Source organism: Camellia sinensis, chromosome 4, assembly GCF_055761805.1.
Source record: "Camellia sinensis isolate YWXY chromosome 4, ASM5576180v1, whole genome shotgun sequence".
Classification (NCBI taxonomy): Eukaryota; Viridiplantae; Streptophyta; class Magnoliopsida; order Ericales; family Theaceae; genus Camellia; species Camellia sinensis.
In genome coordinates, this window is record NC_138964.1 from 160,936,414 (window position 1) to 161,008,502 (window position 72,089).

General features: G+C 35.7%; 5 protein-coding genes across 5 annotated transcripts; 2 read left to right on the forward strand and 3 right to left on the reverse strand.

Annotated features, from left to right (window-relative positions):
* Nucleotides 1-1,576: 1,576 nt before the first annotated feature.
* Nucleotides 1,577-6,045, reverse strand: LOC114263722 (ATP-dependent Clp protease adapter protein CLPS1, chloroplastic). Its single transcript, XM_028204320.2, has 3 exons — nucleotides 5,084-6,045; nucleotides 2,346-2,493; nucleotides 1,577-2,081 (listed from the first exon to the last, which is right to left on the reverse strand). Exons 1-3 carry the CDS (start codon nucleotides 5,145-5,147, stop codon nucleotides 1,820-1,822), a joined length of 474 nt encoding a protein of 157 aa, XP_028060121.2. The 5' UTR covers nucleotides 5,148-6,045; the 3' UTR covers nucleotides 1,577-1,819.
* Nucleotides 6,046-6,301: 256 nt separating this feature from the next.
* On the reverse strand, nucleotides 6,302-28,204 carry ARP4 (actin-related protein 4). Its single transcript, XM_028204316.2, has 20 exons — nucleotides 27,934-28,204; nucleotides 27,721-27,812; nucleotides 20,150-20,326; nucleotides 19,718-19,791; nucleotides 18,467-18,547; nucleotides 17,919-17,979; nucleotides 17,726-17,775; nucleotides 17,045-17,099; nucleotides 15,498-15,575; nucleotides 15,357-15,410; nucleotides 12,612-12,665; nucleotides 12,472-12,532; nucleotides 9,922-9,973; nucleotides 9,519-9,585; nucleotides 9,200-9,262; nucleotides 9,027-9,089; nucleotides 7,972-8,034; nucleotides 7,612-7,676; nucleotides 7,043-7,111; nucleotides 6,302-6,693 (listed from the first exon to the last, which is right to left on the reverse strand). Exons 1-20 carry the CDS (start codon nucleotides 27,944-27,946, stop codon nucleotides 6,648-6,650), a joined length of 1,338 nt encoding a protein of 445 aa, XP_028060117.1. The 5' UTR covers nucleotides 27,947-28,204; the 3' UTR covers nucleotides 6,302-6,647.
* LOC114269714 (uncharacterized) lies at nucleotides 24,353-25,100 on the reverse strand. Its single transcript, XM_028211076.2, has one exon. The coding sequence runs from the start codon at nucleotides 24,951-24,953 to the stop codon at nucleotides 24,381-24,383; it is 573 nt and encodes a 190-aa protein (XP_028066877.2). The 5' UTR covers nucleotides 24,954-25,100; the 3' UTR covers nucleotides 24,353-24,380.
* A 19,773-nt stretch (nucleotides 28,205-47,977) lies between the features above and the next one.
* On the forward strand, nucleotides 47,978-53,951 carry LOC114263746 (uncharacterized). The gene is made up of 4 exons (XM_028204342.2): nucleotides 47,978-48,229; nucleotides 50,622-51,374; nucleotides 52,712-53,257; nucleotides 53,770-53,951. The coding sequence occupies exons 1-4, from the start codon at nucleotides 47,978-47,980 to the stop codon at nucleotides 53,869-53,871; spliced, it is 1,653 nt and encodes a 550-aa protein (XP_028060143.2). The 3' UTR covers nucleotides 53,872-53,951.
* Nucleotides 53,952-69,116: 15,165 nt separating this feature from the next.
* LOC114263719 (protein ASPARTIC PROTEASE IN GUARD CELL 1) lies at nucleotides 69,117-70,887 on the forward strand. Its single transcript, XM_028204314.2, has one exon. The coding sequence runs from the start codon at nucleotides 69,262-69,264 to the stop codon at nucleotides 70,780-70,782; it is 1,521 nt and encodes a 506-aa protein (XP_028060115.2). The 5' UTR covers nucleotides 69,117-69,261; the 3' UTR covers nucleotides 70,783-70,887.
* The last annotated feature ends 1,202 nt before the right edge of the window (nucleotides 70,888-72,089 follow it).

The window sequence follows — 72,089 nt, forward strand, 5'->3', positions numbered from 1 at the left end:
ATCTGGAATTCCCAGATTTTGCACTTACGCTTGAGCGGGGAAAGTGGCGCTCGAGCGTGGAATCCGAGCATCCAGCATCTCTCTGCACTGTTTTGCAGTCCGCTCGAGCGGAGGATTGGGCGCTCGAGCGGAGTCATGTCTCACGCTCGAGCGGGCGTCGAGCGGAGATTTCACCCATCCAGTACTTTTACAGTACGCTCGAGCGGGAAAGTTTACGCTCGAGCGTGTACCTTTGTTGCATTACCGCTCGAGCGGGGAAACCTGCGCTCGAGCGGAACTCTGTTTTTCTGAAAATGCTTTTAAATGTGCATCTTGGCATCCTCATCTCATTCTAGGCATTCTTAGGCCTAGTTGTAGACATCTTGTTGAGGATATAGATGTAGAACACACCGAGGCATTAGGGGTTAAGTTATTATCTTTCCCAGCTGTGTAGCTTGCTGTGTTCAATCTGTTAATTGTGTAGGGTTGGCGACTGGAGAGGCACGCTCTAGCATACTGTAGCCCGAACTCTGTGAGCAACGAATGTGTAAAGATATGTTCACAAATGATTATTTTTTGAACAACTGAACTGTACTGTTTTCTGACCTGATTACTGTTAACTGAATGAATGTATGTCCTATATTCTGAACTGTATTGTGGCATCCTTGGCACCTACTGCTTACTGTTACTGTGACAGAATTCTCTGTCAGTTCCCTCGTTGGAACCACTACTGTTTACTGACTGATGGCCATCATTACTGTTCGGTCTTTTAAGACCTACTGTTACTGTTATGCTAATGGATGTACCACATATGACTGTTTACTGTACTGAGCAACTGAAATACTGATTGAAATGAACTGTTTTCATTACTGTAAGGACATTCATTCTAAACCCCTTTACGCTTTATGTTATTCACTGGGCTTTAGCTCACTGCTCATATATATATGTAGGTGTACAGGCACCGGATTGAAGGTAGAGGCGTCAGGGTTACTCCAGTTTTGTCAAGCCAGCCTTTGTGCCTCACTGCGAGGTTCCGAGCCTAACGTGTTAGGGCTTAGGGGTGTTTTACAATTCCCCCTTTTGTACTGTTTCACTGTTTTGTATAGACCGAATATTTACCGTACTGTTATCTAGGGTTGAGTCCCTAGTCTGAATGATTGTAAATATTGTGCATACCGTTCTGTACTGTTTACGTATAAATGTATGAAAAATCTTTTCATATAGACTGTCGCAGCTCATTGGGCATTGTTTATTTACTGTTTTGGCTTCCGCCAGGCCTTGTACTCTGTTTTACTGTATTACTGTCCTGCAGGCCTTCGGTAATCTCAGATTACTGGCCGGTTACGGTGCTAAACCCATAGGGCCGGGTTTGGGTCGTGACAATCAGTCACCCTAGCATGCGTTACTCTTCAATTATGTTCTCCAACCGATCTTGTTCCTGTCACACGGGCTAATCCAAGCATCAAATAGTATTCAAATATGATCAGTCACCCTAGCATTACTCATATTCTGCAACCAATCTTGAACCTGCCACATGGCCCAATCCAAGCTTGCCACATAAGGTACAAACAGACAGTTCCCCAATAAGTACCTAACATTTTTCATGGAACTTAATTTTTGTATGATTCATCCATTAAAAAGGAGAATATCCCATGATCACATCAAAGAAAGAGAAGTACGTTTTTTCAGGACTCTTGCATCCTTGTTTTGATTCCACAAACATCATACAGGCAAAATCACCGAGACGTTTTTCAACATATGTACATATATTCGGAATCCTAATACATAAGATGATATAGGTTTAACTTTACCAAAGGCATGCAAATTTTGCTGGAGTGCCTCAACAACCTCCACTTGCAGGTTCTATGGAGCTCAGAAGGCCATTGCCTCTCAGCTGCATGCAGTGCTCTTCTGCATCCACTTGAGCACAGATGATCGCAACCGACAGGCCATTGTAATGTGCCTCTTGCATGATATTAACTGCGTTGTCAAGGGTCATCCCTGGTATGACCTTCATAAGCACTTGAACAACATACTCCCTCTTGTTGTAGTTGTCATTGTGCAGCAACACCTGATATGGAGGGGCCATTTTCCTTGATTTCCTGAAAAACCGAAAACAATCAAAGTGGTTCAATCTTCCGTTTTTAGCTTTAACTTATTATATGCCCATGTCTCATGAGAAAATGAAATCAGACAAAGTTAAACCAAAGCCTTCTTTCATGTACCCAAGAAATAAATTGTAAATTATTTTCCAATCTTCTTATATACACACGGTTACCTACCCATTTATATATATATATATATTCACAATATACAATTCCACACACAATGTGAGTAACCCTGCTTAGAGATCTCGCAACCCATACCTCAAATCAAACTCAGATTCACGACCAGGTGTTGTTTTCTCTATGGTTGGCTTCTCCAAAATGCCGCCACCTTTCCCAGATGCCGCGGCTGATAATGTCATAAAAATGCTCCGGTTCATGCATTGTTTATGAAGAGAGTATTTATCACCTGTCATACACTTCATTATCAAATAGGAGAAGCATAAGGCATTCTCAAAGCAATCCAGACAAGGAAATCCAGATGATATTTCACCACAAAATGCATTGGTCCAAAACAGTAACTTCAACTAGAAAGAGAATGGAAGAGATCCATCCTGTATTACATGAGAAAAATTGTTCATTGACGCAAGAAGTATACATCGCAAAGCTTACCTAAAAGAGGTAGACCTTCACACATCCAAACAAATTTTTCCATGTACATGATTGAACTTAATCCTGAGCCACCCGGCAATGAGACAGATCTAAATGGGCTATAAATCTTCTTGACACCCACTATTCCAAATTATAATTTTATATTGGTGGTAGTTTTTTGATATACAATAAACTATTGATGAAAATTTCACAAAAAAATTAAAAATTTATTTCCAAGAGATTATCAAGACAAGGCAATCGGTTAATGCAAAAACCAGTTGGTTAGATAAATAAAAATTCAAAATTCAGTCCTCACCCTTGCGTTTAAACCCTCGTTTCCCTTAAAGTGGTGGGGAAGGGCCAAGTAAGAGGTAACGTCACTGGGAGAGGGAAAGCAATAAAATTGCTAGAAAACCATATCAATTAATTTTAAAACATAGAAGCATTTGAGGCCACAGTTTCGAGGAATGATCTTGGCTCTGGTATGACATATAATAGATAAAGAAAGTTAATAAATGCTGCGGGAAAAGTTCTCACATAATTTGTTATCACAAACTTTATAGGATTCTTGCATTTAGCGTAATGCTTCTTGCTTGAGGCACAATCTGGATTCTAAATGATTAAATCTTTCAAAAAAAAAAGTTGGTATATATAAAAATTAAAAAAAATCATAATAATGCTTATGATTTAAATGTATCGACTATGCATTAATTTCCTCTTACCTTACCCCCTTGGGGAATCTTTGCATAGTGATAGGGAAAATATTTCTGAATGAAATGAGAGGCCTTTCACTATAGCAGTCTTATTGCCATATGAATAGTAGGCTTGGGACAAGTGAGGGGTAGATCAATAGAGAGAGGGAAAGGAAGAAGATTGCAGGAAAGCCGTGCACTGAGAGTGAAGAAACTAGAGACACTGGAAAAAGTACAACGTGGCCACTTGTTTATGACGCACCATCAGTTACCATATACTAGAAAAGAAACTAGAATGTATGTTGTGGGAAAAAGTATAACATGACAAAATATACATGAAGCACTACCTTCTAAGGATTCTTAGAACTTGAGATGCCAATTCTTGGCTTAAGGTAAGACACTATTACTAGAAAACGCTAATACCCCTAGTGAATTACGTTTTGGAATACACACACCAAAAAAATGTACATTTTCGTTCCAAAACAGCAAATTTAATAGTCTAAAGTGATCTCAAAAGTTATTTATGAAAAAAACAAAAAAAGTGATCTCAAAAGTTTTTTTCAAATATATTTTCTTAAGGTTGTCTTGGATCCTAGGTTTGGAGGAAAAAGAAGAGAGAAAGGGAAATGTGAATGAACACAACCTAAAGTTTTCCTTAGGAAGGAAAAAAGAATCAGATATAATGTCTTAAAATAAGTGAGCGAAGTTTTTACAGGACAAAATGTCAAGAATAGGTTATAATGCTCACAGAAACGTGTTACCACGTGATTAAATTGGAAAAATAAAAAATAAAAAATTATTGGATGTCCAATTGTTAAAAATAAAATTACTTTATAAGTATCTTAGACTCTTATAGTGTAATCTATACAAGTATAACCAAGTCATTTGAGCTAATGGTTGTTCAGCACCACTTAATGGTGTGAGGTTTTGATACCCTTTGTGGTTCCTATTCCTCTACTAACAACTAACATCTCACCCCTTCCGATATATACATGGCAAAAACAAAAATATATGCAAGTCCACCCCTATTGTACCACATTTTAAAGAATGTGGTGTACCATGTTCCCATTATCGCTTCACATAGTAGGACGATCCAGGTAACATAGAGGCAAGATATTGATTCTAGTAGTATGACTATTTTTTATTTTTTATTTTTCTTCATATTAGTGTGGTACATACAATTTGTAAAACTTTTGAAGGTAATTGTGCATTTGCATAGGCTCAGTAAGTTGTAATTCCTCTCCCCTTGTCTTGTGGGTCTCAATCATGGGACAAAAATCTCTCTTTATTTAAACAAAATGTATTTTTCTACATGAATATATCTCTTCTTTTTTTTCTTTCTTCTTTTTTTTCTTCTAGGTCTCAGAAAAGCATTTCAGACAAAGAAGAGCATTTTCCATTTTCAAAATTGACAGCTTTAGCAGCAATTGACCCTAATTTTTCAATTATTTACCCTCAAATTCATAATTGAAATTTCAATAAGTACACTCTATTAAACATTAACAGAGCATATTGATTTCCAACTTCAGGTCCCAAGCTTAGCAGACACAATTTACATACAAGTATTCAAATGACAGTGGTTTGTCCTCAAAAAGAGAATTAAGTAATTATCAGATAACCAAACTCAATATATGAAATTACAGCACGAGAGCCGGAGAGAGAGAGAGAGAGAGAGGGAGAGAGACAGACAGACAGACAGAGACAGAGGGAGGGTACCTGGTTTAGGGTGGAAAACTTGATTGGGAGAAAGAGCGACTCGACCGCAAATGGCTGTGTCCATGGACCCTCCCTCCCTCCCTCCCTCCCAACACAGAGTCTTCTGGATTTTATTTTATTTTATTTTTTGAGTGGTATGGGATTTATAGTGGAGAGTTTGTGGTTTGTTGGGGAAAAATTATTGGTTGGTATAAGGATATTATGCGGTCATCTTTCTAATTAATTATAAATTTTTATATTCTTTGATTTTAATTATTTAATATAAAATTATAAGTTTTATTTTTTTTCACCAATATTTAATATAAAATTATAAATCTTATTTTTTTTAATAATCAAAACACATGTAGAGTATTAGCATGACGGTATTCCATGATCAACTAATAATTTCTTTGTAGAACACAAGTGGGTCTTGTGCGGCCCTGTAAATGTTGAATCAGAACCATTGCTTGGGTGTCAATTTTGGAAATGAATCCTACACAAACTTGATGAATTGGGATTGTTCACGAAATTTGATTAGATAAAAAAAAATTGGATGAGTTTGAAATAACACGAAAACATAATTCGTTTAATAAATTATTTATAACATATTTTAATATTATATAGAGAAATTTTATGTTATTTATAACATATTTTAATATTATATATTTTATGTTATACCCTTTAATTATGACTTATTAATAATGTTAATTATGATATTATTTTATTTCTATTAATTATGACTTGTAAACAATGCGATTATGACATTTATAATAATTAATTCCATAAATATCAAGGATTACATATGATACATATATATGTGCCATACATGACCCTATTATTTATACTTGAGGAATGTTTAAATCTCTCATATAATCTTATCATCTTGAGTTAAAAAATTATGAAATCTTACTCAAATCATTGAGCAATTACTAGTGATGTTTTACATTTGTATGCAAATTTATTATTCGAGTAATGATTCATCCCCCCTTTTCCTCCCACCCCCTTTGACCCCCTCTCTCTCTCATTGGTTACCTTTTCTTTTTCTTTTTCTTTTTTTTCCTGCTCCACCAATCACCCCCTGCCACGTGGCAAAGGGGGGGTGAGGGGGTGACCCCCAAAAGGGGGTCCCAAGCATTATTCTTCCCCTAAAAGCTTATTCCTGGATCTGTCCTGCTGAAATCAACATTTCATAAGCAAAATGCTAATGACAGCAATATATGAAAATATGTAAAAACTGCATTGAAAATCTAACTATTTTGTCATTATCTAAACCTTTGATTGATGACAACCATAGGCTGGTCATTAACACGATCCTTTAAATAGGAGTTAGAAAGAGGGACAGTTGCCCCCAAGGATACAAACAGTTGGGTGCAGAATAAACTACTTGTACAGAGTATAATTTAGTGCAGATCAATAGTGAGACATCCAAGTGATTTGAATCCATACGAGTCTGAATATAACTTAAATCGGGCACAGATTAACAGCTCAATAAACCAAAAATCAAATCATTGCATGAATATAGGGCTCTGCAGAATCCCTTATCCGACCACCTCTTTGCTTGATATTGAGTCGGAAATATGGCATATTAAGGGCACTTCCTTTGAATGTAAGATGCCCCATGCTCTTCGTACCTGTCATATTTGCACAAATGAAAGATGCGCGCAATAGTGAGATGCCAAGCTTATGAAACAGTGGAAGGGCTAGAGCTCCCTTTGAAAATTTCGGCAGATCATTTTCTTTTTTCTGTTTTTTGTCATCGCAAATAAACAATGGAAATTAAACTTATTTGGTATACTAAATTCAAAAGCTGTATTTGGGAAAATTTTCTGAAACACTGTTTCTTCAGGAAACACTTGCAAGTTGTTTTCTGAATTTTTGGAAGTGTTTAGGGTTTGGGTTTCCGAACTGTCAATGCTTTTATTTCTGAAAACATAAAAAACAAAATGACAAAGAAAACAGTACCGAACAGTATAAACTTACTCAGACTTTGAAAACCACATCTGCTGAAACGAACCAAGAGATGCTAATATACTCCCTCCTATCCAAACACTGCATACATGCATAAAATAACAGATCAAGTAAACAACGATTTTTCCCAGAAAGGAAGGAAAATAAAAGTAAAATATCAACTGATGATATAGACTTGTAGGAAGGCTTGACTACAGCTTAAACCATAGCATTATTGCATTATTGGTACGGGATGTAAACAAACCAAGGTTTGATACAGTTTAAAACTAATCAAGTTTTCAAGTTAAGGCTGAACAAACTACTACTTAGCTCGATAACCTTATAAGCATTATAATAAAAAAAACAAGCTACTCTAGCCCCAGTTTGTTATTGGCTCCTGAAGGTAAACAAGTTAAGTTTGAACATATTTTGAAGCTCATTAAGATGAACAAGCCAATTTTGAACAACCTATTACTCAGCTCAACTCAACTCTACATCCCTTACAGCAAGGGTGTCAATTTAACATATTGCATATCAAAACATGTGCACGCTGTCATGTGAGAGAGAAAAGAGGTGGGGTGTGTTAGAAATAAATATTCAACCTGAATCTCCTTTCTGTTGCATTTCCGCTTGCCAATACTTTAACTCTAGCTGCTTGAGGAGACTCCTAGAAATTGAAGGATAAAAAAATAAAAAAAATAAAAAAAAATTAGCAAGGAGCTTATTAATTGTAAAACATGAAAGAGAGAATAACATTGTCATCCTGAAAACTTCAGACGACAAGCCACGGGTAAACAATAAATAATAAAAGATAATGATTGACAACATGGAACCAAAAATACTGCCAGTTAGTAATGAACTTAACTAGTACGTAACAGCTAATTTAAATGGCATAATGGGTCATCAGCCTAGTGGTCATTGCAATAAAGTGCAAATAAAACAAGGCAAGTGAGGAACTATACCTCCAGCAAGTCTTTCTCAAGACGTTCCTTTAACTGTTGCATTGATGCCGTGCCACCAGAAAGCTGCAGCAAACAATGAATTAGCACATAATTGTCTGTTCTAATCGAGATGAAGCAACTTTTGATTAGTGTATGCATAGTCAATGGTTAAAACTGTTCAAAAACATCTGACATATTAAATAATCAGTATATCAACGATATGTTAGGTATATACATTTTTATCAAGGTGGTGAACAAAAATAATTCACGGGACTGATCCAGGACATTCCATCACAATTCAGAAGCCAAAATGCACGTGAAAACCGAATTGATAACTTCGATAAAAGATAGTTGATGCATGCAACCATATACCCTTAAGAAAGGAAAGCATATACAAAAGTCAAAGAAGGAGAAGATCCAAAAGAGTTGTTGACATCTGAAGCCAACTATGTCCAAGACTCCATATGAAGTATCAATTTTATCAAAATGAAGATGTGTCAGTAGATCACCAAATAATGAGTGACAGAGAGATCTGGAGCCAACTATGTCAAACATATATGCTTGCAGGGCATGCATAAGAGCTTGTGTGAACAAACTTTCAGTCATGTTGGGTCTTATTTCATAGTATTTGTTGAATAGTTTTCTCTGGCTTCAGTCTTATATACACTTTCTAAGCTTTCATAAGTCAAATAGTAATTTAGAAATTTCATGAAATGCCTAGACATGGGCTTTAGAAGTGGTATTAGCTCATACTAGGATCAAGTTGTGCTATTGGGTCTTTATATGTGGTGTTCAGTAGGTTACATAAAAAATTGTTTCAGTTCCAAAACAAAAGGTCCTACTCCTGTTGAGACTAAGACTTGGAAGATATTATAGATGATTCCACTTGGCATCTTCATTCATAATGTCCATGTCATATTAGGCAAAAAAATATTTTCCATTTAAAAAAGAACAAGAGAAGATAGTAATAAAACAATAATCGAATAACAAGAGAAAAAAATTGAAACAAAAAAACCACAACCTTGCTTATAAAAATGAGTAGCCAAGAGCATTAAAATTGCCAAGAGTAAATTTACCAATATACTACTAAACAGTTCTCTCCGAATATCCACGTCACACTTATTAATGCTCTCTATAACCTGCATCAATTCAAAAGGAACAATTGATAAAAGGGAAAAAGGAAACAATAATATGTCAAACCCCCTGTCCATGTCATTGAACATGTGCATTCAAAGACAAAGGAATTTACCATTTGTGGCAAGCCACGAACAGAAGCAGCAGTCTCTGCGGAACTTTCCATACCAGGAATAGTCTGAGATTAAGATCACAAGTAAAAAATAACATGTCAACTAGAAGTATGTCATACTCATATCAAAATAAAGAAAATAAAAAGGTCACCAGTGTAGATCAGCTAAACCATCTAAGGGTTCACTAAAGGTTTACATTTCCTTAGGTTTCCTAAAGGTTTACATTTCCATGCTAACAGAAACAACACATCAAAAAGACATTTTGATCCCTGGAAAAGAGCATACAAAAAGCTAGCATATCCTAGTTTTTGATCCACTAACCTGAACCAAAGTTGGGTTGAACAGTACATCAGGAATCTTGAATCTGTCAGCTCCAATTTCTATTGTCCTGATTATGCACGACGAACGAAATCCAAGGGCATTATGAATCCAAGCAAATGATGAAGTTTAGAAGTGAAAAACTTGGTCAAGAACAAAGATGTACAAATTGGGCAACGATATGAATGTAAGGTAAATCTGGCCACAAAATCAACAAGATGTTGGTGTAATGTAATGGTATAGGGCATGCACTAAGAGACGTCAACAAATGGAGTTTAGAGATTTAAAATGCAACCCATGTGAATAAGGGTTTCGGATATTACTATGATTTGAAAAATAATTAGCAAAAAGTACACATTGTAACCCTATTCTCTAAAGAAACTCAGTGAGAATCGCAAGGACTTACTGCCCATCAGGAAGCTCATATGGTGTCATTGGAATGTTTGAATATGCACTCTCTGAAAAGAAATGATACAGGATAAGTATATGCTTCTGCAGTTAATGCCTCAAAATCTTCAGAGGTGAAAACAATAAATAGGTATCTACAAATAATAATAAATATGCATTGAGCATAACAAAGATTTAACCTAAAGCACATAAACAAGATCAAATGTTAATTAAAGAAGACTTTACATAATGAAATTCCATCCTAGGGGCATTACTCTCTCTTATTGATTACAAATAATTTACTCTCTCCTTTTTTTGAACAAGGATTCAAAATTCATCCAAGGAAAGGGAAAGTGTGAATAACAAAGACATGAGAGAGAAATTCACCATGTTTCAGACTTTTTTTTATTATCAGAAACAGTAAAAATAAAAATAGAGGGACAAAGTACATCAAGGAAGACAAGAAATCAACAAGAGAAAAGGAAAATAATTAGACATGGCAAACAGGAACAAAGGCACCCACTTAAAGGGAGATGAAGCCAAAACCCAAAAATAATGACAAATAAAAAATTGTCCCAAAGCTCATCAACATCATCAAACTTGTCATAAAAAATTCTTGCATTTCTTCACCACAATTCAAACTCCAACACACTGAACCAGATTTAAGGTTAGTATTTTCATCAAAATATAGAAATTGGCAGTACAATGATTGAATAGTGAGAACAGGCTCCCTTCCACACTGTGTGGAAAGTGCTTTATATTACCGGAAGATAAATCGCAAGTAAAGTTTTTGTAGCCTATGGTTACTAGACAGTAGATTATGATGTGGGGACCAAGTAATTAATATATAGAGAGATTAATCACAATCTTTGTTATCAGAATCTTACAATTCGCAATTTGATTTGCAATTTTTGCAAAATCGATATGAATCTATGGGTGAATCTATTTTGGAAGTGAATCTCTAGGGAATCACACAATTCACAATCGATTCATGATTCGATTCACTTTTTACAATTCATGCAATTTTTGAAATTATTGTGTCCAACATGAGCGGATCAATTTTTCGCCCATGTGGCACTCAAACTCCACCAAGTTTAAGCCCGTCATAGCTCGTTGACAAATCGAGTGTTGATGGTCTCACCCGTTTGAACATTAGAGCCCAATGCTTTGTCAAGCAAAACAACTTCACAAGGAAGCTCCGTCTTCACCCGGATGCCACAAGTAGGCCTGACGCCTCAAGTGCACCAAGTACGACATAAGTCGCTTCATAGGGCCAAGCTTATCTCAAACAAGGTGCTCGCCCAACTTAGGTTTATGTCATCAAGGTGCCTAGCCACACAACAATGTGCTAGCAAAGGTCCTCAACTTAGCCAACAAGCCAACATTGCATGTTGGGTCTTTAGTAGCATCTCGCAGTGTCGTAGGGTCTAGCATGCCTCAATAGATGCATATTGGATGACTATTTTTTTTCATCTTTTTAGTGAAAATGACATAATACAACTTCTAATAGTGTTTAATATCAAAATAACCAACATATATACATAATTTATTGTTATTTTAGTGATCATGGAGTTTTTAATAGAATTCAATTAGATTCAGTCAAATCCAACATATTTTTAACCTTTCTTCTCATTTTTCTCCTTTTAAAAAATTATAATATATCTTCTAAATATGTTTAAGATTAAAGTTACACTATGAATTATCTATTGCTATTCTATTAAATTGAATATAATTGAACATTACATGTGTGAGGTCAGTTATACCTTTCAAAAAGTTTTTGACTTTAAAATAAAAGATTCTAAATAATTATTTCTTATTATTTGCTAACCTTTACTTAGAAAAGTATGTATCAATATCGTTGTTAATTATTATTACTTAGAAAATTACTAGTTTGTCTATTCGGTTACTATCTTTATTAAGAATGGTTAATAAGAAATATCTAAAATAAAAAATAAAAAAATAAGATGATGATCTTATATAGGAACCTTTGTTAACTTCTTACCTATTAAACTATATGATTATCATTTAAAATAACATTTTTATTGATTTAAGTCTAAATATTTCATATTCATAAAATATATTTAACATCTAAGTGTGTAGATATATGTTTTTAAGTAATTTCGAAAATGTGACCGGATCTTTACGATTCACAATTCGATTCGTGATTCTTTACAAGGTCATTTCGATTCACGATACGAATCCCGATTTGACAACTATGATCACAATATAGAAGTGCAAATGTGGAGACCACTTTCAAGGGGTTGCTGATCAGAAAGAGAGTAATTAATCACAATATATAAGTGCAAATGTTTTTGAAGATTGAAAAATATGTCGAGTTTTAAAAAAAATTTAGTCAACATAATTTTACACAAAGTACGTAATTCATTGAGTACATGTTATTGTGGTCAAAATAATTCATTGTCGTCAAAATTGACTGCATGTTACTTATTGAATTATTATATTATCTTAAAAATGGAAACATTGAAACCACAATAAACTAATGGACAAAGCCAACAAATTCAAAATAAATTAATGTGACATGAAGGACAAAAAGCACTGGAACACAAACCATCATAAGGAGTGTCTGGTGCTCGACACACACATTCCTTAATATCACTGACAATAACCCTCTGCAACAATAAAAGAACATTGAGTAGAAAAAACAGAGAGGTGATGAATGAAAAGGGAAAATTCTGGTAAACCACACACCTGGGAGAACAGTTTGTAACTTTCTGTTGTGTTTGGCAAATCAAGATCCACTGTCTATGAGAATAAAAAAAAAGTGAATTTGAAAAGTTGTGAGGTAGCCAGTCACCAACGGAATAAAGTAGATAGATGCATTAATGACATAAGCATAACAGGAAAGAAGATCACATGCATCTAAGAAAAACACAGATTTTCAGTAATAAAAACTCACATATAGGATAGTAGATCAGCCTAAGGGCTGTCTTTTTCTCATTTTTTTCTTTGGGGGGAGGGGACAGTAGATGCGTTAGCTGGGTGAATGGCCGAGTATGTGTCTTTGTACTTAAGAAGCACAGACACAGACATGAATACATGACATGACATGACACGACACGGACACGGACACACCAATAGACGAATTTTTGAAAAATGGACATGACACCTAAGCTAAGAAGCACGGATACGGGATACGGGTACGATACGATACGGATACTGCGATACGGCAAAATTCGAAAAAGTAAGATACGGATACGGCGGGGATACGTTCATAAAAAATATTTTTTTTCACAATTTTTAGTAATGTAGCATACACAAAAATAAAACTTCAACAATTTTTAGTAAACAAATAAAACAAAACAATAATGTAGCATCACCTATAACAACCATAATGCATCATCCATAACAAAAAATTCATCAATTCAATTAAATTTCAACAATTTTAACAATATAACATCACCCATAACAACCATAATGCAATTCAATCCCAAATTAAGGGGGAAAAAATTTACAAAGTTCATTTATTTATCAATAAGTTTATTTATGTATTTATTAATAAGTGTTTTTTTACCTTATTTGATTTATTAATAAGTTTACAAAGTTTATAATTTTATAAGTTAACAAATTTTATTTTTAATCAGTTTATTTATTTATTTATTTACTAATAAGTTTTTTTACCTTATTTTATTTATTTATTTATTAATAAGTTTATTTATTTATTTGTTTTTTTACCTTATTTGTTTTTTTACCTTATTTATTTGTTTGTTTTATTTAAACCGAATAATATATATAAGTTTTTTTTTTTTTTTTAAATCTTATTTGATTTGCAAATCGCAGAGTATACATTCAACAATTAAAAAAAAATTTAAAAAAAATAAAATAAAGACAGATGAGATGAGATCGAGTCGAGAGGGGGGAGGGGATGAGATCGAGTCACGATCTCCAACCAGACAGACAGATCGAACTCGAGAGAGAGAGAGTTCGTGAGATCGCGACTCGAGAGGGGGGAGGGGATGAGAGGGAGACAGAGGGAGCGAAAGGGAGAGAGAGAGGGACGAACCTCAAAGCCGATCGTGGAGCTCCTGTCTGATCGACGATCGGCGACTGCTGTCCGAGACGACGACGAACTCCAAACTCCTCCTCCTTCGCGGCTGCTGTTTGACCCAGGGAAGAGAGAGTTTGGTTCTTGTGTTTGGTTCGACCTAGCTGTACGAAGAACTCTATATTTTGTGTTTCATTTTATATTTTTTTCATATTTTACAATTTGACCCCAATTTCAAGGTTTTAAATTATTTTTTTGCCCCGCCGTATCCATACCGTATCTTGACTGTATCCTTACCGTATCCTCGCGTATCCGAGCCGTATCCGAAATTCAAAAATTAAAAAAAAAAATTGGATACTCCATTTCTCGTATCTGATACGTATCCCGCCGTATCGGGCGCGTATCCGTATCCGATACGCGTACGGGAGCTATTTCGGAGTATCCGTGCTTCATAGCACCTAAGTGACACGCACAAAAACATATAAATTTATATATTTATTATGTCATATATTTGAATATTTCATCCAAAGATAATGAAGTAAAATTAAATCACCAAACAACAGCTTCACTACAATATTTACATTGAAACTAAAGAGTTAGGAAAAGATGAAGAACTCTATATAGAAACCATGGTAAGTGGTTTAGAAAGAAAGAGAAATTATTGCGTGACATGTTGTGAAGTCATATCATTCATCAGGATCATGAAGAAATGACACTACTGAACATGAACCATACTGCAAATTTCAAAGGACTATATTCATAATTCTTGAAAAGGTAATAAAAAATAAAATAAAATAAAATAAAGTATTAATAAAAGAAAGATAATAAAACAAGTAATAAAACAGGCCACTTCTGGGTCTTAGCTCGTAAGACAACCATTAAGGCCACATTTGGTTTGGCTTAAAAAAAGGATTTTAAGGGAGCTTTTTTTTGTCTTAGGCCTCGTTTGGGAACAGGCTAATTTAGTAACTTTTTGGCTATTTGGCTAAAAAGGTAGGTAAAAAAAAACTTGTATGTTTGGGATGACTTTTTGGCTAATTACGAAAAGATGTGCAAAAAGAAGAGAGAAAAGAGAATCTTCGACTTCTTGGTATGCGTTGTTGGCTTTTTGGCTAATTTAGTAACTTTTTGGCTAATTGGCTAAAAAAATAAGTCCCCAAACGGGGCCTTATTATCCTTTTTCAATTAACATTCATTTTTTAACTTTTAAGGGGCTTTCAAAGTGGGTTTTTGACTTTTTTTTACCAAAAGCTAAAACTAAAACTAAAACTAAAATCTAGTTAAGCAGCAGATTAAAAAAGCTAGAAAAAAACTAGTTCCAAATGAGGCCTAATTATGATTACATGCCTGCCCAATTTACACAAGAAAAAAACTTTACTACAATATGAGAAAAAAAAAAATTGTTCTGATACAAAACAGTGCCAATGAAAAGATACAAGGTCATAAATAACCTGAAACTCTCCGGGTCGTATTTCCTTTCTTTTAAAAGAATATCTTGGTTTTATCTGCAACCAAAATACAAACATATTTTAGTCAAATACACAACTATTTCATATAACTAACCTCCTCAAAATTTCGAAGTAGTGACTCACAGTGAGGCCTTTGCTTTCCAAACTTTTCATCAAGCAATCAGTAAGAAATTCTCCTCCAATTGGCGAAGATTGCACAGCCTATTGACAAAAAACAACAATATATAACAAAAAAAGAAAACGAAGGTTAAATTGCTAATTATGATTAACCATAATTTGATACCCTCAATATTGCCAGCAAACACTTTAATTGACCCTGTCTTGGCTCTGGATAAAATTTCTTACAAATTTTCCTATTTATCAAACTTTTTCTAATTCCATTGTGACCCATCCCAAATTTCTATTCTCACATTATGACTGTTGTTTAATAGGAGACCACTAGTTCGGCGGTCAAACTCGGCCAATTAACCTGAGGTTGTAAGTTTTAACCTGAGGTCAACACTCTGCACAAATAATGCCAGGGATGGGTCTTACCTAGTACACTCCTCCCAGACCCCATTAATGGAGACTAAATTCGGCATATTTTAATCTTACTGCCTACTCTTTTGCTATATAAGTCATCACCCGATAGTCCATTACTCCGTTATAATTTTTTCAATTTTTTTTAAGTTACTAAATCACAGTTAAAAATACAAAGTCACAGGTTAGGGAACAAACTCTTAAAAGAAAATAACTTAACTACCGACACATTTCATATACTCTTTCATTTTTGCGGTTGCAAAAATAAAGGTAATTCAACTAAAACAAATTATTTAAACTAAAAATAACCCTGCTTAAAAAAACTAAAAGAAATTTACCATTAGGCAAGGCTAACTTGATAGAAAGTCAATTGAGGCAACCTAACATTACTAATTAAGAAAAAACACTACTTACTCAAAATATCATATAGGAAAATGACCAAATAAGGTAACGATCCTAGCCACGCCAAGTATGTATCCTTAACAAACACAGAGTATCCTAAAAATATTTGTGTATGCTTCTCCGTTAACTAAATGTTTTTCAAAAGCTGTGTATCCTTTTCCAACAAATGTGTGTTCTTCTTGTTTGAAGACCTCATTACTTCACATGCTCGGTTACAAGTCTTGAAAATCTTCTTTTTCTTTAGTAGATTTTATGGTTAATATTAGTTTTATTGCTGACAAAAAAAAAAACAAAAAAAAACAAAACAAAACAAAAAAGGAGTTAATCTTAGTTTTATCGACTTTAGATTAGTTTGGTGCACTTCGTATACATAGGTTGCACCCTTTTAGGTGCCTTTAATGAACACATTTAAATAGTGATATCATGACAGTGACATGCATCCCTTCTCAAAACTCTCCACATTTAACAAAGTAAATTACAGATTACAAATTCAATAATAATTCAAATTTCCACCTGAATCAATAATGCCAAAAAACAAAAATAACTATGAAATATGTTTTATAATGTGTGATGACTTATACAGGCATCCATGTAGGGATGAAGATAACAGATAGCTGACTTATGAACTGATTAGAAACTTCTAGAAAACATGAGTTTGACTTTTCAGATGTGGAATTAAGTTTGGAACATAATAAAAAATTTAACAAGATAAACACAATGTCATCTTTTCACTTGTTCAAGAGGAATACCTTTTGGAGAACATAACCATCATGTACAGGGGCGATGGTAGTTGAGCCTCCACCACTGAATCAGTTAGTGGTCATGGAAATACAACTGATTAGTGTCAATTTCAGCAACCAATCAATATTAGGAAAAAAGAAATAAATCTCAGAACTGCAAAAGCAGATTCAGAACTCACAGTTGCATAGAGTATTAATTCCATAAACAATTTTGTTTCCCCCTATAAAGTGATTTGGCACATTCAACTAGGTTTAGGGCACCGTTTGTTATTGTTGTTCAGCCCATAATGGCTAAATAATTGAAAAGAACACAAGAACATTGCACAACAACCATTTGCCCTAAAACAAAAGCTACACAAAGTAATGGACCAAGTCTAAATCATATACACATCAAGCTAACATAATTGCAATAGGCTGGATAGTGAGAGTTCTAACAATCCTAATTGGAAACCGCCTTTCTATTAAGAATTTTCTTAAATTAATAAATAAGCATTAAGTGTCAATATGGCCTAAAAACTCACAAGACTAACAAAAAGATAATCCATGTACGATGAAGAAGAAGTTATTCAAAGGCCTGAAAACTTGGTAAAAAGAAAAAGGAAAAAAAAAGAACAAAACAAAACAAAACAAAACAAACAAAAAAATTAACACACACAATTCATAAACGAAAAGTGTTAACTATTCTCTAACCTGTCAACAACCAAAGAGGTAGCCCGTCCAGATGCAAAAGATGTGAGAACCTGCCATTTTCAATATTAAGTTATTATAACAAATTAAAGACTGCACTATCTCAGAGAAAGAGAGAGAGAGAGAAACAAGTAATGAAATAACAATTTTCAATTTGCATTGAGTATCAATTTTAAGGGTAGAATGAGGAGCATACAGCATTCTTGGCCAAAAATAGGGCAGGGACTTTGTATTTTTCAAACATAAGCTCTGCTGTCCTGTCAGACATGTAACAAGTTTCATTGCTAAACATAGAGCCATGCGCTTCATACTATAATATTAAAATCAAGATGAGTTGACTTAAGTTAGGCAATTCATTTATCTTCTAGAGAAAACAAATAATTAGATTCAGAAATGCATGGAGAAGGGGAAAAAAAAAAAAAAAAGAGCACTACAAGGCAAGAAACTCTTTAGATAATTGGTAGATTATAATACTTTACATTGATTCTAAAAATGAAAAAAACAGGTTCAAACCAAAATTTAAGCCTTTAAATTCATCATGATCTCCAAGTCATTTGATGAGCAACATCAAGGATAGTTGTATCATTTTATTATTTATCATTTTGATAGTTTAACAGTTGTATCATAATTATCATCCGAGAACTAAGATTATCTTTAAAACAAAGTTCAATTTTTTGAAAAAACAAAGATGGGGATCAGATATATATCATCAAACCAATGAAAGGGCTCTCACTGCAAGCTCACTTTTCTCTTTGTTGTTGACTGTTTGAAGATGGTTCAGCTAGTAGCATTGGATGTTCTTTGGGATCAACCAGTAGACATTCCCTAAAATTAACAAAGGCCAATTATAATTAGCAAATTCATAGACAACAAGATAAAAGGGCAGTAGAAAGGGCACCAGAAAAAGAAAAGAAACAAACAACTAACAAGAGGCTTCTAGTTAATATAAACCAAGATATATTCAAGCTTTCTGGAATCACAAGATACATTGTTCCATTCTGTGTGGAAATATATCTAAAATTTCAAACCAGAAAACTGATATAAATCATATAATCAACAAAGTTTTAAAGAAGTAGAAAGCTTAATGAAAGAAAAAGAAGACACTCGAATATGATGTACGTCAAAGCTTCCAAGCTTATACAAACAGATGGCCACAACATTGACCTCGTCTTTTTAATGAAAAAATGAAGATGAATAGCAGAACTGAAAACCACAAAATGCAATTGCTCTAACATATCCATGCATAACAGACAAACAATCGTTGTTAAATCATCCCCCATAACAGGTCTGATTTATGAAAGTTTACTTCACTAAATTAACTCCTTTCTGACTACTGTTACAGTTGAAACATGAAGAAAAAGATTAAAAAAGAAATATGAAATAGAAGAAAATAAGAATAAAACCACATCACGGCATAACCACTGACCAAAAGAAATTTGTTTCTTCTTCCCTCAAGCCTATCTCCCGCTTCACAATGAGAATACCGAGTGGAGTATTAACTTCTCTATGATGTGGTTATTGGCATTTGAATAGTGTGGAAGTTGCACATTCCCAAAGAGTACGAGGACATCACTGCTCTCTATATGCATCTTTTGAAAGTGTTTCCAAAAAAAAAAAAATTATTTTTACTTTCCCCTCCAGTGCCATCTAACCTAACAGATCAAAAGGACAACTAATCAAGAAGAAATATTTCCCACAGAGACATTCAAATGTTGGTGGTTGAAAGGAACTGAAAAGGCTATGCTATGTCACTCTCATACAAGCGGCTTGTGATAGGTGCCAAAGACAAGTACAATAAGTTGGTCAGATAGAATAAGATAGAGAAAGAAGGTCAACTCATTGGTTATAGACAAAGTTAAGCCATCTACTGCAGAAAGTATCTAGGCAGGTTGCAGGTTGAGCATGTCAAACTTCCATCAGAGCATCAAAAAAATGAAAAGAGAACAAGATAAGCACTAGTATACTAATAAGAAGATAATTTAGATTACTACTTACCTGAAAGCATGGTCCCAGATGCTCTCAACTATATCCCAGTCAACCACAACTCCATCCTTTATGGGTGACAGCACCTGATGAGATGGGAGAACATATGATCAAAACCATAAAACTTGGAAGTAATGAAACTATGTGGGTGTTTGGGAAATGGGTTTTTATGTAGGTTTTTTTAGTTGTAGGATTTTATTGGAGAAAAATTTTTTGGTGTTTGGGAAGATAGTTGGGTTTTTTTGTGGTTGGATGTGATGTTTGTAAGAGAAAAAATGAAATGATTATAGGGTTGGATGTGATATTTTGTTTGGATTTGTTTTTTTTTTGGTTTTGTAAAAAGTTTGTCTTTTAGTGGAAAAAATAAAAAAAAACCCAACACACAAACTTCCCAAACACCATCTATGTCCCACAATTCCTCATTAATGTAATCAACAAACTAACCTCCATATGATCCCGGCGGAATCCCAAGGCTTGAGATCCTACATAAAGTTTGTTTTTTCCCTTGGATTTCTCTGAGTCGAAAGTTCTAACAACATTCTTAGAATCTGGAATAGATCCAGAGTTCTTTTCTGGGTTACCAGGGTCATCAACATCCATTTGATCAATTGATCCAACAACCTTAAATACACATATATAAGGATCAATAAAAAGTAAAAATAAAATCTAAAGGAAAATACAGAGAACTGAAAGATAATACATTTGAGTGCGCAAAAAAAGAGAATCTAGAGATACAATAGAAACCAAAGGATGCCTACACTACATATCTAAGAAAATAAGACCAACGTCATTCCTACACATTTTTAAGAAAACAAGACCAACTTCAAGATTCCAACTGCAAAGTAACAAAGAGACGAGTACCAACATTGACAAAAGAACCCTTGATTTGAAGTGTTCAAGTAATAGAGAACACATACACAACCTGCTCCCTTTCCCCACATAACTGCATAATGACCAAAAGCAACAACTTAGCAATTAATACTTCCACATTAGCGAGGGGCCTCCTATTCCATCCTTCCAAATGATCCACCTCACACAAAAGGAGCCACTTTCCACGCCTTAGCCTCCTAACCAACCTCAAGTACAACCTATGTTACCATAAAAAACAAATACCCACACGTTCCAAAACATGGTACACTTCTGTTCCAAAACAGTAAATTTAGTGATCCAAAGCGATCCCAAAAGCTTTTTCCAATATATTTCCTTAAATGTTTTTTTAGGAGGAAAAAAATCAAATATAATGAACTAAATTTTAAGATGAATTAAGTTTTGACAAGACAAAACATAAAAAAATGTGTCATAAACATAATGCTCGTATAAATGTTTTGCTACATGAGAAAAAAAAAAAAAACTACATTTTATTAGATGCCTAATAATTAAAAGAAGGGCGAATTACACTACTAACAGTCCTTATAATTTGGGGCTCGTGTCACTTTGGTCCCTAACTTTTCAATTGTGACACATTTGATCCTGAATTTTAAATCTTGTTCTAAATAACGACAATTAAAGACATCATTGCTCAATTTCAAGGGCAAAATTGTCAATTTAATAAAATATAAACTAATTTGACACAAATAAATGTCAAAAAAATATTTTTGAATTTTAAAAATTATTTTTACCCATCAAAGATAAAATTATGTAAAATTAATAAATCTTTTACGCATTTATTTATTTATTTTATCAAATTAATTTTTATTATGTGATTGGATGATAATCATGTAATGAGCAGTTGTTAGAATTTTAATGTGTAATTGATATATTTAATATATGAAATGCTTTTAGTTTTGGATATTTTGATTTAATGGATTGGTTTAATAATGATATCAAAGTTGTCGACTTTTGGAAAAATAAAAACTAATTTAATGAAAATAAAAACAACCACCCATTATATGATCATCATCCAAACATGTTAAAATTTAATGTATAAATAGAAATAGAGAATTGTATTATTGATTGATATATTGTTATATATTACAAATGGTGAGTGACTCATTATATAGGAGAGGGTGAGTGTAGTAGGTGAGGAGTAGGTGAGGAGTAGGTGGTGGTAGGCTATGTTACATGGACTCGGGTGCGAGTGTCGGGTGCGGGTGTGTATCCAAGCGTCAGACCTTCATAAATTTAAATCTTAGGATCTTGGGGTATGTATCCAAAATTGTATATGGATACGGGGACACGTCATATGTACATATATATTGCATATTATATAATATTCTCGGATGAGATGATTTAAATTATGTAGAAATATATTAGAAATTAAATATGATTTAGAAACAAATATGAAATTTCTATATCTAATTCATGTGGGAGCCTAAAAATATTGCTTTACTAACAAATGCAAGTTTCTTTTTCTTCATATATTGTCACAAATTAAAGGATCTGAGTGTCTAAATTGGGTACGAGCGTCGGACACATATCCCACACCCTTATCCATGTCATATCCGGTGGACACGGGTATTGTAGGGGAAATAGAAGAGTCCATGTAACACAGGTGGTAGGTGATGGTAAATTGGTGGTAGGTGATGGTAAATTTTAACAGCCCCCCCGCAAACTCAAGGAGGATAGAAACTAACCAACTTGAGTTTGGAGAGAGTAACAAAACAAGAAAATACATAAAAATAAAAGAGGATAGGAGACACTGTATGGTCGTGTCAGACCTTTGGTGAAGACACTGGATGGTGGTGTCATAACGTTGTAGAGGACACTGTATGGTGGTGTCATAACGGTGTAGAGGACACTAGATGGCGGTGTCAGACCGATGTAGAAGACAGTTTATGGGGTCATGTCAGACCGTTGTAGCAGACACTGTTGTGACAGTTGTTGTGACAGTTTACAGAGTCTTGCTGGACCCTTGTAGAAACTAACTGGAATCAATGTCGGGACAGTTTACAGAGTCTTGTCGGACCCATGAAGGAGCTATCCGGAATTAATGTCGGGACAGTTTACAGAGTCTTGTCGGACCCATGAAGGAGCTAACCGGAATCAATATCGGGACAGTTTACAGAGTCTTGTCGGACCCATAAAGGAGCTAACCGGAATCAATGTCGGGACAATTTACAGAGTCTTGTCGGACCCCTAAAAAGTCGCACCCTCAAAAGGTGTGCCCAATCGGTCAAAAAAGACGTGCCATCAAAAGGCGTGCCCAATCCATAAAAAGGCGTGCCATCAAAAGGCGTGCCATCAAAAGGCGAGCCCATTTTGTCGTCGAGCGCCGAGCAGCGCATGATGCGCGTGTCTGCCTCGGCTATTTAATCAAGACGAAGGCTGAGGCTGAGGCAGAAGCTGAGACAAAAAAAACTGAGAGAAACCTCTGAAAAAAACTCTTCCTTTGCTGAGAGAGAAACTCTGTAATACGCTGTAACACTCTGTTGCCCAGAAAATGGCTTCGTCTTCCCGTGGGCTGCTCACTCTCTTTCCCGACCTCAATGAGTCAACAAGAAAGAGAACTGGTGCGGTGACCAGTGAACCTCAACCAAACACCTCTGTGTTTGCTCCGTTGAACTTTCCGATGCGATCGGTGGAGCAAAAAATGGCAGTGCAAACTGATATTGAGGCCAATCAGTATACTCTGAAGTCATGTGTGGAAACCATGACTGCGGTCACAAACTTGTCGCACCGGCTGCAGAGTAGGGCAAATGAGGTGCAACAGTTAAACTCCCAGCTGGCTCTGCTCCAACGCATGTATAAGGATGCGCGAGCAGAGATAAGTGTGCTAAAGGCAGAAAATAAGGAGCTGAAGCGGAAGGCCACCGTGATGTTCCGTTTTGGAGGTCCGCCATATTCTGTAGTGGAGGAGCAGGGAGGAGGCAACGTGCTTGGTGGTCTAGGAAATACGGAGGCAACACCGTCAAGGGCCGCCCAGGACGGAGGCAAGAAGAAAAGACCGGCGGCATAGTAGAGAAGAAAAATCCCACCTGTGAAGGTGGTTGTTTGTTTGTATTTTTTTTTTATTTTTTTTTTATTTTTTTTTTATTTTTTGTGTATGTGGAAACATGGTGATCGGGGTGAGCCCCGACATGAATAAAATGAGTTTGGTGTGCAGATTTTCCTGCGTCTTTTTTTTTTTTTTTTTTTTTTGTGGAATATAAAAAATAATAATAAGATAATGGAAAAAAGAGTGATGCGCACTAAAGAGGTGTATAATAATGAAATATTGATGGAAAAAGAAAGATAGAAAAAAATAAAATAAAAGTAGGGATAGGAAAAATATATTATAATAAAAAATATATATATATATATCTGAATTCAAAGAAATAAAAAAAATAAAGGGTTTGAAAGTGGAAAATAAAGAAAAGAAAAGAAAAGAAATGGGATCATGTGGTGGAAGAAAAGAGAGTGGTTGTAAAGTGTGTGCACTACCGTGGCATTTATGGCTTCATCTTACATTGTAGGTGGGTGTATGTTGATAGTTTAATAAAATGTGAGAGAGTGGGTAGTAAAGACGTCTTGGGCAGATCAAAAACTTTGAGAAAAAAAAAAAAAAGTTAAAAAGAGGAGGAAAGAATGGGGACAGCCCACGTGGGTATAATAATAAAATGAATGAGTGGAGAGAGGGTTTTAAAAAAGGTACGCCGTGGCTTGTCACTCCTCTGCAAAGCTGGATCAAAAAAAAAGAAAAAAAAGAAAATGCATATGTTCAAGAAAACCTTTTTGTGTTTTTTTTTTTTTTTTTTATTCAGTGGACAATCACCGTCCTTGTAGAAGGACATTCCTCCAATATTTTGAAGTGCGCAAGCATAGGATCCCATTTAGGGCGAAACTCAGCATACCAGAAGAAATCTCTAACCAGCTTCGGAGTTGCATCCTCAAAGACAGTTGTGCTACGGTACACTACAGGTCCCGTCTCGGGCTCATGGCGCCAAGCTTGGTATGCCATGTTTGAGGTGGAGCGTTCCATCAGATTTTGCCACCCCATTTCCCTATCCTTGCTTTCAAGCAGATTCAATAAGTGTTCAACATCTTTCTCAGTGACAACATCCTCTATCAGTGATGTTGCAGTGCTGGGCTCGATATCGCCGCCACTACCATCCACCGACACAATCGCCGGCGAGTCGGAACCCGAAGCCGCGACCGCCGACTCCTTTCCTTTCCCTCTAAACCTAGACCAAAGAGTCCGACCAACAGAGAAAGCCGAGAGCGCCGTGAAGGGAAACCAGAGGCGCCGAGCTCCGAACCCCGGCGGCGAAGTCCAGGCGAACCGGAGCTTGGACCGGAGCCCTAAATAAACCAGTCCGGTCCACCTTGGCATTGCGGAGAGTTGGAAGATGCAGGAAAGTGAAGGTATGTCTAGAAAATTTCAGTGGACTAGGTTGAGGACCGGCGGGCAGCTAAGGTGAGGTTGCCGCCCGCCGGGGAAGTGAAAATACTGGGTTCTAAACCCGCTCTGATACCATGTTAAAATTTAATGTATAAAGAAAAATAGAGAATTGTATTATTGATTGATATATTGTTATATATTACAAATGGTGAGTGACTCATTATATAGGAGAGGGTGAGTGTAGTAGGTGAGGAGTAGGTGGTGGTAGGTGATGGTAAATTTTAACAAAACACATAATGAAAATTGATTTGGTAAAATAAATAAATAAATAAATAAATTTATAAAAGATTTATCAATTTTACATAATTTTATCTTTGGTGGATACAAATAATTTTTAAAAATTCAAAATATTTTTTTGCCATTTATTTTTGTTAAATTAGTTTATATTTTATCAAATTGACGATTTTGCCCTTGAAATTAAGCAATGATATATTCAATTATCCTTATTTGGAACAAGATTCAAAATTCAAAGTGAAATGTGTCACAATTGAAAAGTCAGGGACTAAAGTGACACAAGTTCCAAACTATAGGGACCGTTAGTATAATTTGCCCTTAAAAGAAAATTATTTTAAAAATACCTTAACTTCTTAAGTATAATAAATGCAAGGCTACCTCTAACGTACCACATTTTAGAGCATGTAGCGTACCACATTCCCGTTCCCATTTCAAGTACCGGAACAATCCACGTTCCTAGTAACATAGGGAACAACACTACTACACCAACCATCAAATCATAAATCACCCTCCCTACTATCCAAACCAAACCAGACAACAAACAAAGATAAGTTGTCCAACAAACTCAAAATGCATTAAAAGGTGACAAACACTCTCCTCACCTCATCCACCCACACAACACCAATAGTGACAAACATGACCTGAATTCTTTTTTCTCATATACGTAGGATAAAAATCAAAACAGTAACAAGTAGACATGAGCCTCCAACATCACTTCATCCAAATTAACAACAAATTCTTCATCGCAAACATGAGCTCCCAACTTCCAATAACCTAAAGTAACACTGCAATTCTTGTTTTAACCTTTTCCTTCTCTAATAGAAATTCTTGTATTACTGTGTACATACACACACATAAAGTTCATAAATTGTGGGTTTTTATCTTACCCAAAACAATAAAAGTCCGGGAAAAGCTGTTGAACATTACATTGCAGCTCAGTGAAACAAACCCCCCCAAAAAAATTCAAATTTCTACATTTTGGTCAAATTGTTTGCACTCCACTACCAAAAGTTTGGAGCTTTATTCCATATAGAGTCCCAAAAAAAGAGTTATAAAGCCACTCCAACAGTGTGTACATACACACATAGAGTTCATAAATTGTGGTTTGGGTTAAACTATATAAGTGTACTTATTTGGGTCACATCAATCAACATATCCTCTCTATTTTCTTACACATCTTTTTATTAAAAGTCAAAAAGTACACTTATTTAGAACATCTCAAACCAAAACTCCAAGAAAAGCCATCAAAAATTGTTGAGAAGTTATCACAAATTGAGCACAAGTCTGAATAAGTGATTATTGGAATTAATTTGCAACCAAGCAAAGCAGAAAACAAATTTCACAAAGGAGGTAATCCGAGTGAGGAAAATTTATTTTTTCAGAGAAATGGAGCAACAAAACACAACAATACTTCAAAACAAACAATTATGCAAGAAGATTATGCCGAATAATAAAATGAAAATTGTAACACAAACAATACAATAACAAAATTAGTCGAGACTTGTGTTGGACACAATTTCCTTAAGGTTTAATTCGCCCCCACCAAGGTGCTCAAGTTATCCAAGGTGCTCAAGTTATTGGTGCCAACCTCCCAGGATACAATGATTAGAATCCAAGACCGCAGCACAATGATCTCAGATATAGTGAGCTAAACTTGTGTTATACCTTCCCCAAGACTCAAAAACTCTCTAATGCAAAAATCTATGTGCAAAACACCAAGAATAGAGAGCAATTTTGGACTGTAAAATTGAAGAGACTAAACTTTCTAATTCGATTCGAATTTTTCTCTCCTAAAACTTAGGATGAGTGGGGTATTTATAGACTCTGAGATGGCGGTGTGAACAACCTCAGATCTGTTCGAATTTCAGCGATTCATCTTCGAGAATACACCTGAAAGGCGGGAGCACACTCTTCCAAATTCGGCTGTAAAACCAACCTTCACCGTATGAACCTCTATCAAGAAATAGATGCTCCTAGAAAGAGGAGAAACCAAATCACAATTGAAATTGAATTTCCATTAGAAAACTTCGGAGTTTCTGGATGAAACAAGAGATGAATTCAAATTTGAATTCAAATTTGAATTCGTTCAACCACCGTGTTGCTGAAGCCTTCTTCGGAGTCAATTTCGTATTCACTCGGAAAATGGTTGAACAACCATATATACGAAGTGAATCACCACCTAGCAAAGAATGCGTTCCACCTGAACACACCTCAATCAGTGTCCAGATCTCATCTCAAATTAGGCTCGAAGTTGGCCAAAATTCATGGTTTCAAACCAGCCAAAACCTATGGTTTCACAAACCACCAGCCAAAACTCATGGTTTCACAAACCAGCTAAAACTTATGGTTTCACAAACCATTTTTCTAACAAAAATTACATTCCATCTCAGTGAAATAAAACCCACCAAAAAAATTTCAAATTTGAAGCAAAGAAACCAATTAAATTCAAAATGGGTTTGCTTACAGATGGAAAGACGGCTTTGGGGGCATCTTCGCCAGCGTAACCGGCTTTACAGGTGTGAGAACCCAAGTCTATGACTATGGCGGATACTTCATCTGTAAAACACACAAACAACACCAACATTCTATGAATCAAACTACAATGAACCAAACACAAAACCTAATTATACATACATATATGTGTATGTGTACGTGTATGTGTATGAATTCAACTCACCTCCTCCATACATGATTGCAGGGTTCGATTGATGAGGTGAGAGGGCTTCGATTCTTCTCTCTCTCTCTCCGTGAAGTGTTGTGTTGTGTGTTTTGTGGGCTTTGTTGGGGTTTTGAAACTCGTTTATGGGGGTTGAGCGAGAGACCGCGATGGAGTTTTGACCCGGGTTGCGATTGTTACCGGATTTGGACTTTCGGACAAGGTTTACTTGGGAGTTGGGTCGGATTGCTATGCTTGGACTTGCAGTCGACCTGACCCGTTTAACTAACCCCAAATCAGGTCCCTCAAGTCTTTTATGATAATTTTTTTAATGATTTTCTTAGCAAGTGCCCGTGTGCACTAAATGACAAAATAAAAAAAAAATACGAAACACTTTCCATTTATCTCATATATCTATACTATTATATATGTGAGCACATGACTTGGTGTCTAATAGTGTGGTAGCTTCTCCTTCTGTCACGTGGCAAATTTTTCTATCCTAAAATAAAAAAATGTTATTCAAAGGCATGAGTAAGATTTGAACCCAAGACCTTGGGTTTCATTAAGAACACTCTTACCATTTAGACAATATACATATTATGGCATTAATTTCTTTATTATTTATTTTTATGCTTATTTATCTGAATTGCACATGCATCGCATGTGCCACACCACTAGTATATATATATATATATATATATATAACAACTGATCGCTTGATTTGAATTCAATGGCTCAAAATGTATATGTGTCAAAATATAGACTATTAGATTGATTCAATCCAATAGCTGAAAATATTTTACTCTCATTTGTCTTATTTGAACATTTCCATGATTGAGATCAATTACCATCAAGATCTAATGGTCCAAAATGAAAGTTTCAAAATAGCTCTCTCTCACAAGTACTCCTCTCATCTCAACTCTCTCTCTCTCTTTCAAATTTCAAATCTTGAACACAGACCCTCATCTCTCTCTCTCTCTCTCCATCAGAGCCCATTCATGTGCTCTTCTTCAATTCCTTATTGGAACCTAACCCTTGCAGGAGACCCAACCTCGAATCTCATATTATTCTCTGCATCTTTTCTCTTCTTCCCTCTCTTTTTCCGCCATCCCAATCTTCATCAACAGTGCTGGCCGAATGGAGCCATTGGAAAAGGAAGAATCTGGTATAAATACTGTTCAGGCGACCAAACCATTCTTTTTCTATCTTTAACCCAAGCATCTTTTTCTTTCTAGCAAGTATCTAATTTTTTTGGGAGGTGTTTAATTTTTTTTAGGTCCAGCAAGTTTTTTTTTTTTTTTTTAGTATTTATATCTATAAACCTAGTATATTTTTTGAGTATCTTCTGAATCTGGTAGTACACTAGCAGGTACAACCCACTGTATCCCCCACTAGTGTAAAAGTTCAGAACAAATTTGCCAAACAAAAGGGCACCAGAGCATGACATGAGACACTGTTTCGCATCCATTTCTACAGAACACACAAGTAACCGAAGCATTATTGTCCAGAAACACCAATTCTTTGAAGAAAAATTGAACTCTTTAACTTTCCCTTCTAGGGCAACCACCAAAGAAATTGAACTTTTGGCGGAAAAACATTAATCCATAGCATTTTAGCTACTCCCATAGAACCAGTGAACACTAGCAGATTATAAAGAGATAAAATGCTAAACCGACCTGATGAGCAGGCCATCCATTGCCATTGATCATCCCTATTAAATATATGAATCTGAGACTGGTTTAACCTATCATAAAGTCTTTCCAAATCCTCTGTCTCCCAAGTAGATAAAGATCTTCTGAAATTGAATTCTCTTTATATTGCAGAGTACTGGTAGTGTGCTTAATTTATTGTTTATTTTTTTCTATTATAGAGCACTAGCGCATATTTCGTCTAATTTTTATCTTATGTTTCTGTGTTGTGAGACTTACATTTTATTATTTGTTTAAAATCTTAAAATCATTACAATTACATTTTCATTTCAATAATATTTTCATCATACCTTCAGGCACAGGCATACCCTAATATATATATATATATATATATATATAAAAGTAGTATTTTTTTTATTTCACATTATAAAAACTTACTTTTTTCTTAGAGAGTCAAGCCAATATGTTTTTTTCATTTACATATAAAGTTCTATACAAATTTAATTTCAATTATAATAACTAAGTTTATATGTACTCTATTTGAGAAATACTTATTTTTCATATATTTTTCATTGTGTGTTTAGTTTTATCATTATTAGATTTTTTTTATATATAATTGATATTTTAATTTAATTATTATGATATTTGAAAAAAAAATTATTTTTATATACAGATAAATAAATAAGACAAAATGTATTTAATTATATGTATCACATGGATTAAATTAATTTTCATTTATATTTTTTTATCTATTTTATTGATGTCTTAATATTAATCTATATTAAATTTTTTATTTAACATGAAATTATTAATTACAAAACATTTATATTTAATTTCAATTTTATATACCTATGTATAATATGTATGAATAATTCAAAAAAATATTGAAGAAACAAATTAATACTCTACATAATTAATATATGTATTTTCTTCTTAATTCAATCACAACATATTTATATTTAATCTTTTAAATAGATTTTTTATGATTCTATTTCTACATATTTTTATTTTCTAAATAAAAATAAAAATAAATGATTAGAATCACTTTTATCTTTGTGGGTGTCTGGGAAGTGGGTTTTTATGTAGGTTTTTTAGTTATAGGATATTATTGGAGAAAAAAATTTTAGTGTTTGGGAAGATAATTAGATTTTTTTGTGGTTAGAAGTGATATTTGTGAGAGAAAAAGTGAAATGATTATAGGATTGGATGTGATATTTGTTTGGATTTGTTTTTTTTGGTTTTGCAAAATTTTTGTCTTTTAGTGGAAAAAATCAAAAAAAACCTAGGAGAAAAACTTGCCAAATACTAATTCTCCTTCTAATTTAACTATTATTTTAAATATCAAAATGAGTGTTGATTTTACTATACAACAATGATTCATCCCCCCTTTTCCTCCCACCCCCTTTGACCCCCTCTCTCTCTCATTGGTTACATTTTCATTTTCTTTTTCTTTTTTTTCCTGCTCCTCCAATCACCACCCGCCACGTGACAAAGGGGGTGAGGGGGTGACCCTCAAAAGGGGGTCCCAAGCATTATTCTTTACCATATTATAATTTAATATATATATATATACATATCACATAAAATCATTATATGATAATTACACTTTTATAGAACAATAGAACTAAAATTATCAAAATAAACATATCATTTAACTAAATTTATTATATATAAGTGTTCAAGTAACACTTTTATAGAACGATAATGCTAAGATTATGAAAATAAATAATTTAAATTTAAATTTATTTTATTTTTTTGTAATACATATCATAGTATGAAATATCATTACATTAATTAAAATTATCTCCATTGTGATTTTATCTCAGACATCGTATTTCTATAAGTGATTTACATACATATTGATTGAATAAATAAAATACAGAACTCAATACTTTTTTTGTTTAATTTTTAGAAGATAATTTGACAAATGTCAAATGACAAATAGTGTGAAGTATTAAAAATAAAAATTTGAATTTATAGTATTACTGATAATACACTTTCATGTGCTCAGTCAGAAAAGATTTGCAAAATTATTTGGCTGAAATAAAAATTTTGTAGTTATTATGATGTATCACATAATTAATCAAAACTCATTTGAGAACTGAAATTATTTAGGTTATAGATGTTTTGTGCATAATTCTCTTTTAGGACAATGTTTATGATTTGAATTTAAAATTTTTTATGTATCAATATAAATGACTATTAGGATCTTATATTTGAGTCAACTCACCTTAAAAAAATTTCGTGTAATGAATACTTAAATATTGTCATATAAAAATATTATAATAGATCATAATCAAACACCACTTGAAGCATAATTAAAGACCACGATGAACCACTTTAGACATAATCAAAACCATAAGAAATTAACAAAGACATTTAATAATCAAAATAATACATAATAAGTTATAACTAAGTCATAATTTGTATATTATAGAATTTTTCATTGTTTTTATTTTTTTTCAAAATATTTTTTTTTTATACAAGTGAAATTCATGATTTTTGGTATATTTGATTAACACAAATGATGATTTGATTTCAGATTGACAATACACTTCTTTTTATAAAAAAAAATAAAAAAAAATTGAAAGAAATTATTTTTACGAGCTTATTTTACATAGAATCACACATAGTGATAAAAATTTTCAACAGCCATTAATAAATCTGTCTGTATTTAGCTTTTAATTGTTAAAATTTTCTAAACATAAAGTATTAAAACTTACAATTAATTTTCTATTTTAAAAATAAATTCTCGTGTATCGCACGGGTCACCTACTAGTTTTTAAATATTTTTAAAGAGAAAAATTATAGTACATGCAACTTATAATTAAAGAAAAAAATTCTATAATTTTATATTTTTCTAATCATAACTATTAATGATGATCTGGTTCCAACAGAAGATGGGTCAATCTGATCCACACTTCTAATGGCTTCGCTGGTCTTGATGAACGTTCCTACAAAAAAAGGTCCAAAAAGGGTGGTAATCCCCCGGCGGACCCTCCGACGATCGAGTTAAAATAGGAGAGATTGACTGTGCAGTGAGAGGAAGATAAAAAATGAATAACTTAACATTTTATGTGTCTTAGAAACTTCCTTATATCCTTTGTTCATCATTTCCTTGTCCCTTCCGGACTATCGTGTTGGTCGAAAGTCTATATTTTAGCTCGCATCGTTCATAGTGACTCTGTCTTCTCCAACGTAAAGGGATTGTAGTATTTAACGCTGTGAGAGCCTTATTAATGGCTGATGTGTGGTGTAATAACTTTGTAGGATATTTGTCTACTTACATATCTAGGCCTTTGTTTGGCAAGTGTTTGGATGTTATTGGTCCTGACCTAGTGTTGACTTTTAAGAGTTATTGGGCTTTGATCGCTGGGGTGTGGACTGGGCCCTAATCCGTGGGTTGGGCCATCCTAGGTGTCCATCGGTATCAGTAGTCCCCAGTCCCAAGTGCAGCTTTAGACCAATGAAGGGATTATGAAAGGTAGAAAGAGTCCTCCAAATGTAGGAAAGGAGTTGGGGTGAGGAAGGAGGAGAAGCGACCGGGAAGCATCTGACAGTAAGGAGGGCCAACCACGAGGGTGGTCGAGTAGGATGGCCGACTGGGAGGAGGGCCGACTACGAAGGCGACCGAGCCGGATGGTCGACCGAGGGGAGAACCGCCTGCGAAAGTGACCGACCAGGATAGCCAACCGTGAGGGGAACCGAGCGGGGTGGTCGACCACAAGGAGGGTCAATTGCAAAGGTGGCCAAAAAGTCTATAATGGCGCATGGGGCTCAAGGAGCGAGTAGGCATGTGATAATGTGAAGTGTAATAAACAGGAAAATAATAGATAGGTACTGGTGGTGGCGTGGCGCGTGCGCTCGCATGGGAGGATCAGGACCGTCAATAAAAATATTAGGAAAGGATAAAGGGAATTTATAGTGGGAATTACAAAAGATGGGAGTGTTGTCGTGGGCTTGGTTTTGTTTTGAAACTAGCAAAGTTCAATTACGACTCGTGGAACACAAGGAAGCCTTGGGCCTTTGGACTTGTACAATTTACTTACCTAATCGCGAGAAACCAACGAATCCCAGACATGAGCTCGTTCGTGTCGTGTGATTCACCATTGTTGCACGTTGTGAGTTTTCTTGCCCCTACAACCAAAGCGATTTACAGGAACGTGAGTGAAATGATAGAAAAGAGAGCCCCCGTACTGACGCTAGACACGCTAGGGGATGATGATGGTATTGTCCTAGCGACGAAGTACAGGGTAGGAAAATTGGGAGAAAAATGAGAGAAGAGACCATCACGACCCTCGTCAACAATGATGATATCGCCCACACAACCTGTGAGCCAAATAGCCCCCGACCACTGGCACACCAAAGCAGATAAATCAACGTTGACGCTGGAGGACCTGAAAGAGTTGCGAGTGAAGTACCAGATTCCGGCGGAGGTGGAGTTGAAATTGCTGTCGGCAAAAGAGAGGGCATCAGACGTGAGGGCCATGGAGTTCATGCTCGATGAAGAGGCATTCTGAGGGGGTTTGAGATTGTCCATTCTGCAAATCATGGTGGAGGTGCTGAATCGGTTAGAGATGGCACCCGGTCAGTTGATGTCGAACGCATGGAAAATCCTGTTAGCATGCGCAATTTCCTAGCCATAGGCGATCGATGAGGAAGCGATGACAGTGGAGGAGTTTTTTTTCATGTTACAAAGCGTCAGGCCAGCAAGAGACTTGGGTGACATTGCAAACAGCGACAAAGAGGGGGTTGGTCACCGGATTGCCTTCGTCCGTGAAGGGCTGGCGATCGAAGTGGTTCTTCATGTCGGAGAATGGTAGAAGAAGGGTGTGGACGATGTGGAAAGTCCCCACCAAGTTGGTTGAACCAAAATTAGATACGGTGACGGAGGGCAGGGTGAAACAAATGAGGGAGTTGAAGGATAATGAGGGGCGAAAATGGGACGACCTGGTAAAGCCGTCGGCATTGTTCGCTTTTGGTTTAGGGCCTGAACCTGCACAGGGCGACCCTTGAGTCGAGGAACTTGAGGCTAGGAAGAAAACCCAAGAGATTGAAGATAAACAAATCATGGCGGTGGCAAAAAAAATACAAGGAAAATGAAGGGGGAGTGGCGAAAGTGAGTGTGAGGCTAGAGGCTCGTCCAAGGTCCAAACCACTGGTAGGGAAGGACTTGAGCATGTTTGTGCTGCTAAAAGCACCAGGGGACCCTTTGAAGGAGAGAAGTAAGGCGGAGGTAGAAACGGTTTTGGGAAAGAGAAAGAAATGAGCGATCGAAGGGAAGGAGAAATAGATGACCCAGAAGAAAACAAAGGGGATAATGCGCAAGCGACGAAGTGCAAGTGGGGTCCAGGCCAGAGATGGCTATTAAGGAAGTGGGTGAGCCCCCAATCGCGGAGATGGTAGAGTTGGAAGGTACGAAGGAAGGGTGAATGGAGAAGTAGAAAGGCAATGGGCGAATGCTAAAGGAAATAAGGGAGAAGGAGGGCTTGGCGGAGGGGAAGGCAGGTGAGGCGAGGCCTGCCACAATGATCATAGCAGCCGGCGCCAGAGGGACAGTTGCACACCATCTAGGAGCAATAGTTGGTCTCCTGTCAACAGGGGAAGAGTTTACCAATGTGCTAAGCAATGCGCGGGTGACAGCAGAGCCCTTATTGGGAGCGGTAGATGATGTTGCAGTTAGGGATGTGTCAAGATTTGGCGACACTGACCTAATGAGGGCATTCTGCTCTGCCCAAATAGAATCACTGACCCTAGCAACAGCGTTGGTAGGGAAGAGTGTGCAGGCGAAGACAAAGATGGCCTCATTAAAAGCGCAACTAGAGAAAGCCCCGGCAGAGCTGGGGAAAGCAAATGCGGAGCGTGCACGTTGGCGCTTAGCGGCACGGAGTGTGTGTTACTAAGGGTTGAAGTACGCACAAAAGGCTAAGAAAATGGAGGTGTTGGCAGTGGTGCAGGGCTTCATGGCCGAGCGTGCCAAGGGTGAGTTAGATGAGGCCAAGGCACAGTTAGAGGGGGGAAAGGTTGGCGTGTGAGACCACGCAGGAGAGGTTAGAAAAAGCCCTAGTCAACAATGAAGAGCTACGTAAATTGTCTCTAAGGGAGAAGGAAGAGGTGAAGGCGTGACCGGCTGAGTTGACGAAGGCCTTAGCAGAGGAAAAGGCCAAAAATGCAGAGCTGACCAAGATAATGGCATCGGAGAGAGCTGCTTACCCAGATCTGTGCGTTGCTGTGGTGGAAGAGTTTAAGCTATCATTTGAGTTCCAAATGGCAGTGGACGCAGCGGTGGCGAGGGGTTTGGTGAGAGAAGGGGAAGATGGGGCAGGACCTTCAGGCGTGGCAGCTGCCGAACTGGTGGAGGGGCATACCAAGAAGGAAATAATCCAGAACTTTCAGCAGTTATACTATTATAAGCATGAAATGAGCCAATACTGGGATAGTGAATGGGTCAGTTGCCAGCGGAAGGCCGCAGAGATCTTCCCAGAGATTGACATTAGGCTCCTAAGGCCAGGGGAGGAGGACATTGCTCAGACCCCGCTGGATGAGGGCATTGATGAAGAAGAGCTAATGTCTGGTGGAGAGGAAAGAGATGGAGTTGAAGGTAGGTAGTGTAGATATTAGACTTGAGTGTTGTTGTGTTGTTTTTTTTTTATTATTATTATTTATTTATAGAAAGAGCTCCTTGCAAAAAATGTGTGGAATTTAAGTATAATGGTTTATGATGATTTAGATATAAAGAAGTTATGACTTAGATTTGTGAAGTTTTTAGTTCATATCTGCCTTAATGATAGTTTTCCTTGTTACTTTTTTATTTTGTATTGTGTATAGCATGAACCTGTGCATGGAAACATTTTTAAAAATTGTATAAGGTGATGTGACTAAGGAGACTTAAAAGTAGGAATGGCAATGGGGCGGGACGGGGACGGGGCCGGGGACTACTCCCCCCGTCCCTGATCCCCGAAATTTATATACGCCCCGTCCCCGTCCCTGATCTCCGACGGGGACCCATAGCCCAGCCCCATCCCCGACCCCGAAAATCCCCGGTGGTATTTTTTTTTTATTTTTATATATGTAAAAATTTGTAAATAGATTAAAAACATCCTGAAGCATCCATTTTTACAAAACATCCTGAAAATCCATTTTCATCCTGAAACAATGGATTAAAAATCTGTAAATTGATTACAAATCTGAAGCAACATCTGTAAATTGATTAAAAATTTGAAGCAACATTTTGTTGCCAACATACAAAACATCCTAAGGCAACAAAAAAAATTGTAAAAATCTGTAAATGTAAACATCCTGAAGCAAAATACAAAACATCAATAAACATCCATTTAAATCCTGTAGAAACATCCTGAAAATTCAGCATCCATTACATCCTATAGCAACATTATGAAAATTCAACATCCATTATAACATGAAAATTCAACAGTCTAACAAAACAACACAAACAAAACATCATGTAGCAACAAAATAACACAAACCAAACATCTGTCTAGCAATCCACACACACAAGAAAATTCAATAAGTACCAAAGAGAATAATTAATCCCAAGCACAACCCGCAAGGGATAGGTTACTCAAAAATTGAAATTAAAAATAAAAAAAATATATCAATTACAACATAAAAAAGCAAATCCATTGTTTCTTCAAACCCATACAAACCACACAACTTCCATCATCTCCTTCAACTTGAACTCCTGTTAAATAATAAAAGGAAAAAAAACAAATAATTAATACTAATAATAAAATGTAAAAAATGTTAACAATTAAAACAAAAAAGATGACAACTAACACAAAAGTGGCACATGACTGATCTGACTCGATCTCATCATCATCATATATAGTTGCATAGCCCACCGATTCCAATGTTGAATTTCCTCAAAAGTAAAGAATATAAATTCAATAGTGAAATTATTCCATGGTAATATAAATAATAATAAGTAAATTGGATGAAATAATACCTTCCATCTCTTCACCCCACAACCAACTTTGTGCACACATTAATGCTTCTAATGTGTTTGGATGAAGTCTACTACGATGTGGACTCACCAACCTTCCACTAGTACTAAATGTTGACTCAGAAGCAACAGTGGATACAGGAATAGCTAAAACGTCCCTAGCTATTGCTTGTAAGGTCGGATACTTTGGTCCACTAGCTTTCCACCAATTCAAAACATCAAAACCTAAAGTTCTTGGCAAAACATCATCATCTAGATAATGGTCCAACTCTGATATTACATTCTTCATTTTTTTACTTCTCTTTCTACTAATAAACAAATCAAATTCTGAAAGAGTCTCTGTAACAATTTCTGGATGAGCAGAAGAGTCACCAACAACATCGGTCTCCATACCAACTCGGTGCTGATACTCTTGCAACAGATCATAACAAATATGACGAACCCTATCAACTTCATCTTCAGCTTTGTCTCCATAAAGTTTTTCAAAATAAAACTCCAATACACTCATCTTATACCTAGGATCAAGTACAACTGCAATCCCAATAACACCATGTATCACTAACCAATATTTATCAAATTTTTCCACAATTTTTGATGCCATTATTCTGATTACTTCAATTTCACAAGAGAGCCATTGAGACAGTGTCATCCTAATCTCACATAAAGCTGGGAAACAAACATTGGCTTTGGGATACTTTGTACCAGAAAACAACTCAGTGATAGAAAAAAAAATCTTAAACCTCCCACTAATCTCTCTAGCAAACTCCCATTCTTGCTCAGTTGGCACAGTCTTATATTGGGGCTCTCTAATTTTCAATCTAGAAAAGACATCCTTATACAATAAGGCTGTCTGAAGCATCAAGTAGGTTGAATTCCACATAGTTGCACAATCAAGTCCTAATTTCTTAGTATGTAGAATACGCAATTGGTTGACTATTTCTTCAAATTTTTCTACTCTTTTTGGTGTTGCTGTCCAATAAGTTACACTCTCTCGAATTTTCTCCACACCAACTCGTATGACATCCAATCCATCTTTCACTATTAAATTCAAAATATGCGCACAGCAACGCATATGAAACAAAGTACCACCCAACAAAAGCGATGAATTACTTAACTTATCCATCAACATGGTAATCATGGCATCATTTGTGGAGCAATTATCAATAGTAACAGTTGAGATTTTTCTATCAATATTCCAATCTATCATACACTCAAGCAAAGTATCACAAAGAACTTCTTTTGTGTGTGGACATGGAACATAAATAAACCTAAAATATGATATTCATAAACAAGTACTAATAACATGCAAATTGAACTAAATAAGATAGAATTTTTAAATGATTTGCAAATTTACAAAAAATATACCTCAAAATGCGACTTTGCAGTGTCCATGAATCATCAATAAAGTGTGCGGTGACAGCCATGAATCATTTCTTTTGATTGTTAGCAGTCCACATATCAACTTTTATTATGCTCCACCAAACTCAATGTCTTCACCCTCTCATAATCATAAATCTTTAAAATATCACTCTTTATCGTATTTCGAGAAGGCACTTTAAACAATGGTTGAAGTGCTGCTGAATATCGTTTAAAACCATGGTCTACGATAGAGAGGGGATATTCATGCAAGATTATGGCATATGACAACTCTTTCCTAGCAAAATCTTGATCAAAGATATAAGAATTCATTTTTGGAATCTCTCTACTAAAGTTGTTAGTTAACACTTTTTGCCTCATGTCCATCACTTTTTTCCTAGTACAACTCTTATGGTGATCATGCAAATGCCTTGTTTCATTTTTTGAATCACCTCCAAGATACTTATTATAATAATTACATATTGCCTTCCACACCCCATTGACTTGTTGTTTTTTAAAATGTTCCCACACAACACTTGATTTTCTTTTAGTTCCTCCACAAGTAGTATTAGACTCTTCTAAATCAATAACATGTTGATTAGAGAGGGGAGACGGTGAGTTCATAGGTGCGTTCATAGCTGGCGATGAATGTTGTGACGCGTCACTCTCAAATGGTACTTGAGAGTTAACGAGTGCTTCAGAGTTAACTGGTGCTTCAGAGTTAACATCTGACATTTTTAACCTTTATAAAAATAATATGGATTGAATTAATATAAATAAATTAAGTACTCGTCATCTTTTAAACAAATTATGACATGATTGAAACAATTAGAAACAGTAGTCTGATTGAAACAAATTAAGTACTCATCATCTTTCTCTTAGAAAGAGTAGTGTGATTAGTGGACAACACACTAAGCAACTATTACATGAACAATAAGTTATAAATATGCACCATAAGCTATATTCATCACTTTTAACATAGTTAGACAGACTCCCAATTCAAAAGAAAACTCATTATACCAAATATTCTATTTAAATCATTGATCTAAACACAACCTTAAACTATTTTTGTATAGCAAACAATAATAAAAAATTATACCAAATATTCTGATAATAATTCATAAAATTAAAAAATTAAAAAAGAAGAAGTTATAAACCATGCACCAAATGGAGCCATTGTCACTTAGATTTTTATTTTATTTTATTATTCATCAATAGAAAATTATTTACAATTTGAACAGAATTGTATCCAGATAATTTTGATCTAATCTAAAATGGAAAAGAAATTATCAATTGTTGCATTTAAGGAAGAATTAAACACTTAACTATTCATATAAAAGTATATAATAGTAATCAACTAAGATAGCTCAACTGTGGCAATAATCATTTTAACAAGATGCAACCAAATTATATCTTCCATTAGTTCAAATAATCACTGTCAAATTGTGTCTGATCAATATAAGCTCCACATGCAAGAAAACCATAGAATCAAAATACCTCCGGTCCGTAGAGTTCAAGCAAGCACTTTGACTGCAAGTCCTCTCCTCTGCTTGAGTTAGATCTGAGTATATATCAGTGTTCTGTTATTTTAATCCTGAAATAGGACATATCCAAGGGTCTTAAGTATTAACCTTCTTTGCAACATTTTCATAACTGGCCTTGCTAATGAGAGAAAATGCAAGAAGAAATACATCTGCCCCACGATAACTCAAAGGTCTTAATCTATTGTAATTCTCCTGACCTGTTAAACCATTAATACAGTTAAACCCAAAACAAGAAAAATTGAGAAAGTACTGAAACAAAAAAGATCACCTGGTTTAGAAACAAGCTATTTAAAATTACCAGCAGTGTCCCATAAACCTAGATTGACTGTGCTTCCATCCACAACCACATTTGCACTGAAATTGTCAAAAATAGTTGGCACGTAATCCTGTTTCCATTGCAAAAACATAAAAAGGATCAATGCCTAATAACTAAACAAGTTTTCTTCCACGACATGTCAGTAATAATAAGAAATCCAAAAGTTACAGCACAATCATTCACAAATAGAGAATGCAGACCTAGGGCACCAAATTATATCAGTGTTCTGTTAGCAGAATTCAAACAAGAAATCAAAAGTACAAATGCTAAATAAAAATAAAATAAAAACATGAAAGAGTGTAAAATATATATATATATATATATATATTGAAAATCTAGTGATATGAACCACACCTGCACTCAATAACTAGAGACCAGATTATAACGAAACAAGTAAATAAACAAAATTATGTTTTCTGTCATTTTAAATTTAAATCTGAATCAAGACTTGAAGAACAAAATAAAATAAAACCATTACTTCCCATGATGTCTTTCAGATCTGAAGCTAAATATACAAAATATTAACCCAAAAATAAATGGAAACTCAGATATATACTCAGATCTAAACTCAAATATACAAAATATTTACAGATCTATACACTCAGATCTAAACACTCAAATATATATATACATATATGTAAACCCTAGAGAGAGAGAGAGAGATACCTAAATAGAGAGAGCAGCGACGGAGGAGCGACGGTGAAGGACGATTGGAGGATCGCCGGTGAGGAAGGAGGGTCGGCGGTGACAGATGAAAGAGAGAGGGAGAGACCAGTGGCGAGCGAGAGGGAGAGACCAGTGGTGAGCGAGAGAGAGAGAGGAGCGCCGTGTGTGAGTGAGAGGCTCGGTGGTGATGGAGGATCACCGGTGAGGAGGGAGGCGCGATAGTGACAGATGAAAGAGAGAGGGAGAGACCAGTGGCGAGCTGCGAGAGAGAGAGATGAGCGCCGTGTGTGAGAGGCTGAGTTTGGTGTCTGTGAAAGTGAAACCCTAAACAAATACAAGCATATATGATATATATATATATGCAAGGACAAAACGGTAATTTTATCTCTGGAAATAAGCGGGGCGGGGCCGGGGGCGGGGTCGGGGTCGAGCCGGGTCCGGGTCCGGGTCCGGGTCCAGGTCTGAAACACCTATCCCCGTCCCCGGCCGGATATCATCGGGGATGAAATTTTGAATACCTTCCCCGGCCCGTAGGGGATATTTTTCGGTGAATAACCATTAAATTCGGGGACGGGGGGTCGGGTCACCGTCGAGCCGGTTTCAGATTGCCATCTCTACTTAAAAGTGAACTAAAGAAATCATGTAACTATCTGCCCATAAAACTGAAAATTAAGTAATAAAAACATTGTTCGTTTTGCTTCGTGCTCAGTTTGATGCTTAGGCTTTGGAGGGTTCGATCTGGCTAAGCGCTTCATACTCAGCGTTAGGCTGAGGTTTTAGAGGTCTCATTCTAGCTGAGCGCCACTTGTTCGGTCTGGCCGAGCATGTTGTGCTCAGTTTGGCTGAGGCTTTTGGAGGGCTCAGTCTGGCCGAGCGCCGGGTGCTCGGTCTGGCCAAACGTGTTGTGCTCAGTCTGACTGAGGCTTTTGGAGGGCTACGTCTGGCTGAGTACCGCATGCTTGGTCTGGCCGAGCGTGTTGTGCTCAGTCTAGCTAAGGCTTTTGGAGGGCTCATTCTGGCTAAGTGCTGCATGCTCAATTTTGCAGAGCGTGTTATGCTCAGTCTAGCTGAGACTTTTAGAGGCTCAGTTTGGCTGAGAGTCGCATGCTCAGTTTGGCAGAGCATGTTGTGCTCAGTCTGGCTGAGGCTTCTGGAGAGCCCAGTCTAGCGGAGTGTTGCACACTTAGTTTGTATTTAACTCAACCAAATTTGTTTAACTTTGGATTAAGACATGACATAGATAAGGGGAAGTTTAAATTGTTGTCATCGTCCTGTGATCATAAATATACGTGTTGCATGGCAAGAGCCAAAATGAACTAGTGTTCTGATCACCAAAATAAAACATGCAACAATTTAAATTAAACAAAAAGTAGAAAATGTCGTTTTACTGGAAATAGCGTTTCAAGTGTTCAACATTCCATGGATGGGAAAGGTCTCTACCCTCCATGTCTTGGAAACGGTATATGCCTGGGTGGGGTCTTGCTTTGACAATGTAAAGGCCTTTCTACTTAGCTGCTAGCTCGCTCTCGGTTAGGTTTTTAGTGGCGAGAATGGCTTCGCGCAAGACGAGGTCTCCTACTGTGAATGCCCTCGGTTGGACTTTGCAATTATAGTATTGTCTTGCTTTTTGTTGGTTTGCGGCCAATCAGACGTTGGCCATTTCTTACAGTTCCTTGATGAGGTCCAGGTCGGCCCTCTGAAGGTCTTCGTTCAGGTGTGGATTGGGGTAGATGACTCTAGGCATTAGTAGGCCAATTTTCACAAGGATGATGGCTTCAATGCCATATGTCAGACGAAATGGGGTCTCCCTAGTTGAAGTTCGGGCGATCATCCGATAGGCCCAGAGGACGTTTGGCAATTCCTCTGTCCAGAGGCCTTTGGTGGTTTCTAGCTCGGTCTTGATGATTTTCAGCAGGGAGCGGTTGGTAACTTCCACTTGATTGTTGGCTTGAGGATGGCCTAGGGAGGAGAAACAAGTTTGGATGTTAAGTTCTACACAGAATCCCCTGAATTTGGCGTTGTCAAACTGCTTGTCGTTGTCCGAGGCAATGGCTTACGGAACCCTGAAACGACACATAATGGACTGCCAAATGAACTTAGTGGTATTCTACTTAGTGATCTTGGTAAGAGGTTCCACTTTAACCCACTCGGTGAAGTAATTGATGGCGTCTACAACAAATTTTACTTGGCCCCTGTCGGTCGGTAGGGGACCCACGAGATCAATTCCCCGTTTAGTGAAAGAGCAAGGGTTGCTGAGCGTGATTAACTCTGTTGGAGGGGCGTGGGGGATGTTAGCGAAACGTTGGCATTTGTCACATTTCATCACAAAATCAGCAGTGTCCTTACTAAGTGTGGGCCAAAAATAACTAGTGCGGAGAATTTTATGAGCCAGAGATCGTCCCTCAGAGTGATTCCCACAAACTCGCTCATGTATTTCTCTCATTACATAGGTTGCTTGGTCATTATTGATGCATCTGAGATATGGTCGTGAGAATCCCCTTTTATACAAGGTGCCATTGATAATGATGTAATTCAACGACCGAGTCTTGACTTTGGCAGCCTTAAGTTTGTCTGCTGGAAGTGTTCCCCTCTCGAGGAACGTGATGATGTCCTGGGCCCATGAGATAGGTTCGTCCTGGAGCAGGTGAATTGCTCGTTGATTTGGGGAGACTGCTAGATGGGTCAAGTACTCAACTCGGACGCCATGGTAAAGGTCTGATTGGTCTGCTGAGGCTAACTGTGTCATTTCGTCTGCTTGGGAGTTTTCTAACCTAGGGACATGTCGGATACGAAAACTATTAAAGAGTCGGGTCAGAGGAAAAGCAATGTCCCTGTATGATCGCATGGCTTCTTCCTTGGTATCAAACTCGCCGATTATCTGGCCAACTACCAACCGAGAATCGCTAAACACTTGGAGATAATCGACTTCGATATCTTTAGCCAGTCGGAGACCGACTATGAGAGCTTCGTATTCGGCCTGGTTATTACTTGCTGCAAATAGGAATCGGAGGGCGCATTTGAAGTATTCACCCTCCGGGGTAGTGAGGATTAAACTGGCTCCGCTGCCTTTTTTGCTGGATAAACCGTCGATATAAAGAGTCCAGGAATGGGGGTCTTTCTTCTCAATAGGGCCGTGAGCTGGTGGAGGGGCGCGCATGAGGGATAAAATTTGCGAATTCCAAGATAAAGTTGGCGACAGCCTGGCCTTTGATGGCTGTTCGTGGTCGGTAAGAAATGTCATACTGACTTAGTTCAACGGACCACTGCATATGCATGTTTGATGATTCTGTTTATTGCATGATCTTTTTCAAAGGCTGGTCGGTGAGAATCACTACGGAATGAGCTTGGAAATAGGGTCGGAGGCGTCAGGAGGCGATTACTAGGGCGAGAGCCATTTTTTCTAATAGAGGGTAGTTCTATTCGCCTTCCCTGAGTGCGCAGCTGATGTAGTAAACTGGGCATTGTATGGAGCCGTCTTTCCTGATGATGGCAGCATTAACAGCGGTGTTGGACATAGCTAAGTAAATGAAGAGGGTTTCACCTAGCAGTGCTTAAGAGAGAATGGGGGGTTTGGCCATGCACTGTTTCTGTTCCTGGAAGGTTGCCTCAGACTCAGTGTTCCATTCGAAGGCCTGCCAGAGGACTTTGAAGAATGAAAGGCATTTGTCAATTGCTCGCGAAATGAAACGGTTGAGGGCGGCAATTTTACCTGTAAGTCGCTAAACCTCTTTGATCGTTCTGGGAGACTGCATTTCTTTCAGGGCCTTGATCTTTTCTAGGCTGGCCTCAATGCCTCGTTGGCTGACCATGAACCTCAAAAACTTACCAGACCTAATGCCGAAGGCGCACTTTTCCGGATTTAGTTTCATTTGATACTTGCGCAAGGTTTGAAAATTCTTGCGCAGGTCTGTCAAGTGGTCGGAGGAGAGTTTGTTCTTGATGAGCATGTCGTCAACGTAGACTTCCATGTTCCGACCTATCTGGTGTTGGAAGACGGCATTAACTAGGCGTTGGTAAGTGGCTCCAGCATTCTTTAAATCGAACGGCATGACGCGGTAGTGATAAGTCCCTCATGTTAGTGATAAAAAAGGTGTGCTCCTGGTCGGCCGCGTGCATTAAGATCTGATTATAGTCGGAGAAAGCATTCCTAAAGCTAAGCATCTGATGTCCCACAGTTGCGTCGACTAATAGATCTATCCTAGGAAGGGGGTAGCTATCTTTAGGACAGGCTCGGTTGAGGTCAGAATAGTCGACGTAGAGTCGCAATTTGCCGTTGTTTTTACGAACCAAGACCACGTTGGACAACCATCTCAGATAGTCCACATTTTTTATGAACTAGGCCTTCAGCAACTTGTCAACCTCAGCGGCAAATAAGGTTGTTACGTTCCGGATGAAAAATACATTGCTTTTGGTGAAACGGTTGGAATTGGGGTTCAATGCTAAGATGATGGGTAATAAAAGAGGGTCGATACCTAACATGTCTGAATGGGTCCAAGCAAAGACATCATTGTGCTCGGTTAAGAAAGTCGTGAGATCAGCCTTGGCCTGAGATGATAGCTGGCTGCCAATTTTAGCCGTTTTTGTTGAATCAGTAGGATCGATAGGTACTTCAACAAGTTCCTCCACTAGTTCCCCTCTAACTAACTCTTCATCATCTCTAGCACCAAAGCCTTCGATGATCATAGCTTCTTTCATTTTGACTTCCTTTAATGAGGCGACATAGCATTCTCAGGCGACCGTTTGTTCACCTCTCACGATGCCAACCCTCATGGTCAGTGGGAAATTACATGGCTAGATGGTACGTGGAAGTTACGGCTTGAAGGGTATTAAGGCCGGTGCACCCTAATATGATGTTGTAAATAGAGGGACAGTCGACGATGAAGAAAGTAAGGAGTTTGGTGGACTGCCGTGGATACTCACCGATGGTGATGGGAGATCGATGGAGCCCATACATGTGACTCGATCGCCGATGAAGCTCACCAGGGCGGTTTGTAGAGGTGACAACTTTTCTTCCTCGACCTTTAGTTGGCGGTAGGCGTTGAGGAAGATGATATCTGAGGAGCTGCCGTTGTCAACCAGAACTCTCCTGACTTTGCAGTTTGATAAGAGAGTAAAGATGACCAGGGGGTTGTCATGAGGATAGCGAACGCCTATGCAGTCTACCGCTGTAAATGTGACCGACTCAGACCATTGTTTGGGTTGCTTGTAGGGTCGGCCCACTGTGGTTACTTCTCTATCAGAGCCTTGTTGAATTTTTTGGAGATCAGCTCGTTGTGCCGACCACGACAGTCTGCCGCACGCGAGGTCGCCGACAATGACCCTTATTTCACCTAACGAGACGGGAAGGTCACCATGAGCTCAGGGTTAGTGTTGAGGCCGGTCATCATTCCGCTCAGGTTGTGCTGGGCGTCGAGGGGGAGTGTGTTGGAGGTTATAGTTTGGGGGGCTTGTTCTAGGCCTCTGTAGGGGATGGGCTACCGTGAATTAGCTGAGGCATCCTTAGTGGACCAGATCCTCGACCTGGTCTTTGAGGTTGACGCATTCGTCAGTGTTGTAGCCATGGTCTTGGTGGAAACAGTAATATTTGGATTGATCTTGTCGGTTGAAGGGAGATCTAGATAGTTGAGGCTATTTCAGGTTATAGTTTCGTTGAATTTTGTTCAGTACGTGCTCCATAGGTGAGTTGAAGGGGGTGTACCGCTTAAACCGACTAGGTGGGAGGGTTGGGGCCGGTCGATCTGAGTGTGCAGGCTGATCGAGGTGTGATGGGGGTCGGTATGTATATTGGAGGGTCAAGGATTAGGCTCTTTTCTTTTGTCTTTGGAGAGTAGGGCTTTGGATGTGGAATCTTGGCGGGCTGCCAGAGAGTCTTCGGCGTTCATGTATTTTTGAGATTTGGCGAGAATGGAGGCCATGGTGGTCGGGGGATTTTCGGAGAGGGAGAAGAAGAAATTAGACGAGTGTAAACCGGCCATGAAGGCTATGAAAATGACCTTGTCATCGTTTTCCTCTACTTGTAGGGCTTTGGTGTTGAAGTGGGTGACGTAGCTACGTAACGACTCGCCTTCTGTCTGCCGGATGTTTAGCAGTTGGGTGGCTGGATGCCATTGTCGTTGAGCACCAATAAAATGACTTAAGAAGGATTCGCTAAGCTAATGAAATGAAGTGACTAAGTCTGGGGGGAGCTGACTGAACCAAAGACGCGCCGACCCTTTCAAAGTGACAGGGAAGACACGACACATGATTTCGTCTTGAAAGACATGTAAGATCATGAGTGTTTGATATGCTTACATGGTCGACGGGATCGGTGGTACCATCGAAGATGTCAATTGATGGCATCCTGAACTTGGGGGGAGAGCTTTATTCCAGATAGAGGCGGTAAAAGGAGAGTTAACGATGGAGGAAGTCTTGTGCTGCATGTTCTGCATGACCCCTTATAGTTGGAGTTTCATGGCTCGTGGTTCTTCATCCCAGATGGGAGTATTGTCCCCACAAACAGGGATTGGAGGTTGAACACTGCTAGCCTCACGTTCATGAGTGGCCATATAGTGTGGTAAGGGGTGGTTATAAGAAGATGGTGGCATATCTTGACAAGGCTGTGAGCCTGATAGAGGAGGCTGCAGACCGTCAAGATGTGACGGTCGAGGCCGCGGAACGAATGGTGGAAATGTTTCTTGAGGCACATGTAGTGGGAATTGATGGTGATAGTGGGCTTGTTCTGGGTGCGGGAATTGCTAGCTGTGGTGGAGGTGGGATAGGCAAGTCACGCTGGAGTAAGGCATTGATCAAGGCTTGGTTCTGTTCGGTCAGTCGGTTGATGCTGTTGGTGAGTTTTGCGAAATATGAAGGCAGGTTGTTTGGGTTAGAGGGCTCAGCTTCGGGGTTACCGGCGTTGTGTTGGAAAGCCATGGATCAAGTCGTAACCATCCACTTTGATGCAAGGGGTGGATGACTACGGGGTTCCTTCTGGCGACAATAAACACAACTATCGTTTCGGAATGGAATTTCCTACAAACGGCACCAACTGATGATGATCTGGTTCCAACAGAAGATGGGTCAATCTGATCCACACTTCTAACGGCTTCGCTGTTCTTGATGTCCACAGAATGTTCCTGCAAAAAATGTCCAAAAGAGAAGGTAATCCCTCGGCGGACTCTCTGACGATCGAGTTAAAATAAGAGAGATTGAGTGTGTAGTGCGAGGAAGAAGAAAAATGAATAACTTAACCTTTAATGCGTCTTGGAAACTTCCTTATATTATTTGTTCATCATTTCTTTATCCCTTCTGGACTGTCGTGTTGGCCGAAAGTCTATATTTTAGCTCGCATTGTTCATGGTGAGTCTGTCTCCTCCGTCGTGAAGGGATATTATTTAATGCTGTGAGAGCCACATTAATAGCTGATGCATGGTGCAATAACTTTGCAAGATCTTTGTCTGCTTACGTGTTTAGGCTTCTGTTTGGCAAGTGTTTGGATGTTATTGGTCTTGGCCTAGTGTTGATTTCTTAGAGTTATTGGGCTTTGATCGCTGGGATGTAGACTGGGCCCTGATTCGTGGATTGGGCCCTCATGGGTGTGCATCGGTATCAACTATAAATAAATAAATAAAAGTCATAATCAAATAGCATATAAAGTATAATAAAAAATTTCATGAGTCATAATTAAAAAAGAAAATTAACCATAATTAAATAAAAAAATAACATAACTTAGGAATGATATGAGTTATGTATGGTAGAATTTTTCATTTTTAAAACACTTTTTACTCAACAGCATTTATCTTTTTATTATTTATTTTTAACATTATTTGGAAAGATTTTTTAACATAATAAAAAAACTTGAGATGTATAAAATATGATTCCCAAATTTATAAGCAACAAGGATTGGTTTAAAACAATATAACGTCTTGTCACATCAATTTCTAGCATTTTTCTTTTAACATTCCCACATTAGTTATGTTATGAATATAAAAATTAAACACTATAGGAATAAATAAAATTTTATAAAATTTATTAGTGAATTTATTTAAAAATATTTTGTCCAGTAATATAAATATTGTGTCTAGATGTGTAATCTATTTTTGTGTTTCTCAAACACAATATGAATGGACAATTTTACAGAATTTGTTGGTAAACTTAGCTAAAAAAAATTGTCCATTTCTATAAATTCTGTATCTAGATTTGTAATCTATTTTTTGTATTTCTAGACTTAATTTATATGGATTAACGGGAAATTTAACGAACTGTTCTTTTTTTTTTTTTTTTTTTTTTTTTTTGGGGTGCATCTTAATATCATCTTTCCTTTTAGCAAATCACCCTAATAAAACTTCTCTTTCTTTCTTTGTTGATCAAAAAAATCACCCCATTGTTGATCCACTCCACTGACCACCACTACAACTCCCACCCTTGCTTTCCCTAAGCCCCTCCCTCAAGCTTCTCCGCTATCTTGAGGTCACAATAATTTTTTTATGCAACAATTTTTCTGTGATACAAATTATTTTATTTTTTTGCTTCAAAATCTCTATTCAGCTACTTTACAAAAATATATGTCCCCCATAACTAGTTTTCTTGAAGGAAACATTTTCTTTCAAATTATTTTTCCACAAAAAAAGAATAAAATTATTTTTGTACGTAAACTTAATTAATTATAAACCAAACGATTAACAGAAAAATAAAGCATTTGTATTTTCTTTTGTTTTCTTTACTTTAATTTAATTTCCTCAATAAAAAAAATCATTTTTTATTTTTATTTTTGTCAACATAAACAAAAGGGTGGTTGCAAAACAAAAGATATGTGTGTTCTAGTCAATCGCAAAAACATTTTAAAATTTAATTAATAAGATAAACATGAATAATAATATTATAATCGAAAAGGAGTTTTGTTATATTTATGTAACTTTGAAAATATTTTAAAATTAAATTAAAAAGATAAACATGAATAATAATAAAAAGAGTTTTATTTTTATGTAAACTCTACTAGTTCTTAAAGAAGTGTTGTGTCATATTTATATTACAATAATATTAATAATAATAACTTCTGGTTCTGATCATATATTTATAGTTCGACCATGAAAGAAAACTTGGAGTGTATTTTTTTCGCTCAGAAGATGAGAAACCATTGTCGTTCCACACAATTATTATCCAAGCTTTACTGGTTTATCTTCTTCATCTCTCTTTTATGTATATTTTATGCATTCATATATTCTTCTTCACGTGAATGCAAGAATGAAGATCACCATCTCATATCACCATCTCAGCTGAACCCAGTTCAGCAAAACCCTAAAAACCCAGAGAACCCCAAGGAAATTAAGCAAGACCCTAAAAACCCAGAGAATTCAGAGAAAGTTCAGCAAAACCCTACACACCCAGAGAAAACACAGCTCCACCACATTGTTTTCGGCATCGCAGCTTCGGCAAAGCTATGGAACCGCCGGAAAAACTATATCAAGCTATGGTGGAGGCCGAAAGAGATGCGAGGGTACGTATGGTTAGATAAGCCCGTAAAGGACTACGGTTGTGATTACAATAGCTCTCTCCCACCATTGAAGATATCAAGTGATACTTCCAAGTTCAAATATACGAACCCTAAGGGTGACCGATCTGCTATTCGTATCTCACGTATTGTGTCAGAAACTCTTAGACTGAGCTTGGAGGATGTGAGGTGGTTTGTTATGGGGGACGATGACACGGTTTTCGTCCCCGACAACTTGGTTAGGGTTTTAAAAAAGTACGATCATAACCAATTTTATTATATTGGCAGTTCATCGGAGAGTCATTTACAGAATATAAATTTTTCGTATAATATGGCTTATGGTGGTGGAGGGTTTGCTATTAGTTACCCATTAGCGAAAGCTCTTGCGAGGATGCAAGATAGGTGTATAGAGAGGTACCCAAAGTTGTATGGTTCGGATGATCGGATTCAGGCTTGTATGGCTGAGCTCGGAGTCCCTCTCACCAAGGAGGTTGGATTTCACCAGGTTTTTCTCTCCTCTTTCTTTTCTTTTCTTTTTTATTTTCCTGTATATATGTTTTGTTTGGATCAAATCTAATCAAATTTTCTCCTTGGAGTGTGTTTTGTGGAGAATTTTTATATTTGATCTATTTATTTCAAACTAAAAGTTTACAATATTTTCAAATCATCCTGGATAAGATTTGTTGCTATTTCGTTTATGAAAATTATATTCTTTCAGAATTTTAATACAAAAGTATTTATCAAAATGATGGTTCTTATTTTATTTTTAACAAGTATTTTCATGATTTTTTTTTTAAATGATAGGCTCATCATTTTGAATGTATTTTTTGTGCATATTGTATGTTTATATACTTCTTTATTATTTTTTTTTAATCTAATAATTTTCCCATCTCGTTTATAGGATTTCTTCCTTTGAACATTAAAACAAAAAAAGTAGTCTTTAATGGGAATACTCAAAAAGAGTTTATATTGGATTCTATGTAGGACTCCTCATGAATCATGAATTACTACCATTTAAGACTTTTTAATAAATAATTTCAAATTATATTGAGTAGGGACTATTCAATCAATTAAATGAGAGATGAGTTCGGTTCTACTCAAGTCATTTTATAAGTCTTGTAGTAGAATTAAGCTATATAGTGGATTGTGCCTCGAAATGTATATTACATTCTATTTTTATTTTTTATTTACTTTTTCTTTTCTTGTGATCATTTTATATAAGATTCATTAAACCAACAATGATTCATCCCACTAATTTGGGAGCACTAATTGACCACTAATAAGGTGGAAATTCAACCAAAAAAAAAAAAAAAAAACACACAAGAGCAACACATCCCTTCGTATGGGATTCACATCATTTTAGAGCTATTAGTGCTCCTCTTTTTAGTGGTCTCACTCATTTTTCTTGTTTTTATTTATTTTTACATTTTTTCCTATGATCATGATATATAAAATTGTTAGGAATTACATAATAGTAGAAGGTAAGATGTGTTCCACATAACTCATTTTGATCGATTTTATTAGTCGGTGAAATCATTCTCTGTGATTATTATCTGCTAAATTATAATTAGCAATTTCTTATAGTGATCAATGATGTGCTTTTAAAAAATTACCATTTTCAAAATTCTCATAAGAGTTTGACAAACAAGTTTTTTTTTATTATCAAATTTTATAAGACCAAAAAAAAAAAAATTTATAAGACCAAATCAAAGGGTTGGGGATACCTGAGTTATCCAAAAAAAAAAAAAAAAAATTTATAAGACCAAACGCACATATGCTATAATTTCTTCTTCTTTTCCTTATTATTTTATCTCTAACAATGATTTAATGTATGTTGATCAGTTGGACCTGTATGGAAACATCTTTGGGCTTCTCACAGCCCACCCCATTGCACCGCTAGTCTCACTGCACCATCTCGATGTGGTTGACCCCATATTCCCCAACGTGGACCAGGTCCGAGCCCTAAAACGACTCAAGCTACCCATAAAGCTCGACTCTGCTGGGCTCATGCAACAGTCCATATGCTATGACAAGTCCAAAAAATGGACCGTTTCGGTCTCATGGGGCTACGCAGTCCAAATATTGCAACCCACAGTCGCAGCCCGTGCAATGGAAAAGCCTGCAAGGACTTTTCTCAATTGGTACAAAAATGCTGATCACACTGCATTCACCTTCAACACTCGCCCAGTTAGTAGAAATCATTGTTGGAGGCCCTTTGTATATGTGTTGTCTAATGCTCTATACAATCCTTCTACCAATCAAACTGCGACCGAGTACATTCGGTATCGGGCCTCTGACCCGAAAAAATGCAAGTCGAATATGGCTGACCCTTCAAGCATTCACAGAGTCGAGGTTTACAAGAAGCCCGATCCGTATATGTGGGACAAGGTATTTCAATTTTGTGTCTTTCATTGTGTTTTTGTAAAAATTGGACAAAAAATCCTAAATTTTTGCTTAATTTTTTTTTCTTAAAATTCATAAAAGCCAAGCAACACATTAAATTTTTAGAAGGAATTTTGAGAAGTTTGAAAGTATTGAGTAAAAGATTTGTTGTTCATAAACATTGAGGAGACTGATTTGCATTTCCAAGCTCTCAACTTATGACACAACATTGATAAACTTGTTGTACTACATAGTTACTAACACGTTAAGGCCATGTTTGTTTGGGCGGACTGGATTAGTATTCCCATGACTAATAGTCCTAAGACTACGAATCCGTTGGATTATGTATCATATCTTAACTAATAGTCAAGTTTAAAATAATTAGTCCGTACTTCAATTGTTTAACCAAATATCGGATTAATAATTTTATTAGACTATTAATCCAATCCCAAGCTCATGTCCACCCAAACAAACATGGCCTAATAGATTTTGTTTCTGGTTTTTTGTTTTTTTTGCAGGCTCCAAGAAGAAATTGTTGTAGGATCTTGCCAACAAAAAAGAAAAACACCATTGTGATAGAAGTAGGTGATTTAAGAGAAGATGAAATCATTGGATTATAGCGAGGAAAGATTTATTTATTTATTTATTTTTTCCTCCAAAATAAGGTATTGGCTTCTCTCTCTCTCTCTCAAACACACTGATTAACTACTGACTAAATTTTTTAATGTAAATGAAAAACTCATTTTAATTCATTTATAGGAGTTTGAGTTTGATTATAGTTATCAAGTTATTTGACATATACTTTCCTTTGAATTAGCTAAGAAGATAGTTTATTAGCTAAAAATTATTTTAGAAATTAACTATTTTAGTTTTTTATGAAAATGCGTGTAGAAAAGTGAAGAAAATAATTGATTTTTGGGTAAATTATGCAAATAGTCTCTGCAATTTACACGATGTGTCAATTTAGTTTGTTTCAATTTGTTCAATTTTGCTTCTTAATTTAAAAAATTGTGTCATTTTATTCTAATAAATAACGATTGTTAAGTTTGGTGAACGGATTGTTTTAAATTGACATATTATGTAAACTACAAGAACCAAATTGACACATTATGTAAATTACTACTAAACTTAACAACCGTTATTTATTAGACCAAAATGACACAATCCGTTAAATTAGATAGCAAAATTGAGCAAATTAAAACAACAGAGATCAAATTGACACATCTCCTAAATTATAGGAACTATTTGTATAATTTATCCTTGATTTTTTTGTAGTGATTTTTTGACATTTTGACTATTTTAATCTATTGTCAAAATAACATGTAAAAAAAAAATATTAATTTGTTTAACACGTTTTTAGTTTTTTTAATTATTTTAATAATTTTTTTGAATAGTTTATGAATTTTTTTAGAACATAAGGGATTTGGCCCTGTTTGGTAAAGTTATGGGAAAGTGATTATAATTTATACCTTAACAACTTATAACTTATAACTGTGAACATAAGTTGATTTTTAACTTATAAATTAAGCTTCTCCTCCTCTACTTAAAGAATAAGTTGATTTTTAACTTATAAAAAGTTATAAACTGCATTTTTAAGTTGAATCAAACATATCAAAATAATTTAAATTAAATTAAAAATTAAAATAAATTTAAAATACACCCTACCAAACAAGCTTTTGTAAAAAAAGACGAGTGTTTTTACCAAAATGAAGAATGGGTGTTGGGCGCACCACGTAGGGCACGTAGGCCGTTGTCTCGACACTGACATTTGTTGATTGATCATCAAGTTGGGTACAGATGGCTAAACAAAGGCGGTGGTGAATAAGGCCTAGTTTGGAAAGATTAAATAATTATATTTTTTAATTTTTTATGAAATATGGGTTGGATTTAAAGTGATATAACTTAAATAAGATGATGTGACTTAAATAGGATAGTGACTTTTTAACTTTTTATCTTTTTTCAATCATGTCAAACTTGACCTAAGTGTTGGTTTTAGAATTGATTTTTTTAGTTAAAATATGAAGAGTAAATAATTGAAATGTTTAGGAAAATAATTTTGGCTTTTTACATTAAAAAAAAGTGCAAAAATTGGAGGTAATAGAATTTTTTTTTTTTGACTTTATATATGATTTTTAACTTTTTAACTATATTAACCAATTACAATCAAACAAGGCTCAAATTCTCACAAATATCATTGGAGTACAACTTTCACTCTCCCGAGTGCTTGTGGGATAGTTCATAGTTACACTTATCTACCACTTTTATTTATTAGCACCTATATTTTGTGACAACTTTGTACACCGACACTATTTAAGTACTTTAATTTAATGTATTATTTGGCACCCCTAAATAAGTGTCTTGCACATGACATTTTTATTTTTTATATATATTTTATTTATAAAAAATAAAAAAATATATTTATTTAGATCATTTTAAACAATCCATATACCTATATATTTTCATGTATATATAATTAACCTAGAGTGAACTATGATTGATAAAATTACACTAGGTTTGAAATGTTAATTTTATTTATTTAATAATAATGTGAAAAATATCTAGAAGGCCACATTATGTGTTGTAGCCCGTCATTTAATTACATTTAGAATTGACAATGCTTTTAAGAATGGCCTATTAATATTCATAAATGCTATATATGTCATGTACTTAAATTTAAATTTGAATGTATAATAAAAAATTTAATTTATTGTGATGCAATATACAATCAAAATGAATTTGATACATAAATTTCAACTTGTAGGCACTTTTAATATTCCTATATTTTTTAATATGTAGCATTACTAATCAACATAATCAAATGATAACATTAATCATGGGTAAGTTTGATGGTTGTATAATTTTTTTACGGTATTTTCTACTATTGACGCTTTAATGAGGACTACCACGTATCACTTATTTATATAAGACGCTTGGCATATACTAAACAAAGGTATTTATTTGGATTATATCATTTCTCAATTTTTTTGTGCAAATTTTCATAAAAATTTAAAATATATTTATTTAAATCATTTTAAACAACCTCTTAACAAGTATATTCAAATAGAATCACTTACGATATAGACGTTAGTACAAAATAATAACAAATAAATCAATAACATATAATATTTGTTTACTTCAATTTACAATTAAGGGCATGTTTAACAATTTAAAATAATCAAAAAGTCATTATAAAAAAGTCAATTATTTTTTTTACTTTTTTACACGTATTTTTGTAGAAAATTAAAAGTCAACTAAAACAGCTAGTTCCCAAGAGGATTTGGCTTTTCTTAAGTTATCATTTCAATTTAAAATAGCGTTTAGGCTTGGTAAGTCTATTTTTTTGACCGATTTAATGATCTGAATTCTTCACTTTTTAACACCCATTGAGTATAATATTAATGTAAAAAATTAATATGATTAGATATTAATAGTTATATGTTTAAATCATTTTTTCTTTTATATAAAATGAACGACAAACGTGATTCAAGTAAATAGTTATCAATATTCAATAATCTTTATTTTTTATATGAATATTTTAGTCAACGAAATCATGAACAGTTCAAATCAGTAAATTCTATCCAAAAATAGAATTATCAAACCCTTCTCAAATTGAGATTACCAACAACAATATGAGAGAATCCCAACACTTTCCAAACAGCCCTCAATCAATTGTAGTATAACTTTAGTGGCTTCTGTTTACCTTATTAGTGATTATTTTAACTTTTATAAAAATATATGCAAAAAATAAAAATAAAATTATACGATACCTTATAATAAATAAATAAATAAATAATTTATTTAAGTGGTTGCCGCAGCTCTTCGTAATAATAAAGCGAGAACATCACATCATAATGAAAAGAAGCACATGACATGATGCACCCCATCCTTTTCCTAAATCATACAATTGGCAACAAGTGTGTACGTGTAGATTAGGAGGATCTTATCTCTTATTTGTATTTTGGGTTAAAAACACAAAACTTCATACATTCATTAAAACCTTAATTTAGTCACTTATTTTTAGTTCAAATTAGAATGTTATATTTGGGTCAATTTATTGTTAATAAATTTAACAAAAGTTAGCAATAAAAAAATCAAAGTAAATTTTTTTAAAAATACAAAAAATAAAGTGAAATTGTAAGGAACATGCAAAGGTATAAAGAAGGGAGACAATTGTCATGCATTTACTTACATAACAGGTTTCATAAACTTTAAAGTCAAATTGATGAGATAGTAACATCGTGACAAAACTCAGTAAAATTTTTGTTTGTTTTGATGTGAAATATTTTTGTTAAAAATATTTTATTTATTTTTTGTTGTTTAGTTAAACAAAAAGTAAGTAAAATATTTTTTAAGAAAATTATTTTTGTATCATTTTCTTAAAAATAACTTACTTTTAAAAATTAGTTTTACAAAGTTAACTTTTACTTACTATTTTTTCAACACATTTGATGTTTTAAATAAATATCTTAACTCACTAAAAAGTCATAAATGACATTTTATTAAATCAAAATTTCTCTTTTATACAATAAAATATTTTTGTTTTAAGTGTCAACTAAATGTCGAATATATATATATATATATATATTTTTTTTATGTGTAAAATTAATTAACAAGAAAAACATTTTTTTGTGTAAAATATTTTATATCAAAATAAATGAAGCCTACGTACATACAATTTTTACATAAAATAAAATATAGAGGTAAGACAAAAGATGAATCACAGTGTCCCATTTCATGAAAATGCTTTGGGTTGGTAACACATTAAGCCTCCGTTTGGGAAGTGGATTGGCTTTTTGACTTTTTGACTTTTTTGACTATTTTAGCCTGGGCTTAAAAGCTTGGTTTGGGAAGTGTTTTTTGACTTTTTGACTTTTTTGAGTTTTTTTGTGAGAAAAGAATGTAATGATTATGTGTTGGATGTGATGTTTTGTTTGTTATGACTAAAATAGTCTATTTTATTTTTTGTGATTAAAATAATCAAAAAAGCCCAAGAACCAACTTGCCAAACAGAGGCTTAGGCATTTTCGTCTCTACCATCGATGCTCATCAACACGTGATTTTGGAAAGGAATTTGTTTTGGGCATTCTCGAGCTGCCTCTTCCAATTTGCTGAAGAGAGCAATGAATGCGCTTATCTCGCTAGTTTGCATTTGCATTTTACCCACCAAAAAAAATAAAATAAAAAATGGTTGGACTCCCTTGACCTCACGTTTGTTCAAGGAGGGATCTAGGATTATATATGATTTTGAGGGGTCAAAGTACGTTTATCTTCTAATTAATAAAATTTAAAATTTAATACTAATTTTTATTAATATGAAAAAAAATTAATAATGTCATAATAAAATATTGAACTATATATTTCTCGTTAACATAGTTGAGTATAAAAAGATGATCATACAATTGAGAATATTTTTTTGTTCATATTCACTTACAAAAAGTAGTAACTATTTCTACGTACATTTATTTACTAAAATTAGACATCTTCAATTGATCAAACACTCGAGTAATGTTTTTTTCAATGTACGTAATCAAATAACTAGCCAAAAAATCATCTTCCATCATGTTGCACAATTTAGACTTAACGAGTTTCATAGCTGAAAATGCATATTCTGATGTAGCAGTTGAAACAGGTAAAGTCAACACAAGACGGATCAATCTATCAATAAGAGGATAACTTGTTCACTTTTTTTTTTTTGCCAACATTTGACACAGCTTAGAAATGGTTGACAGCTGAAACTCGAGAAGTATAGAAATATCAAGCTCATAGTTTTCAACTGATACTTCAAATGTAATTTTTCTTGCTCAGTGAAATCCATGGGATACAATTTATTTGTAAGATTGCAAATATTCTCAATTTTGAATGATCTATAATCATCCCTAGGATCCAAAGCTAAGCTAAGCTAAGAACAAGAAATTCCATTATATTTTCCTTAAACCTATTGTTTAATTTTTGTAACTAAAAATCAACTGTAATTAGGGGCTACTCTATATAATTTTAAAATTATCTAAAAATAATTTGGAGGTGTGAATTCCTATAATTTTAAATTATTTTAAAATTTTTACTATAATATATGATATTTTTTAAAAAAAATTGGAAATGCAACCGCCCCCTTTCCAGCCCCCCTGGATCCATCCTTGCCTATGTTTGGTTAAAAATTTTAAAAAGAGAATGCATAAATATCAGTAAAATATAAATAAAATACATTTATAATTTATTTAATTTTATATATATTTTTTCTTTTTCTTTTTTTTAAGTTCTTTTTTTTTAATTTTTTAATCAAACCCAACGTTAGGTGACGGTATGTTTAAATCCCTTCGGAGCGGGCGCGAGGGGAAAAGTGGTATAGGATTTCCTTAAAAAATTCCTTTGGTCCGTAGTAAAAAATTGATTGTCACAATTATTAAAAATAAATGAATGAAAGAGATATTGGGTTCGTATGGTTTGTATTTTTGAAAAATTTTTAGAAAATTTTCTTTACAAATAAATTTTTAAAAGTAATCAAATCAAATAAATTTTTCTAAAAAAATTTCTCAAAACTTGTAAACCAAATAAGTTTTTCAAACAAATCTCTCTCTCACACACATCAAATCAATCACTTTTTCCAAAACTCTCTCTCAAAATAATTTTCCAAAACATCTTTTGAAAAAAATCAAATCAAACAACTTTTCGTACTTTTTATCTCTAAAACACATCTCTCAAACACAAACCAAACATACTCATTTTTTTTTATGATATATATATATTCAACTTTTATATGTGGTATATGTGGGGATATATTTTCTGAGTACCAACACGTGGCAAGGTGACGCCGACGTGTCAGCCGAGGTGCCATGTGTCTTGGTCGTTGTGCCGAGGTCATCTCGGCTAGGCCGAGGTTGCCTCCAAAGATATCGGAATCCGAGATAAGCGGATAAGGGACAAGAGTCCTAGAATGAAGAGGGAACTCAACTTGGATATGGACAAGAGTCCTAGATTGGGAGAAGACTTCAGTTTGGGTAAAGATAAGACTCTTAGAGAGTTTATCCTAATCCCACTAGGAGTCCCAGTTTAGCAGTAATCCTAAGTCCATTAGGGCCAGGCTCCTTTGGGGACTAGGATTGTATTGGCTATAAAAGAGAGGCACCCCCATGGGTCTAATGTATGCTTTTGATACTCAAGCTTGTGAGTTTAGTACTTGATTTATCTTTAAGAGATATACTGACTTGATCGTCGGAGTGCCCCCGGGTGGTCGAAACCACCGCGGGATTCTTATATTTCTGTTGCAGGTCCGTCAGGTGTCATCTATTCTGCCAGTACTCTCCAACTGGTTACTAAGCGGGCAGTGTGGTCGGAAAATCACCCACACAATTTGGCGCCGTCTGTGGGAAAGAAAGAAGAATAGATGGCCAATGACGGACAGAAGGATCAGATTAGAGACAATGCTCCTGCTGGGAGTCGGAGACCTATCGATCTCGACGTTGAAAGGGACAATAGCAACACAGAAACTCGTGACCAGAGTCACGGAGTGAAAGAAGCCGGCCAGGAAGGTGACGCACCAAAGACAACAGATCGAAGCAACGAAGACGACCTCCAGATATGGAAGGATAGATACCTGCGGAGGAACGAAGACCCTTCCAGAAGGGATGCAAAGACAGGGGGCATAAGCGCTCCCAAGGAGATAACATTCAAGTATAGAAGAACTCATCCTGAGTGAGCAGATCCCGGATTCCAGATCCTGGATCTCGGATCCGAGAAGACATGATCTCAGCCTAGACAAGTAGGCCCGAGAAGACGAGAGTTCAACCTAAGTGAGCAAATCCAAGATTCCAGAAGATAAGATCTCGGAACCTGAGTCCGAAAAAAGAAGGGCACAATGAGCAGATCTCAGATCCTAGAAGATAAAAAGGAAACACGCAAGATCAGACTAAAGTTGGCCAGAATTGAGAAGTATGACAGGGCCGAAGAGGACATGTTGGGAACAAAAGCGTCGGAACAAGAAAAGAGAAACGACTCGCTGATGCGAGGTCAAAAATCAAACTCAGGTTGGAGCCAAGTAAGATCAATAGAGAAACCAAGGCCGACAACCTCGGCTTGAATTAAACCTCGGCGACAAGGTCGAAGCTACATGTATGATGAGAACCCAAGTGGATTTTAAGGTCACACTGGGGGGGCAGAGAGAAGAAGAATGTGTTTACCACTTGTTGAAATTTGTAGCAATTTACAAGTTGGTTAAACCAATATGATGCTTAACCGAAGTTAAGCCGAGATGATACTTAACCGAAGTTAAGCCGAAATAATGCTTAACCGAAGTTAAGCCCAAATGATGTTTAACCGAAGTTAAACCGAGATGATGCTTAACCGGAGTTAAGCCGAGATGATGTTTAACCGAAGTTAAACCGAGATGATGCTTAACCGAAGTTAAGCCGAGATGATGCTTAACCGAAGTTAAGCCGATATGATGTTTAACCGAAGTGAAACCGAGACGATGCTTAACCGAAGTTAAGCCGAGATGATGCATAGTTGAAATTAAGCTGAGATGGTTTCTTATCTTCACTTGTTGAAATTTGTAGCAATTTACAAGTCGAAGTTAAGCCGAGATTATTCCTTAATTCACTTGTTGAAATTTGTAGCAATTTACAAGTTGGAATTAAGCTGATTCCTTATCTTCACTTGTTGAAATTTGTAGCAATTTACAAGTCGAAGTTAAGCCGAGATTATTCCTTAATTCACTTGTTGAAATTTGTAGCAATTTACAAGTTGGAATTAAGCTGATTCCTTATCTTCACTTGTTGAAATTTGTAGCAATTTACAAGTTGAAGTTAAGCCGAGATTACTGTTTCTCTTCACTTGTTGAAATTTGTAGCAATTTACAAGTCGAAGTGAAGCCGAGGTTATAGTTTGCACACTTATAGCAATCTACAGGTTGGTCCAACCAAATAAGATGCTTAACACTTGTTGAAATTTGTAGCAATTTACAAGAAAATGTTAAGCCGACATGTGATTATCTATTGAAATTTGCAGCAATTTACAGGTTGAGGTAAAAGGTAAGTATATTGTTTAAACACTTATTGAAATTTGTAGCAATTTACAAGTAGATCATTGTTATAACTTGAGAAAAATTTACAGTATATGTTAACACTTGTTGAAATTTGCAGCAATTTACAAGTAGGCTAGACCGAGATCACCGTTTAAACACTTGTTGAAACTTGAGAAAAAGTTTGCAAAAGTTAACATTGAGTAGTATATGTTCCACACTTGTTAGAATTTATGAAAAGTTTGCAGGTCAGTATCTTGCCGAAGTAAAAGTTTTGTAGCTATTATACCCGAGGTATGTAACCCTGAGAAGATTGCACAAAGGAGGCAAAGTATGAAAGGCATGCAAAATATTCTAAGTATAGAATCATGCAAGAGTAGTTAGAAGAAGATCAAGACAGAATTCATGGTGATTGACACGCATTCACCTTACAACATCATCTTGGGAAGGCCATGGTTGCATGCAATGGGGGCAGTTCCCTCAAACGTTGCATCAACTATTGCGGTTCCCCACAGTACATGAGATTGAAGAAATCAGAGGAGACCAACTGCAGGCAAAGAATTGCTCCATGGCAGCAATGAAAACTACCTGCAACATTCGGGAACCAGGGAAGACAGAGATTGAAGACGAGGACATGGAGGTCCTAGATGATGTCGGCAAGGAGTCAGCCAAAAAGAGTGAAGAGACACTGAAGAAAATCCTCGTCTAGGAGGGCGACGAAGAGCGCTTCATTTAGAGAAAGAAAGTTGAATTAGACATTGAAGAACAAGGAGGCACATCGGCCATATGCAGAGTTTACATTATCTAAAGAACAAAAAGGTACAAGAGTACAAGCGACAAAAAAATAAAAAAACTTCAAAAACTGAGATGATGCTTAACCGAAGTTAAGCCGAGATGATGTTTAACCGAAGTTAAACTAAGGTGAGGTTTAACTGAAGTTAAAATGAGATGATACTTAACCGAAGTTAAACCGAAATGATGCTTAACACTTGTTGAAATTCTGAGCGAATTTACAAGTTAAAGAGTGCACAAAGTTAAATGTCGGCAAAAGATTCGCCGGAGTCAAACGTCGTTTTGATTAGAACCACTAAAGTGCACGCCAGAAGTGGTGACCAGAATTGTGAAAGGAATAAATGCTTCAAGAAACAGTGATGATAGTTTGCAAAGGCCAAGAGAAAGAGGGTCTAAAGGGGGTGAATTAAATACCAAAAGTTTTAATACATTGGCGAAAGAAGAACACATCAGGTCTGTGACTACAGCACGAAGCCCACTTCCCTAATGTGATCCTAACGTTCACATTAGGGGGCAGGGAGAAGGTGCAGGGGGAAGGAATTTGGTTTAGTCTCGGCAGTAAGTTGAAGGAGCTTCTCTACCGCTACCTCGGCATCAATTTCAAGAAGGAAGCAAACTACTCGGCATCAGCGGTAGGTTGTGTCTCACCCCCATAAGACAGTTGGAAAGAACTTCTCAGCAACTTTCTCAGCCACGAGCTCAGCATCGATCTCTTGAAGAGTTTGATCAAAACTCTTCTTGGCGATTGGCACCTCGGAGTTTGAAGGCAAAGATTGAAAGCAAGAATCTGGAAAAAGACACAGAAAACAAAAACATGAATGTAATTCGTAATCAAGAATGATGATGAAGCTATCAAGAAATCAAGGCAAAAAGATTGCACAAGTGTGTCAAGCCAAGAACAGTGGTAGAAATCAACAGATGTGTGAACAGTGTGTATTTAAGAAGATGATTTGGAAATAACGGGTAAAACAAGCAATGGTGATTAACAATGAAGCAGAGCTTCTTGGAAAGCAACAAGAAATAAACCAGGAGGATCAGTGGCTTACCAGAAAGAGGGAAGCCGGAATGAGAATTGCCGAAGTTTGACGACAATGACAGAATGACGTAAAGCTTCACCGGTGGAGAGAAACGAAGACAGTTGCAGAAGCTTGAAAGCTTGGAACAAATGGCGGATTCAAGCAAAAGAGCTAGAAAGCGAAGAAGCCAGAGGATTAAATGAAAAAAAGAGAAAAACAGAAGTCAAGAAGATGACAGAGTTCAAAGAATAAAGCCAAGTGCACAGGCACTAAGTAAGTATGTGAAGAACAAGAAAGTAATGAACCAGACATGATGCTCGCAACAGAAAGCGGATATGACAAAGAACAATTCCAGGCATTTTAGCAAATAAGAAATCAAAAATTTGAAGACAGACGAGAACAGAAGGCCACAGATGGCAAATAAACAGATTCAAAGTAAATCAGAAGAGTTATGAAAGATTGAGCTTAATAAAAAAGTAAGAGTTTATGAGCCTACAAAAGTGAAATGAACGCCGATATGAAAATCGCCGGAGTCAAATAGGTGACTGGAAATCGGGAACTCACCAGAGAGTGTGAGTGGAGCAGTTGCAAAACTCTTGGAGTTTACGAATTAATGGAACCAGAATCTCGGCTAGGAGGTATGATTTCAAGCAGCTTGGAAAGCATGAAACTTGACTCTTTACATTAGTGGACAGTAAAGTCCAGGGAACTTTGAGGTTGGCGAATTTGATCTCGGACAGAGGGGCACAAGTGAACGAACAGTTTAGGTTCCATCACCTCAGAATGCCGAGGTAATAGAACCTAGGGGGCAGTTGTGGGGATATATTTTCTGAGTACTAACACGTGGCAAGGTGACGCCGACGTGTCAGCCGAGGTGCCATGTGTCTTGGTCGTTGTGCCGAGGTCATCTCGGCTAGGCCGAGGTTGCCTCCAAAGATATCGGAATCCGAGATAAGCGGATAAGGGACAAGAGTCCTAGAATGAAGAGGGAACTCAACTTGGATATGGACAAGAGTCCTAGATTGGGAGAAGACTTCAGTTTGGGTAAAGATAAGACTCTTAGAGAGTTTATCCTAATCCCACTAGGAGTCCCAGATTAGCAGTAATCCTAAGTCCATTAGGGCCAGGCTCCTTTTGGGACTAGGATTGTATTGGCTATAAAAGAGAGGCACCCCCATGGGTCTAATGTATGCTTTTGATACTCAAGCTTGTGAGTTTAGTACTTGATTTATCTTTAAGAGATATACTGACTTGATCGTCGGAGTGCCCCCGGGTGGTCGAAACCACCGCGGGATTCTTATATTTCTGTTGCAGGTCCGTCAGGTGTCATCTATTCTGCCAGTGCTCTCCAGCTGGTTACTAAGCGGGCAGTGTGGTCGGAAAATCACCCACACAGTATAATATCATTTATTTTTATTAATTATTTTTAAATAAGCAAATTAACCTTAAGACATTATTTAGCATAAATTAAATAAGTGTATTTATTTAGGTCATATTATCTCATTACTTTTTTAGCACATATTTTCATAAAAAGTCAAAAAATATATTTATTTAGATCATTCTAAACAACCCCTAAATATGTATATAGGAATAGTGGGAAAGAAAATAGGGTTGAGTTCTCTCAAATTTAAAGTTGAGTGACTCATAAAATCTATTTTGATGATCCAAATTGTGTTCATGTTGTAGAGTACTCAATATATATCATTCATGAAAAAAATGAGGTGAGAGAACTTGAGGGAGTGGTTTGGATGATTGAAATGGGAAATGTTGCGGGCCTCACAACTCTTAATCTCAAGTTGATCATTTCAATTTGAGAGAACGTATAGATTTGGTAGATTCATTTTGGGACCGATTTCGTTGACATGAATTAATACTTTTTGGGACTTGTTGAATATAATATTTCTGTAAAAAATTCAAAATGATCGAATATTGGTAACTGTATGTTTGAAACAAATTTCAATTACAAAAAATAAATGGCTATTCTTAAAATTATATTTGTAATCCATTTTTTAAAAACAAATATGATTTAAATATATAAAGCTCAAGTTAAGTATTTTAGTTGACGTTTTAGCTATTTTAACCTTGTTAAAAAAGTTCTATTTGGGAAGATAGTTTAACTATTTTAGTTGACATTTTGACTATTTTAACCTTGTTAAAAAAGTTGTATTTAGAAAGATAGTTGATTTTTTTTTTTTAATTGATTTGATTATTGTGAGAGAAAAATTAAAATGATTGTGATTTGGATGTGATATTTTATCTTTTTAATTATTTTAACCTATCTTGGCCTCTCTTGGGTACATAAAAAAGTAGCTTATTGACTTATTTTAATCATATTGGAGTCTTTTGAGAAGCTATTTTTACTCATTTTGGGTTATATTACATCTCACATAACTTACTGACAAAAAGGCAAAATAAGCTAAAAAAGTTAAAAAGTCAGGTTGCGTTTGGTAGAGTTTTGTAATTATGATTTGAGAGTATGAGTTGTATTTTGAGTTTGTGGGGTTTGAAATTATGATTTGAGTGTACAAAATTTATTTGATAAAGAGTTTTGAAAATAGATTTGAAAAGAGTTTTGATTTGAGTGGAGAATTGTTGATATAACATTTGATATTTAATACAAAAATTTACAACTCATAACTAAACATACAACTCAAAATTATTTTAAAAGCACATAAAAAAATTTAAAAATTTCAGAAAATATTTTTTTGCGATTAAATAAAAATTAACATATAAATTGCAAAAAAAAAAAAAATCACTATTCCGGTCAACTGGCCGAACGACCGGTCAGGCAAAATTTTCAAAAAAAAAAATTCTGAAAAGCGCGGCTGAGACAGAGCTCTCTGCAGAGTTTGGGAAACGTGATTCCAAAACTCCTACCAAACACCATACTTGAATCAAGGTGCAGAATTATGATTTGATAACACAACTAAACACACAGTTTTTTTACGAACTTCTTAAAACACCCTATTACCTTTCTACTTTTTTGCATTTTTTTTTTAATTTTTAATAAGCAAAAAAAACTAGTTTATAAGTTATACCCAAAATAACCATTTGTCCTTATTGGCTATTTTAGCCCAAAACCTTCAATCATCTTGATTTTTTTGTACAATTATTTTACTTAATGAATTTTAAAAAATAAATTATTTGGTCTCATCAAAATCACTATCAAAATAGACTTACTAAACTAAACCTTTACTTAAATTGAAATAACAATAGGAGAGAAGTCAAATTCTTATTGAAATGGTATTTATAAAGGAATAATGTTAGGTGTTAAGAAAAAATTTCATGATTTTTTTAAATCTTTTGATTAATATGTAGTATTTTATTGTGTCTGTAATTTAAGAATAAAGAATCTTCATAAAAATTTTCATGATACTTTTTTTTCATAATATCTAATATTTATAGACTTCAAAACATTTATCAAATTTTCTATAGTATGAAGTGAAATCCATAGTTTTTTTATAAATTTGTGTTTTGAGATAAATTTTTAAAAAATAAAATTAGGAGAGAGAGTATACTAATTTTTTTTAGTTTGTTTGGTTGTATATTTTAAAAATAATTTTGGAGTTTGGGGATTTGAGATAATTTGATATTTTATTGTAGCTGAGTAGATGTATGTGAGAAAAAACGTGATTGAGAAAGAGAGATGGTTGATGTGTAGAAGGGAGAAAGTGATTTTGAAAAAAAAAAATCAAAAAGTTTGAACCAAACAAAATTTTTAAAAAATTTATCAAAAAATATATTTTGAAATATAAACCAAACAAGGCTTTAGCCTTTTAGGATTTTTTATATTAGCATAATTTTTTAATCTTTTTTAAATCACATTATTTTTTATTTTTTTTATTTTTATATAAAAAATAAAAAAAATTACTTAAATCCCATCAAACACCTTCTACTATTTTTTTTTTCTTATAATAGTGAAACTCTTTTTCCACATTAAGCCTTTTTGGCTACTTGATTTTTAGTTATTTTTTTTGAGTTTGTAACAAAAGTTAAAAAAATAATTTTTTTATGACATTAAGAAAGTTAGTTTTCAGCCACTGATAAAATTATAATTTTACCATTTATGAGTGAAAATATACAACACAGGTAAAATTATAAATATTTTAACAAAAAAGACTTAGACCCCCTTTTGGAAGCAATCCCCACGACCCCCTCCGCCTTTCATTGGTCAAAAATTTATTATTTATTTTTTATTTTTTCTTCTCCCCCAATCATCAACCCCCACGTGTGTGTGAAGGTGGTCGAGGTGAGAATCTGAAAGGGTCTGTATCGCCACTGATATTTTAAATTGAATGAAGATAGTTTGATTGTTTTATTATAATTTGATATCATAAATAAACATTAAACAAAAAAATAAAAATAACTTTTTATCAACTTCTCAATCACTTATCTAAAAAAAACCAAAAACTTAATTAGCCTGTGTTTGGCAAGGGCTTTTTCAGGCTTTTTTGGCTATTTTAGCCACAAAAAATAAAATAGGCTATTTTAGTCATAACAAACAAAACATCACATCCAACCTATAATCATTACATTCTTCTCTCACAAAAAAAGTCAAAAAAGCCAAAAAACCAAAAAGCCCTTCCCAAACCAAGCTTTTTAGCCCAGGCTAAAATAGCCAAAAAAGCCAAAAAACCAAAAAGCCAACCCACTTCCCAAACGGAGGCTTAAAAATAAAAAACAAAGGGTATGTTTGATTTGTGTTTGAGAGATGTGTTTTAGAGATAAAAAGTACGAAAAATTGTTTGGTTTGATTTTTTTCAAAAGATGTTTTGGAAAATTATTTTGAGAGAGAGTTTTGGAAAAAGTGATTGATTTGATGTGTGTGAGAGAGAGATTTGTTTGGAAAATTTGTTTAGTTTACAAATTTTGAGAAATTTTTTTGAAAAAATTTGTTTGGTTTGATTACTTTTAAAAATTTATTTGTAGAGAAAATTTCCTAAAATTTTTTCAGAAATACAAACCAAACGAACCCAAATACTTTTTAGCATTTTTCCAAAACATCCCCAAATACTTTAAAAATCTTCTTGATTTCCACGCCAAAAATTCAAAAACAGAACAACCCATGACGTCATCCTAATCCGTCTCCTTTTAACCTCTCTCCCCCTTTAAAACCCGAACCGACACTCACTCATTTCTCCACCAACACACACTCTTTCTCTCTCTCTTTCTCTCTCTCTGCAGCAAAAATGGCGGAAAAGAGCCTCTTGTCTCACATTCTCTTCGTTTTGGCTTTCTGTCTCTACCTTCACTCTGCTCTCTCTCGCAGCTTATCGTCATCGGAGTCAGAAGAAGAGCATTCTCACTCTCACTCTCAATCTCACTACACAACCACAACTGTCTTGGATGTATCAGCTTCCATCCAACGAACTCTTCACCTACTCTCTTTCCATTCCCAACAACAACAACAACAGAAATCAATTACAGTACCTTCATCTTCATCATCTTCGTCGTTCTCTCTCTCTTTACACCCTCGCTATTCTCTCCTCAAAACCAACCACAAGGACTACAAAACCCTAACTCTCTCCCGACTCGACCGCGACTCCGCCCGACTCAACTTCATCAACACCAAGCTCGAGCTCGCCCTCAATGGCGTCAATAGGTCGGTGCTCAAGCCGGTGGCGACGACCATTTTAGATCCGGAGAGCCTCCAAACGCCCTTAACCTCCGGCGCCAGCCAAGGCAGCGGCGAGTACTTCTCTCGAGTCGGCGTCGGCTCTCCTGCGACTCAGTACTACATGGTGGTCGACACCGGCAGCGACATCAGTTGGCTCCAATGTCAGCCCTGCACCGACTGTTACCAGCAATCCGGCCCGATCTTCGACCCGTCCGGATCCTCCTCGTACCGTTCTATCTCCTGCGGATCGGCTCAATGCAGCGCTCTCGAGGTCTCAGCTTGCCGGACCGACTCGTGCCTCTATCAGGTCTCCTACGGCGACGGCTCGTTCACCGTCGGCGACTTCGCCACCGAAAAGCTGTCTTTCGGCAACTCCGGCTCGGTCAACAACGTCGCGATCGGCTGCGGCCACGACAATGAAGGCTTGTTCATCGCGTCGGCGGGGCTGCTAGGGCTCGGCGGCGGTACTCTCTCGCTCACTTCGCAGCTCAAAGCGTCTTCGTTCTCGTACTGCCTCGTCGATCGCGACTCCACCGGGTCGTCGTCGACTCTCGAGTTCAACTCAGCGACTCCCGGCGACTCAGTCACTGCTCCGTTGCTTCGAAACTCACAAATTCGTACGTATCGCTACGTCGCACTCACCGGAATGAGCGTCGGCGGGCAACCGCTGGCTCTGTCGCCGTCGGTGTTCGACGTGGACACCACCGGCCGCGGCGGTGTGATCGTCGACTCAGGAACGGCCGTGACTCGGTTGAAGACTCAGGTTTACAACTCGCTGCGTGACTCGTTCGCTAAGATGACTCAGAACTTGCCGTCGACAAGTGGGTTCTCAATCTTCGACACGTGTTACGATCTCTCGTCCAAGCAGACTGTGTCCATCCCGACGGTGTCGTTTCATTTCTCGGGAGGCAAAACGCTGAGCTTGCGACCCCAGAATTACCTGATACCGGTTGATTCCGCCGGGAAGTTCTGTTTCGCTTTCGCGCCAACAGATGGGTCCCTGTCTATCATCGGCAACATACAGCAGCAGGGGACACGTGTCAGTTATGATCTTGCCAACTCTCTTGTTGCCTTCAGTCCAAATAAATGTTAAAAAAAAAATTAATTACTTAAAAATCTTATTTATAAATGTTATGCTAGTTCGGTCTTATTTAAAATTTGAGAACGAATAAATCTTATTTAGTAGGATTGAAAATAATTTCAGTTTTTTTATTTTACATAGCAATATAAAATTAAAAGCATTTCAATTTTTATTTTACTGCAGGTCTTATAATTTTTTTTTTTAAAAATTAAAAATATTATCATTTTTACATAGTAATATTTCAAGTAATTATTTCAATAACTGATAAAAAAATAGAGGATGAAGTTAAATATTTTTATTTTTTTACTTATTGATTTGATTAACTATCTAATAAAATAAAAAATATGATTGATTTTTTGTAGTTTTAAAATTGAAAATATTATTAATTATTTTTTATTTTTAAATTATTTTTAAAATTTTTTATATATCAATGTTTCATCATTATGTTATTTTATAGATATAAAAATTTTAGTTTTGTACAAAATTTTTTTTGATTTTTTGATTGAAATGTGCAAAACTCTGTAGATGTTTGTTTTCCCTCCAAACACATCATTACGCCGATGTTAATGGCGTTTTTTTTTTGGTTGGTGTTCATCACCATCAACAATATCAACTACATCACCAACGTCACAAATAAAACATCATAAAAAATCATCAATATCATAAAAATATCATCAAACATCGTCAACTACATCACCAACATCACTAAAAAAAATTTCATCAAAAAACGTCATAAAAATATCATCAAACATCAACATCAAATATCAACAAAATATCATCAACAATATCAAACTTTAAATAAACATCATCAACCATCAAACATCACCAATATTAATCATCAATATCCAGTAATGATTTTGTGTTTTTTACAAAGAAAAAACCCAAGCAGAGATCATCAAACTAGGAAATCATCATCAAATCAATGCTAGACATCATAAACATCAGGGCCATGATCAACATCATCAACATTAGTTCTGATCCACATCGATCCATCATCAACATTAGTAGTAGACATCATCAACATCAAGGCCATGATCAACATCAAACATCATTATCAAAACAACATTAAAACCTATCTGGGAGACTCCATTGAAGGCCCAATCCAGAACTTGAGAAAAATCTTTCTTTTTTGACTTCCAAAACTTGCAAATCTTTTTTACCCATTGATCAGAATCTCGTGAAAAAGGCCTCTGTCTAGGGTTTAAAACGCAGATGAATCTATTTTTTTTTCGAGGTTTTGAGAGATTCGAGAGTGATGAAGAAGGAAAAGATTCGATTTTAGACAAATGAGTATTCAAAAAATCCATTTTTCACAACTG

What these genes read in the sequence shown, in the direction of transcription:
- LOC114263722 (XM_028204320.2), bottom strand. Translation starts at nt 5,147, where the DNA reads ATGGACACAGCCATTTGCGGTCGAGTCGCTCTTTCTCCCAATCAAGTT. An exon ending in AGTTTTCCACCCTAAACCAG is followed by an intron (nt 2,494 to 5,083) that starts GTACCCTCCCTC and finishes AGTGTATGACAG; the next exon opens with GTGATAAATACTCTCTTCAT. An exon ending in GAATCTGAGTTTGATTTGAG is followed by an intron (nt 2,082 to 2,345) that starts GTATGGGTTGCG and finishes TCGGTTTTTCAG; the next exon opens with GAAATCAAGGAAAATGGCCC.
- LOC114269714 (XM_028211076.2), bottom strand. Translation starts at nt 24,953, where the DNA reads ATGCCAAGGTGGACCGGACTGGTTTATTTAGGGCTCCGGTCCAAGCTC.
- ARP4 (XM_028204316.2), bottom strand. An exon ending in ACCAGACACTCCTTATGATG is followed by an intron (nt 9,974 to 12,471) that starts GTTTGTGTTCCA and finishes ATTTCTTTTCAG; the next exon opens with AGAGTGCATATTCAAACATT. An exon ending in AACTGTTTAGTAGTATATTG is followed by an intron (nt 8,035 to 9,026) that starts GTAAATTTACTC and finishes TGTTTGCTGCAG; the next exon opens with CTTTCTGGTGGCACGGCATC.
- LOC114263746 (XM_028204342.2), top strand. Translation starts at nt 47,978, where the DNA reads ATGGTGGCATATCTTGACAAGGCTGTGAGCCTGATAGAGGAGGCTGCA. An exon ending in TCAGTCGGTTGATGCTGTTG is followed by an intron (nt 48,230 to 50,621) that starts GTGAGTTTTGCG and finishes CGTGAATGCAAG; the next exon opens with AATGAAGATCACCATCTCAT. An exon ending in AGGAGGTTGGATTTCACCAG is followed by an intron (nt 51,375 to 52,711) that starts GTTTTTCTCTCC and finishes TATGTTGATCAG; the next exon opens with TTGGACCTGTATGGAAACAT.
- LOC114263719 (XM_028204314.2), top strand. Translation starts at nt 69,262, where the DNA reads ATGGCGGAAAAGAGCCTCTTGTCTCACATTCTCTTCGTTTTGGCTTTC.